The sequence below is a fragment of the Amblyraja radiata genome, chromosome 30, assembly GCF_010909765.2.
Source record: "Amblyraja radiata isolate CabotCenter1 chromosome 30, sAmbRad1.1.pri, whole genome shotgun sequence".
Lineage (NCBI taxonomy): Eukaryota > Metazoa > Chordata > Chondrichthyes > Rajiformes > Rajidae > Amblyraja > Amblyraja radiata.
In genome coordinates this window covers 23,542,709-23,614,797 of record NC_045985.1, presented here as the reverse complement: position 1 = coordinate 23,614,797, position 72,089 = coordinate 23,542,709, and the positions used below count along the sequence as shown (strand labels likewise).

General features: G+C 45.4%; 2 protein-coding genes across 2 annotated transcripts in view; one reads left to right on the top strand and one right to left on the bottom strand.

The window, feature by feature from the left end:
* The first annotated feature begins 24,085 nt into the window (after positions 1 to 24,085).
* On the top strand, positions 24,086 to 27,926 carry LOC116990042 (stonustoxin subunit alpha-like). The gene is made up of 2 exons (XM_033047567.1): positions 24,086 to 24,206; positions 26,047 to 27,926. The coding sequence occupies exons 1-2, from the start codon at positions 24,119 to 24,121 to the stop codon at positions 27,924 to 27,926; spliced, it is 1,968 nt and encodes a 655-aa protein (XP_032903458.1). The 5' UTR covers positions 24,086 to 24,118.
* A 25,521-nt stretch (positions 27,927 to 53,447) lies between these two features.
* LOC116990041 overlaps positions 53,448 to 72,089 on the bottom strand; it is a 56,314-nt gene continuing 37,672 nt past the window's right edge. Inside the window, exons 7-8 of the mRNA XM_033047566.1 lie at positions 59,868 to 59,962; positions 53,448 to 53,675 (exon numbers count right to left, since the gene is read on the bottom strand). Of these exons, the coding sequence (XP_032903457.1) occupies positions 53,448 to 53,675; positions 59,868 to 59,962 (323 nt within the window). The remainder of the gene's footprint in view (positions 53,676 to 59,867; positions 59,963 to 72,089) is intronic.

Below are 72,089 nucleotides of genomic sequence, written 5' to 3'. Positions count from 1 at the left end.
TAGGATCATTGGCGTCTCCCTACCCTCGGTACAAGAACTGTTCCAGAGCCGCTGTCTGAAAAAACCTCTGAGAATTGCTAAGGACAGACTGCACCCCCTCCACACACATCTGGATCTCCTGCCATCAGGCAAGAGATACCGTAGCATCAAAGCCCAGACTACCAGACTGCTAAACAGCTTCTTGCCACAGGCTGTGAGGCTGCTAAACAGTCACTCCACCTGATTCTGCTGCATTGCACTGACAATTTAATAACTCTGGCACTGGCCACTCAAATCAGCTGCCCTGGACATTTTAATGACTGTTTTTACTGTATTTTAATGTTGCTGTTTTACCTGCTTTTAACTATTTATACTGTTTCATCAGGGACTGGATTGTTTTTACTGTTATTATGTGTGAAATGTTTAAGTTTTTTTATGTGCGATTCTCCGTTATTCCCTGGGAAACGTCTTCTCATTTTGCACTGTACAATTGTTGCTTTGCAAGATGACAATAAAGGTTGATTGATTGATTGATTGATTGATCATCGTTACTTTTTTGCACATCTTTCATTCATTCATTCTCTATCTCTCTACATCACCATCGATATCTCTCGTTTCCCTGACTCTCATTCTGCTGAAGGGTCTTGACCCGAAACGTCACCCATTCCTTCTCTCCAGAGATGCTGCCTGAGTTACTCCAGCATTTTGCGTCCACCTTCAATACTCAGTACCCTGACTGATGAAGGCCAATCTATCAAAGGCCTTCTTTACCACTTTATGTACCTATGACACCATATTCAAGCAATTTGATGCCTGTATTCCTAGATCAGCATCTACACTTCACGCTGCCTCGGCAAGACCAGCAGCATCATCAAGGACCAGTCTCACCCCGGTCACTCCCTCTTCTCCTCTCTCCCATCAGGCAAGAGGTACAGAAATGAGAAAACACACACCTCCAGATTCAGGGACAGTTTCTTCCCAGCTGTTATCAGATAACTGAACCGTCCTCTCACCAACTAGAGAGCGGTCCTGACCTCCCATCTACCTCATTGGTGATCCGTGGGCTATCTTTAATCGGACTTTATTCTTATTTTATTTTTTAATAATAAAACAGGAATAAGGAAGAAAAGAGTAGAAAAGAGGAGATTGGCATAAGTGGTGTTTGAGATGGAAAGATAGGCCGAAAGAAGAAGAAGTAGAAAGAGAAAGAGACGAAAAAGAGAAAAGAAAAATAAAGGAAAAAGGAGATTGAAAACTATATATACCTATTTTACTTCGGAGTCACGTGAGTGACTACGTGAAGAACCCCGCCAGGACGCATGCGTGTCATATCGCTACACGCATTGCAACAAGTCACAGCGGGGGAACGTCGTTCCCCTAGCGGCAAAATTTGAAAACCAGGAACAGCAGGGAAGAAGACTCTGCGTTCCAGAATTTGAAAGTCGGGAACAGCAGGTAAGAAGACTCTGCGTTCTTTCCACTCACCTTTAGGTGGAAACATGGACCGGATCCATGAAGGCTGCGGGAAAGCTGGTAGGGGAGAACCGTGGAGTCGCGGGCAACCGGCAGCAGCAGGCTAAAGGCACGCTAAACTCCCGTAATGGGAACAGCTGTGCCCGACTTTCGCTCCCGACTCGCTCCCGCACCGGGCCCGGCCGGGCGGGAGAGGGAAGCAAAAAATTAATGTTTCCCCGTGCTGGGGTTTTTCCACAGGAGGGGAAGCTGGACAAAGGAGTGTCCACAAGTGCTGCTAGTGAAACTGGCTGGGGAGGACCGCGGATTCGCGGGCAGCCGGCAGCAGCAACCAAAAGCACGCTAATCTCCCGTAATGGGAATAGCTGTGCCCGACTTTCACACCCGACCCGCTCCCGCACCGGGCCGGGCGGGAGAGGGAGCAAAACTAATGTTACCCCGCGCTGGGTCTGTACAGGAGGGGAAGCTGGACAAAGGAGTGTCCACAAGTGCTGCTAGTGAAGCTGGCTGGGGAAGACAGCAGAGCCGCAGGCAGCCGGCAGCAGCTGAAGGCACGTTTATCTCCCGTAATAGGAAGAGTAGTGCCGACATTTGGTCCCGCGCCGGCCAGAACACCACGGCCAGGCGGGAGACCATTCAAATGGGGCCGTTGACTTTTGACCAGTCAATAACGGCAGCAGACGGGGTAGAATGACGCTCACCCGTATCAACGATTTTAACTTGGACCTGCAGGGAAGAGCTGCGGTCTTTTTTGTATTTCCATGCTGATTGCAGGTGCAGAAACAATGGGCTGCGACAAAGCTGGTGGGCTAGATGGAATCAGCTGTGCCAGTTGTCCTCCACACCGGCCATATCCACTCCACGGAAGGACAGTAAGGACAAAACTGGAGAAGGAGGACCGTGGAGCAGCGGGCAGCCAGCAGCAGCCAGCGGCACTTGGATCACCCGTAGTGGGATCAGCTGTGCCCGATGTCGCCTCCGCACCGGCCAGATCCACGCGGCCGGGCGGAAAGGCTAGACACAAAACAAACAAGGTCGTGGACTCAGAGGAGTCCAACTTTGAATAACCACCGGCGGCCAGCGCCCGAGAGCGCTGGAGTGGGAAGAAGCGGTGTATGGAGCTTTGCTCCAACGTGACAGACTCCGGGACATGGAGTCGGGTCACTGTGGGCCCTATGATAACCCACAGCAGTACCTCTTTGAGGGCTGCACAGTGCTTCTACCCCATCAGAGGGGAGCACTGCGGGTCAGTTCTGGGCTGACCTGGAAGAGGGGTCCGCAGAAGAAAAGACAAGTGTGCAGGAGGCCATGGCCCAGGCCGGCCTTCTTGGAAGATGCGGGACCTCCAACCCAACCAAACCAAAAATCCAGACCCCAGCGCTACAACAACAGCGAAGAACCTACAAAAAGTAAACCTGCCACTAGTAACTATGGAGGTAGGTGGGTCTGGTTCCCTACAATATACAATGGGCACGGAGATTGGGTGGAGATTACACTCTTTTCTGAATGCATGGAGCATGATAACAAACGATATCTACATCTTAAGCAGTATCCAGGGATATACAACAGAGTTTATACACAAGTACAGCCCCCCAGTTCAACATGTACTGAACCGAATGTTCGTGCTTTCTGATAAAGGGAAATCAAAAGCGCAAGCTGAACTGAAGCGGCTTCACATATAAGGGGGAATTGAGAAAACTCAACACGAACCATTAGAATTCGTGTCCAATATATTTATCAAAAACAAAAAGATGATGGTCATCGCATCATCATAGATCTGACAAAATAGATACCTTTGTTACTGCTTAACAATTAATTCCCAAAGGTTACTTCAATGGCCAGCATCGATTTAAAAGATGCTTACTATTCAGTGCCTATACGAGGTGACCACAGATGTTACTTAAAATTCAACTGGATGGGACAACCCTGACAGTATAAAGCACTGCCAAATGGGTTATCATCAGCCCAGGTTGTTCACAAAAAAATTGAAACCAGCCCTAGCGTTTCTACAGAAACGTGTACACATGGTCATGGCATATTTAGATGACATACTCATTATGGGCAAAACTTTGGAATTGGCCAAACAAACTGTAACAGCCACAAAAAAGTTATTTGGAAAACTGGGATTCATTTTTCATCCAGTTAAATCTAAACTAACGTCCTCCACTACTATGGACTACCTGGGGTTTCACCATTGACTCAGTTCACATGTCGGTGACTCTGCCTAAGGGAAAGGCTAGAGATTTAATAGAGGCTTGCAATAACCTCACTGACATCAGGAAACCATCCATCAGATTGGTAGCTAAAGTAATTGGCATAATGATGGCTGCCTTCCAGCCACACAATTTGGACCTCTACATTGCCAAAACATACAGAGAGCAAAATACAAGCACTCTAAATTATGCAGGTCACTTTGACAGATCTGTGAAACTACCAATCAAGCTAAAATGGAACTAAAATGGTGGATAGATAACATCTGGCCTTGTTCCTATCCAAGCATTGTCAGTAACCTTTCCATGGTACTACAAACTGATGCCAGTGCACTTGGGTGCGGAGCCACCAATACCATACCACCATGGTAGCATACATTAACCACAGGGTGGAAACAAATCGACATCATGTGACAATCTGGCTATACAAATTGGCAATGGTGTATCCAGAGAGATATTTGGATATCAACCACTTACCTACCAGGAAGACTAAATTCAGTGGCAGACACCAGGTCAAGTATTTGCTGATATCACAGCAAAATATGGAACACCAGATATCGATTTATTCGCATCCAGACTTAACCACCAGTTATCAAGTTATGTTACACAGGAACCAGACCCTGGGGCAGCGGCGACAGATGCATTTTCGCTGCATTGGGGGGGGGGGGGGGAATTGTTTATTTACTCATTCCCTCCTTTCCTGCCTCATCAGTCGGGTATTAAGAAAATACAACAAGACTCTGCATCTGGTATTGGTAGTACCCGATTGGCCTACACAACCATGGTTCCCAGTGGTATCAAACATGGAATCAGAGACATGAAAATCCCATCCGTTCTGGAATATCTGGCAGGCCTCCATTATGATGAGGGGCTCAGTTACAGTGCCATCAACTGTGCCAGAAGTGCCCTATCGACTTACCTATGGCAGGGGACAGACCATTACACTGTTGGGACTCACCCACTGGTACAAAACCTATGAGGGGAACCAGATACTCCCAAATATGGGATGTGAGAATAACCCTGAAGATGCTCAGGAATTGGTCTCCAGCAACAGTTCTGTCCCTACACAGACTGACATTAAAACAGTCATGCTAATGGTATTGGTCACGGCACAGAGGATACAGTCACTGCAAAAATTAGACTGGACAACATGACTTTCTCAACAGAAAATATTACGTTTCATATTTATGAGATAGTAAGCAGAACAGAAAAGGGATCAGCAGGCCTCAATATACAATTAGGTCATACACAACAGATGACCGTCTGTGTATAATATGACATCTGTCGTTATACATGGAGAAAACTCCTAAGAGGCAATGAAAAGGCACATTTTGGTCAGCCACTAGCAACCACACCAAGAGTGACGGTCCAGACCATCTCAAGATGGCTGAAACAGTTGCTAACACAGGCTGGGGTGGATATTAAACTTTTAAAATCTCTTTCCACCAGGGCTGCAGCTACATCGGCAGCAATACAGTTGGATATACCAATGGACCAAATCCTCAAGGCAGCAGGATGGTCTGGAGGGGAAAACATTCCAATTATTTTGTAATAAACCAGTAATGAAACCTGGAACATTTTCAGAAACAATTTAAGTTCTGTAAATTAATTTAAACCCATAAAAGGGGTTATAAACTTGTGTTAAAAAATTTTATGATTACAATGTCGAATCATGTCCAAATTATGTTAACACAATTCCTCCCACAGTCAAGGCAGACGTGATGCATGGACTCGTTTCCACGGCATGAAATCACAGAGCTTTAAAATCTTCACGTAGTCACTCACGTGACTCCGAAGTAAAATAGTAAGATTAAACGAGAACTTACCAGTTTAAAGTTTGATCTGTATTTTATGAGGAGTTACGATGAGGGATTACGTGCCCTCCGCTCCCACCCTGATCATATACTTAACTGGTACCTCTTCTCTAATCTTACTATGTTTAGTCATTACAGTTATCTGTGATTTCAAACCGCTGCGTCCTGGCGGGGTTCTTCACGTAATCCCTCATCGTAACTCCTCATAAAATACAGATCAAACTTCAAACTGGTAAGTTCTCGTTTAATCTTACTATTTTATGTTCCAGGCCACTCGTCACCTGATTCTGAAACATTTTATTTCTATGGTTGTGTTGCACCATATGCTTGTAAGAAGTCGATAAAAGGAGACCAAATCAATAAGAATTGGTCTGCTTTACCTGCTAGAAGGAGTCGCATTTCTTCCAGATATGCCGTTTCCGACATATTTGAAATCCACATTTTGAGCGTTGGTGTTGGCGCATTTTTCCAAAATTTAAGTATACGTTTTTTTCTGTTATTAAACCATGATTAAGTAGAGATTTTTAAAACGTATTTAGCTTATTCCCATCTTCCATTGATCCAAAGATAATCATTTCTGTATAAGGTTCAAGTCTTCTATCAAATAGTTTTGTAAAAATTTCAAAAATTTCATTCCAAAATGTGTAAAGTTTGATACAGGAGACAAAAGAGTGTGTTATAGTGGTATTCTCAGATAAGCATTTATCACAGATGGGAGAGATATTTGGATAGATGTTATTCAATCTTGTTTTCGAGTAGTATAATCTATGTAAAATTTTTAATTGATTTTAAAGTATGTTTTGCATTAATCGAACATTTATGTATATATATCAGGTGTTTTTCCCATGTTTCTTTCGAAATTTCTATCTGTAGTTCTCGTTCCAAATCTGCTCTGATTGCCCCTGTCGATGGTGATTCTATATTTAAAATTATATTATATACGTATGATATTAAATTGCATGAATCTGCCTTAATATTCATTGCTTCATCTAATAAAACTAGTTAGACTTTGATATCCTTGTATATGTTTTTTTAAATAGTCTCTAATTTGAAGGTATTTCAAGTATTGGTTATTTTTCAAGTTGTATTTTAATTGTAATTGTTGAAATTATTTAAAAAATCCCATTTCATACAAGTCTCCAATCCTTTTAATTCCTAATCTTTCCCAATAGGTATACGTTTTGTCAGTGAGAGATGTTTTAAATAACCATATAACCATATAACAATTACAGCACGGAAACAGGCCATCTCGACCCTTCTAGTCCGTGCCGAACACATAATCTCCCCTAGTCCCATATACCTGCGCTCAGACCATAACCCTCCATTCCTTTCCCATCCATATAACTATCCAATTTATTTTTAAATGATAAAAACGAACCTGCCTCCACCACCTTCACTGGAAGCTCATTCCACACAGCTACCACTCTCTGAGTAAAGAAGTTCCCCCTCATGTTACCCCTAAACTTCAGTCCCTTAATTCTCAAGTCATGTCCCCTTGTTTGAATCTTGAAATGAGGAATTATTTACTATTGGAGATAAAAGCGATAAGTTTCGTAATTTCAAAGTCAAATTGTATTCTGGATAATTGGGTTCTTCTTGTATATTGTGCTGTTTAATTTTATCAGGGAGAAGAGGATCGCTCCTATATTAAAAGGAGAACAGTCCTCTTTCACCATCCTTATCCATTCTGCCTGTTGGGCAGAACTGTCCAACCAAAAAATTATATTTTTAATATGTACTGCCCAGTAGTAGTATAAAAAATTCAGAAGTATCAGTCCCCCTAATTCTTTAGGTTTACACAGGTGTTTTCTTTGAATTCTGTGCAATTTGTAGTCCCATATGTAGTTTGTAATATTGGAGTCTAATTTTTTTAAGAAATTTTTTGGTAAGTATATTGGTATTGATTGAAATACATATAATATTTGTGGTAGAAAAATCATTTTTATAGCATTTATTCCACCTATTAAAGACATCGGTAAGGTTTTACAGAATTTAATCGATGCATTTAATTTAGTCAGTAAAGGCATAAAATTTGCATTAAATAGTGATTTATATTTTCTAGTAATTTGGATACCCAAATACTTAAATTTTTCTGTTGCAATTTTAAATGGAAATTTTAACAGGTGTGTCGAATCTTGGGGTTTTAACATCATAATTTCACTTTTATTCCAATTTATTCTGTATCCTGAAAAGGAGCCAAATTCCTCTATTAAATTTTGTATATTTGGTATACTGAGTTGCGAGTTTGTAATGTATAATAATACATCGTCTGCGTATAGTGAAATTTTATTATTTGAGTCTTTGGTATTATTCGGATGGTTTCTTATACTTTCTGCTAGAGGCTCTATCACCAGGGCAAATAGCAGGGGCTCCGCTCTGGACCACTTGGACAACAAAAACTCATATGTCAGGCTGTTATTCATTGATTACAGCTCGGCATTTAGTACAATCATCCCCTCCAAGCTGGTTACCAAACTCGCAGAACTGGGTCTCTGCGCATCCCTCTGCAATTGGATGCTCGACTTCCTCATTCACAGACCACAGTCTGTTCGTATTGGTGGAAATGTGTCAGCCTTGATAACAATCAGCACGGGAGCACCTCAAGGCTGCGTGCTCAGCCCCCTGCTGTACTCACTCTATACTCATGACTGCGTAGCCATTCACAGTGTGAACTCCATCATCAAGTTCGCTGATGACACCACTGTTGTGGGGCGTATCACTGATGGGGATGAGTCAGAGTATAGAAGAGAGATTGAGCAACTGTCCATATGGTGCCAGCGCAATAACCTGGCCCTCAACACCAGCAAAACCAAGGAACTGATTGTGGGCTTTGGAAGGAGTAGGAGGGGGACCCACAGCCCCATTTATATGTTTGAAAGGGTCAAGAGCTTCAAATTCCTGGGCGTGCACATCTCTGAAGATCTTTCCTGGTCCGAGAACACTAATGCAATTATCAAGAAAGCTTATCAGCGCCTCTACTTCCTGAGAAGATTACGGAGAGTCGGTTTGTCAAGGAAGACTCTCTCTAACTTCTACAGGTGCACAGTAGAGACCATGCTGACTGGTTGCATCGTGGTTTGGTTCAGCAATTTGAGCGCCCTGGAGAGGAAAAGACTACAAAAAGTAAACACTGCCCAGTCCATCATCGGCTCTGACCTTCCTTCCATCGAGGGGATTTATCGCAGTCGCTGCCTCAAAAAGGCTGGCAGTATCATCAAAGACCCACACCATCCTGGCCACACACTCATCTCCCTGCTACCTTCAGGTAGAAGGTACAGGAGCCTGAAGACTGCAACAACCAGGTTCAGGAATAGCTACTTCCCCACAGCCATCAGGCTATTAAACCTGGCTTGGACAAAACTCTGATTATTAATAACCCATTTTCTGTTATTTGCACTTTATCAGTTTATTTATTCATGTGTGTATATATTTATATAATGGTATATGGACACACTTATCTGTTTTGTAGCAAATGCCTACTATGTTCTGTGTGCTGAAGCAAAGCAAGAATTTCATTGTCCTATACAGGGACACATGACAATAAACTCACGAACTTGAACTTGATAATGCACACCCCTGTCTATTGCCCCTTTATAAATGAAATTATAAAGATAACATATTGTTAGTCAGTATTCTGGCTGTCGGCTTGTCATATAATAATTTTATCCATGAGATAAAATTCTCTCCAATGTTAAATTTTTGTAATACTTTGTACATATATTGCCATTCTACTTGATCAAATGCTTTTTCTGCGTCCATTGAAATAATTGATACATCTTCTTCTTCAGTTTTTTGTGAATACATTATATTAAACAAGCGTCTCAAATTATTGGCCGAGTATCTTTTAGGTGTGAACCCCGTTTGATCCGAACTTATTAATTTACTAACGTATTTACTCAAAATGTTTTTGCTAGTGTTTTCTGATCAGTGTTTAAGAGTGCTATTACTCTATATGAACCTGGTTCTTCTAGATCTTTATCTTTTTTTGGTATAAGTGTGATCGTTGATTCAGCTAATGTTTCTGGTAGTGTATTTTCTTTAAAGGCATGAGTATATAGTTTTTGTAGGCGCGGAGATATTATCTTGTAGAATTTTTTGTGGAATTCATTAATAAAACCATCTGGTCCTGGTGTTTTACCATTTTTCAGCGAGTTTATTGTTTCCTCTATTTCTTTAAGTGTAATCTGAGCTCCTAACTCCTCTTGTTCCAACAACGTAAGTTTTGGAAGGTTTCACTTATCTAAGAAATTTGTAATTTTAATGTTATCTGCTACGGTTTTAGATGTATATAAATTTTGATAAAATTGAGCAAATCTTTTATTAATAACTTTAGGTAATGTTAATAATTCACCCTTATCTGATTTAATTTTTGTAATTGTATTTTCCTTTTCTCGGGTTTTCAGCTGACGTGCTAAAAGTTTATGTGGTTTATCGCCAAATTCAAAGTTTTCCTGTTTTGTAATTTGAAATAATCTTATTACTCTTGCCGATAAGATTTGATTTAATTTAAATTTCAATAAAGTTATCTTATTGTGTTTGTCTATGGTTGGGTCTTTGGCATTATCTAGGTCTAATTGTTTAATCTCTTGTTCTAACTGCAATTGTTCTATATTATTCTTTTTATTTTGGAAGGCTTGATATGAAATTATAACTCCTCTGATAAATGCCTTGAAAGTTTCCCATAATAATGAAGGTGAAATACCTGTTGTATCATTAGTCTCGAAGAAGAATTTAATCTGTTGTTTTAAATATGTGTTACCTTGTGGGTTGCTTAGAATTTGGGGGTTAAACCTCCAAAATGCTTTTTTATCCATCACTCCTTCTACTTTTAATAAAAAAAGTTAACGGGGGGTGATCAGAAATAATACTATTATGATATTTAGGGTTAATTGTATACGGAATTAATTTCATGTCTACCAAAAAATAGTCAATTCGTGAATATGTTTCATGTACCGATGAGTAAAACGAGTATTCCCTTCCAACTGGATTAGCAATTCTCCATACGTCTGTTATATTTGCGTTTTTTTATATATGTATTTAGGAGTTTGCCCGTTTCAGATTTTATATTGCTCCTTTTGTGTTTTGCCGATTTATCTAAATATGGATCTAGGACACAGTTGAACCCCCCCCCCCCCCTATTATCACATTTTGATCATTAAACTCTGAAATCCTATCCAGAATTTTATTAAAGAATTGAGGGTCGTCAAAATTAGGCGCATAAATGGTTATCATAGTAAGTGGAGTGGAGTAAAATTCTCCCGTAACTATGAGATACCTCCCCTCTTTATCTGATATGATGTTCTTGGATTTAAATGGTATACCTTTACGAATAATAATAGCCATCAATCTAGATTTAGAAATAAGGAATAATATGTTTGTCCGATCCAATTTTCCTTCAATCTTATCTGTGTTTGATGTTTCAGACTGGATAGACTCGGCTTGTACTCGCTAGAATTTAGAAGATTGAGGGGGGATCTTATAGAAACTTACAAAATTCTTAAGAGGTTGGACAGGCTAGATGCAGGAAGATTGTTCCCGATGTTGGGGAAGTCCAGAACAAGGGGTCACAGTGTAAGGATAAGGGGGAAATATTTTAGGACTGAGATGAGGAAAACATTTTTCACACAGTGATGAATCTCTGGAATTCTCTGCCACAGAAGGTAGTTGAGGCCAGTTCATTGGCTGTATTTAAGTGGGAGTTAGATGTGGCCCGTGTGGCAAAAGGGATCAGGAGGTATGGAGAGAAGGCAGGTACAGGATACTGAGTTGGATGATCAGCCATGATCATATTGAATGGCGGTGCAGGCTCGAAGGGCCGAATGGCCTACTCCTGCACCTATTTTCTATGTTTCAGATGTGTTTCCTGCAGAAAAATTATGTCAGAATTAAGTGATTTTAATTGGGCGAATATCTTGCCCCTTTTAATTGGTTCATTAGCGCCCCTTATATTCCAACTACAAAACATGATTCCTCCTGTCTTCTTCTGTTTATCGTCTTGCATTGTGAATCATTTTATTAAAGTCATATGGTGCAACCAAGTACCTCAGGACTCTAGGTGTTGGGTGGTCATCCAGAACTGTTGAATTTATTTGACATCTCCTTTCCAAAGTAAACCTTAAAACCAACAAGAAAGAGTGAAGTGATGAAATAATAATAATAATAATAATAATTAAAACAATGTGGTGTTAAAGTAAGAAAAATGTATTTAAGAAAAATGTATTTAATTGTTTACTCTAATCACATACTTTCATCGTTACAATCTTTGCCAAATTTAATAAAGTTATTTAATAAAACTTGTTCGCCTTGTTGTACATGATTATTCTTCAATGAAAATAGACACATAAACCTGGAGTAACTCAGCAGGTCAGGTAGCATCTATGGAGAAAATAAATAGGTGACGTTTCGGCTCGAGACCCTTCTCCAGACTGAGGAACTTACATTGGCGAGAACAAACGTAGACTGGGCGATCATCTCGCTGAACTCCTTCGCTCGGTCCCCCTGGGCCTACTTGATCTCCTGGTTGCTAAACATCTTAACTCCCCCTCCCATTCCCACTGATATTTCTGTCCTGGGCCTCCTCCACTGTCAGAGTATAAATTGAAGGAATAGCACCTCATATTTCGCTTTGGGCAGCTTACACCCCAGCGGTATGAACATTGACCTCAAACTTCAAGTAACTCTTGATTTCCCTCTCTCTCCATCCCTCCCCCTTCCCAGTTTTCCAACCAGTTTGACTCCTCCTGATTAAATTTTATCTTTGTATGCCTCGTTGCCTCCTTCCCCTAGCTAGCAATGCTATTTTCCTTGGCTTTCATCCCATTTGATCTTTCCTTTCTACACCTTACAATTTACAATTTATTTGTTGTCATTTGAACCTCATTGAGGTTCAAACAAAATTTGGTTTCTGCAGTCATACACACAAGAAAAAGAACCAAGACACGACACAATTTACATAAACATCCATCACAGTGAATCTCCTTCTCACTGTGATGGAAGGCAAAGTCTTATCTCTTCCCTGCACTCCTCATTCTCCACCCGATGTCAGAGTCAAAGCCCCCGGCGGGTGATGGTAAATAAGTCCCGCGGCCATTAAAGCTGCACCGGGTGATGCAAGGCCGTGCTCCAGGTCTTGGTGTTGGAGCCCCCGGCAGGCGCTAGCAAGTCCCGCGGCCATTTAAAGCCGCGCCGGGCGATGTAAGGCCCCGCTCCAGTTAATTTTCAACCCCGCAACTCGGGCGGGAGAAGTCGCCATTGCGGAAGCCCCGAAAAGCGGTCTCCCACCAGCGACCCGCGGGCTCCCGGTGTCACCATCCACCAGACCTGCGGTAAGCTTCCGAATCTCCGGGGTCAGGCCGTAGCATCGCGCCACCACCGCTCCTCCCGCTCCGAACTCGGCCAGCTCCGCAATGGTGAGTAGGTCCGCAGGCTCCGCGACTGGAGCCCCAGGTCGTTCCGGTTGGAGGCCGCTCCACGATGCTCGGCCCCAATGACAACGGAGACCAGACAGAGAAAAGGTCGGGTTCTCCGTACAGGGGAAAGATTTAAGTTCCCCACCCACACACACATACAGTTAAAAAAAAAACTACATTCAAACGAGACAAAAAATAAAAAACGACAGATGGACTGCAGAGGCAGCTGCGACAGGAGTTGTGCCGCCCACCACCTACCCTTCCTTATCTCTGAGTCTCCCCCTCCCTTGACTCTCAGTCTGAGGAAGGGTCTCGACCCAAAACGCCACCCATTCCTTCTTTCCCGAGGTGCTGCCTGTCCCGATGAGTTACTCCAGCAATTTGTGTCTACCTTCCATTTTGTTTAATTAAATCAATATGCATTGTACTGTTTCTCGTCAACATGTTAAGTGGATGGCAAACTATTTATTAGAAGTTTAAACCGTCATTCTGCTGAAAGTTTTTCACTCTAAATATAGGAGCAAGTTCCTACTGCAGTTGTACAGGGCCCTGGTGCGACCACAACTGGAGTATTGTGTGCAGTTTTCATCTCCTAATTTGAGTAAGGACATTCTTGCGATTGAGGGAGGTCAGCGAAGGTTCATCAGATTAATTCCCGGGACGGCGAGACTGACATATGATGAAAGAATGAGTCGACTCAACATATTCACTGGAATTAAGAAGGTTGAGAAGGGATCTTATAGAAACGTAAAATTCTTAAGCAATTGGACAGGCTAAATGCAGGAAAAATGTTCGCGATGTTGGGGGAGTCCAGAACCAGGGGGTCACAGTTTAAGGGGTAGGCCATTTCGGAGTGAGATGAGGAAAAGTTTTACGCCCAGAGAGTTGTGAATCTGTAGGATTCTCTGCCACAGAAGGCAGTGGAGGCCAATTCACTGGATGTTTTCAAGAGAGAGTTAGATGTAACTCTTATGGCTAACGGAATCAAGGGATATGGGGAGAAAGCAGGAACTGATTGTGGATGCTCAGCCAATGATATTGAATGGCGGTGCTGGCCCGAAGGGCCGAATGGCCTACTACTGCACCTATTTTCTATGTTTCTGTTTCTCTACGGTGGCACAGCGGTAGAGTTGCTGCCTAACAGCGCATACAGCGTCGGAGACCCAGGTTCGATCCCGACTACGGGTGTTGTCTGTACGGAGTTTGTACGTCGCACCCATCACCTCTCACTAAGTGAAAATGTCCAGCCCAGTAAGTCTAAGCTGAAACTCATTCTGTGAAGTCTTATAAGTTTATAAGACATAGGAGCAGAATATGGCCATTTGGCCCATCGAGTCTGCTCTGCTATTCAAACGTGGCTGATCTATTTTCCCCTCACAACCCTATTCTCCTGCCTTCTCCCCATAACCTTTGATGTAGTAACTAATTAAGAAACTATCAATCTCTGTTGTAAAATACCCAATTGACTTGGCCTCCACCGCTGTCTGTGGTAATGAATTCCACCCTGTGGCTATAGAAGATCCTCCTCATCTCCATTCTGCAGGTACGCCCTTTTATTCTGAGGCTTTGCCCTCTGGTCCTAGACTTTCGCTCTAGTAGAAACATCCTCTCCACATTCACTCTATCCAGGCCTTTCAGTATATTTCCATGAGTTCCCTCCTCATCCTTCTACACTCGAGTACAGGCCCAGTAGATGGGACATGTTGGCTGGTGGGAGTAACATGGGCCGAAGGGCCTGTTTCCATTTTCTATGACTCAATGGCTCCAGAGATGCTGCCCCACCTGCTAAGTTCCCACTATTTTAATGTTCATAAGTACTAGGAGCAGAATTAGGCCATTCGGCCCATCGCCATTCAATCATGGCTGATCTATTACCCTCCTACCCTATTCTCCTGTCTTCTCCCCATAACCTGTGACACGCATACTAACTGAGAATTTATCTATCTCTGCCTTAAAAATATCCATTGACGGCCTCCACGGTCCACTGAGGCAACGAATTCCACAGATTCACCACCCTCTGACTAAAGAAATGCCTCCTCATCTTCTTAAAGGAACGCACTTTAGTCTCCCACTTTGGCAACATCGTCTCCACATCCACTCAATTCAGGCCTTTCACTATTCGGTAAGTTTATGTCTATGTTTGGTGTAAACCGACATCTGCAGTTCCTTCCAGCGGTTTGTTTGTAGAGAATAGACTTCGAGCCAGCACCGCCATTCACTGTGATCATGGCTGATCATCCACAATCAGTATCCCGTTCCTGCCTTCTCCCCATATCCCTGGACTCTACTATCTTTAAGAGCTCTGTCTAACTCATCCATATCTATATTTTGTTCCAAAATCCACGGTCTATTTTTCACTGCAATTTCTGAACTATGTGGCTTTATGTGAGCTCAAACCACTGTGCGGTAACTGCTAGTTTCCTTTTCAATGTTGAATTTTTTTTCAGTTTAGAGATACAGCGCGGAAACAGGCCCTTCAGCCTACCGAGTCCGCACCGACCAGCAAACCACGCACATTAACACCACCCTACACACACTAGGGGCCATTTATATTTATGCCAAGCCAACCAACCCACAAACCTGAACGTATTTGGAGTGTGGGAGAAGACTAAAGATCTCAGTGAAAACCCATGCGGTCACGGGGAGAACGTACAAACTCCATACAGACAGCACCTGTAGTCAGGATTGAACCCAGGTCTCTGGCGCTGTGAGGCAGCAACTCTACCTCTGCACCACCGTGCTCCAAAAAAACTGATGAGGAAAGAAACTTGAGTCTCGAACGATTACTGTGGGCGTGGAGGGTGACTGAACCCACACAACTGTGTGGCACGGTGGCGCAGCGGTAGAGTTGCTGCCTCACTGCGCCAGAGACCCAGGTTCAATCCAGACTACGAGTGCTGTCTGTTCGGAGTTACTAGGTTCTTCCTGTGACCTGTGTGGGTTTTCTGCAGGTGCTCAAGTTTCCTCCCATACGACAGACCTAACGATTTGTATGCAGATTGGCTTGGTATAATTGTAAATTGTCCCTCGTGTGTGTAGTATAGTGTTAGTGTACAGGGTGATCACTGGTCAGCGCAGACTAGGTGGGCCGAAGGGCCTGTTTCCATCCTGTATCTCTAAACTAAACTAGACTGCGGTTCAGCACAAAATGCTGGAAGAACTCAGCGGGATAGGAGGCATCTCTGAAGAGAAGGAATGGGTGATGTTTCGGGTCGAGACCCTTCTTCAGAGTGACTTCACCTTCCTGACTTGATCTGTAATTTTCACACCTTACCCTTCCTTATCTTTGTGTCTCCCTCTCCCCTGACTCTGAGTCTGAAGAAGGGTCTCAACCTGAAACATCACCCATTCCTTCTCTCCAGAGATGCTCCATGTCCCGCTGAGTTACTCCAGCATTTTGTGTTTATCTTCAGTGTTTACCAGCTTCTGAAGTTAATTCCTACAAAAATTAATCAAAAGGACATAGAAACCTAGAAATAGGTGCAGGAGTAGGCTATTCGGCCCTTCGAGGCAGCACTGCCATTCAATATGATCATGACTGATCATCCAAAATCAATACCCCGATTCTGCTGTCTCCCCATATCCCTTGATTCTGTTAGTTCTAAGAGATACATCTAACTCTCAGAAGACAGATACAGAAAGTTGGAGATATTCAGCGGGACAGGCAGCATCTCTGGAGAGAAGGAATGGGTGACGTTTCGGGTCGAGACCCCTCTTCTAACTCTCTCTTGAAAACATCCAGTGAATTGACCTCCACTGCCTTCTGTGGCAGAGAATTCCACCGATTCACAACTCTCTGGGTGAACAGGTTTTTCCTCATCTCGGTGACTCACAGGACACACTGTAAATAATTATGGAAATCAGGATAAGCGTGAGAGACATTTAGCTTACTTCAGAATTCCAAAAGTAAGGAGAAATTACAGTAGATAGAAGCGAGAGCTGAAGGGACAACAACAGCCAGAGTGCTTAGCGAACATTGGCCGTTTGCTCACTGCATTTCATCAACTAAGGCATTATTTGTGTTTTTTCTTGATTCCTTTGGCATCTAAAAAGTTTCAGAAGTGATAATTCTGGCTGTAAATGTTTTAAATCGCCCATGGTTCTCAAATTGGTTTTTACATACAATACATATAAACGCATCTGAAGAAGAATTTACAGCCAGATTTATCACTTCTGAGACGTTTTCTTTCTACGTCTCTTTTATTTAATGCAGAATAAGAACATATTGACTGCATGATATTTTCTGTAATTTCAGATATCGACAGTGTGTCCAGAATACTCGCCGACATGATCTCCTCCACCGAACTGCGGAGTATTTGTCAAATAACTGGCATCTTATGCACATTGTGTGAAATTGTGATTTGGTAGCTGCGCAAAACAATGCAAATGGTGATTTATTTATTATTGTCTCTACGTTGGACTTTGCTCTTTGGTGTAAGCAGGGATGGGGCTATCATTGTGTTGCATACGTTGAATTGTACATCACTTTCACTGGTTAGCTGATATGCTGAACACTGCAACCCTGTATATCTCGGGCACAAAATAATGTGAATTATGTAAATCTTACTATGCATATCAGAAATAAAGTGTTAACCATGTTAATGGATTTCTATTATGAATTATTTTAAATTGAGTGGGTTGGTGCAATATTGGTGCCATATGCTGCTAATGTGTCGTTATCAGATATTCAGTGTTAAAAGAGAAATAAATCACAATAAAAGCGAAAATATGTTCCTTCCACAGTGTGCAGAGAGTCTGGCCCGGATCAGCACGGCCAAGACACCAAAGTGAAGTTGTGGGGAGGTTTACAATATTTTTTTATTTTATGTTGTCCCTTGTCTAGTCTGAAATAAAGTTCTTCATTTGATATAAAAATCGGAAGAAATGGAAAATGTGTGTGTTTTATTATTATATACATCTATATCACATTCATAATGTGTGTTCTTTCCAGCACAATCTAATCAGTTGTATGCTCGCAGAATCAAACCATCCTTAAGATATATATCATTTGTAAATCTTGCTTAAACAAATTTAATTTTGGGAAATACTTAATTTAGATAACCCCACCATTACAGACAGATCTCATTCCACTCCTGGCTATTGGGAAGACCAGGCCCATTTTATTGTTGAGAAACGACCATAGACACAAAAACATTAAGTAACATTCCAGGGCTAGAGCAATGGAATCTTCATATTGCTAGTATTTTCCCAAATACTGCAGTTGTGAACAGTGCGATTAGATGAATGAATTACAGAATTACAAAATCAACTCAAACACAGCATATGAGCCATTTAAAAAGAAATTATTTAAAAAACATTAAAAAAAAGAAAATTACCAGTCAAAATTTATAAACATATTATTCTTTAACAAGAATTAACAGAATTACCCCCGCAACGTTGATTACACTGCGAGTCGGGTCGGGTAGGTTCCGGTTACTACAAAATCAACTCAAACATAGTTTAGAGCCATTAAAAAGAAATTAATTAAAAATAATTTAAAAAGAAAATTACCAGTCAAATGTTATTATTTAACAAGAATTATGAATCTAACCCTATATCGCACACATAAACTATTCCCCCCGCAACGTTGATTACACTTCGAGTCGGGTCGGGTAAGTTCCGGTTACTGAAATGGACGAAAACAATGCCCACGTTCTGCTCCGTAGCGTACTACACGTCAGCCCATTGCATTTAGTAGGAGTGGCCTGTCTTGTTCCGATATCGGATCTTTGCTCAGGATAGTGGCATTAGTCAGTGAACTGGGGAAGGGGGTGGAGAGAGGCCAATCAAGGTTACTTAAAGTTGAAGAAACCTATATTTACAAGCCAGCTTGCTGCATCTGGTGTGCACCGCGTTTGTGGCCACGTACTTTGCGCGGAAATCATTTCAATCTCGGGAGTGGAGAATTTCTCTGCGGATATCGCCTCTGGCGTGGGAGTCGATACTTGTGTTTGCTGAAAGGAGTCTCGGTACATCTCAGCTCCTAGCGCCGGGGTTGTGTCGGCCCAGTGAGGTTCTCTGTCTGCACTCAGCACTGATTGTAGGTATGTTGCAAAGCCAACCTGAAGCGTCGTAGAAAATCTGCCGCTGCGGGTGTGCGCGATTTTGGCGCCGTTTAGAGGGGGGCGGGTTTAAAACGCGATTTTCTCTAGGCTGTTCAAATCGAAGATGTTCAGCCTAGTTAATTATTAACGAAAAATCGCTGGAAGACCCCGTCGCAAAAGCTATTATTAGTTTTAAAGGCCTCGTATAATAGTTATAGTAGTTTAAAAATCAATCTCTAAACCCGCGACCGCCAGCAACCGCAGGGTCTCATAGAGCAAATAATTGAAGGTAGGCTGTATATTTTTACATTAAAAAGGGCTTCTAAAGATCCCTTATACAAAGTTTAATATTGCGAGTAGCTCATTTTGGGCCCATTATATCCCGCAGTATTTTTCTGGGCATTTGAGGCACAAATCTACCGCAATGTGAACGTTCTAAACCAGCGCGTTCACAGGAACCCACTGGAAAGCTGATTTAAATGGACTTTAATTTACAGCAATTAAACACTAAATTCCTTCCATTTGGTCTATAAATTAATGTAAATGAGATTTAAAAATCATGTTTTATTGTGAATTATTTGTGAATATTATTTGGACATTTAGGCTATTTAAAAATGTTAATCATTTATTAAGAAATGGATAGATGTTTAGATCTAGTAATTGAAGTCTGAAATTAGCTGCAATTAGGTAACTAACTAATTATATGCTTTAATTTCAGGTCATCCAAGTAAGATTATTTTATATTTGTTTCAGAATGCTTCAATCTATGATAACTGAAAATTTCATTCAGTTCTCTTAATTTTTAAGAAAGTTATGGGCTTTTGACTGTTCACGATCACAGCTTTTTTGTTATGTCCATAGAAAATCAATAGGGAACAAGAAGCTCATTTCCCAGTATGAAAATGGCCATAACTTTTTAAATACTTGAGATATGAAAGTGAATTAGGTGTCAAATTAAACTTATTTTTATGCTTTATCTGATGGGATAAATTGCAGACTTGATTTTTAAAATCTCAAAATTTTGTAACATTGCTACTGATTGTGCCAGGGGGAGCTCCAAGCAAGACCATTCGTCCCATCGCCAACGCTGCAATCCCCTTACAGAGGCAGACGGCCGCTTCCTCGATCGGTGAGTGATGCAGGTTCGTGTCCCAGGAATGGACAAGAAACAAAACATGCGGGAATATTCAGCAAAGGGGTCTCGACCGGAAACGTCACCCATTTCTTCTCTCTAGAGATGTTGCCTGTCCCGCTGAGTTACTCCAGCTTTTTATGTATAAAACGCTGGAGGAACTTAGATAACTTCAAGAATCTCTTGCTCACCATCCCTCCCTCCTTCACAGTTCTCGGACCAGTCTGTCAGTCCCTGTTTACATTTTATCTCTGCCTCGGTGACACTAGCTAACAACGATCTATTCCACATGTTCCATGATCTGCATCCCCTTTGTCTCGTTGTAACACCTTAACTTCCATAGCTCTGTGTTCCCTCTCCCCTGGCTCTCAGTCTGAAGAAGGGTCACGTCCCGAAACGTCTCCCATTCCTTCCATCCACAGATGCTGCCTGCCCCGCTGATTTACTCCAGCGTTTTGTGTCGATCTTCAGTTTAAACCAACATCGGCAGTTCCTTCCTACACGTTTACAGGTTTATATGGGTTCAAGTTCAAGTGAGTTTATTGTCATGTGTCCCTGTATATGACAATGAAATTCTTGCTTTGCTTAAGCACACATAACATAGTAGGCATTTACTACAAAACAGATAAGTGTGTCCATATACCATAATATAAATATATACACACATGATAAATACTGATGAAGTGCAAATAACAGAAAATGGGTTAATAATAACAGAGTTTTGTCCGAGCCAGGTTTAATAGCCTGATGGCTGTGGGGAAGTAGCTATTCCTGAACCTGGTTGTTGCAGTCTTCAGGCTCCTGTACCTTCTACCTGAAGGTAGCAGGGAGCTGAGTGTGTGGCCAGGATGGTGTGGGTCTTTGATGATACTGCCAGCCTTTTTGAGGCAGCGACTACGATAAACCCCCTCGATGGAAGGAAGGTCAGGAAGGAAGATGATGGACTGGGCAGTGTTTACTACTTTTTGTAGTCTTTTCCTCTCCAGGGCGCTCAAATTGCCGAACCAAGCCATGATGCAACCGGTCAGCATGCTCTCTACTGTGCACCTGTAGAAGTTAGAGAGAGTCTTCCTTGACAAACCAACTCTCCGTAATCTTCTCAGGAAGTAGAGGCGCTGATGAGCTTTCTTGATAATTGCATTAGTGTTCTCGGACCAGGAAAGATCTTCAGAGATGTGCACGCCCAGGAATTTGAAGCTCTTGACCCTTTCAACCATTGGTATAAATGGGGCTGTGGATTCCCCTCCTACTCCTTCCAAAGTCCACAATCAATTCCTTGGTTTTGCTGGTGTTGAGGGCCAGATTATTGCGCTGGCACCATATGGACAGTTGTCCGATCTCTCTTCTATACTCTGACTCATCCCCATCAGTGATACGTCCCACAGTCATGAGTCCCGCAGTCATGAGTATAGAGTGAGTACAGCAAGGGGCTGAGCATGCAGCCTTGAGGTGCTCCAGTGCTGATTGTTATCGAGGCTGACACATTTCCACCAATACGAACAGACTGTGGTCTGTGAATTAGGAAGTCGAGGATCCAATTGCAGAGGGATGCGCAGAGACCCAGTTCTGCGAGTTTGGTAACCAGCTTGGAGGGGATGATTGTGTTAAATGCCGAGCACGGGTGTCAGGGGTTATGGGGAAAAGGCAGGAGAATGGGGTTAGGGGGGAGAGATAGATCAGCCGTCATTGAGTGGCGAAGTAGACTGGATGGTCCGAATTGCCTAATTTGCTCCTATCACAAAGTCTTTATAGACATTATAGGTTTAAGGTGAGGGGGGGGGGGGGTGATTTAATGGGAACCTGAGGGGTGACATTTTCACACAAAGGGTGGTGGGTGTATGGAACAAGCTGCCGGAGGAGGTAGTTGAGGCAAGGACTATCCAGTGTTTAAGCAACATTTAGACGGATGCATGGATAGGACAGGTTTGGAGGGATATTGACCAAATGCGGGCAGGTGGAACTAGTGTAGATGGGACATGTTAGCCGGTGAGGGCAAGTTGGGCCTGTTTCCACGCTGTAAAATTCTATTACTCTATGACCCGAAATGTCGTCTGTCCATTTCCAGATACTCCCCGTTCCTCCAGCACTTTGTGTTCTGCTCATGTATCAGGGTATCTGTACAGTGGGTGTGTGCATCCATCTGTGTGTGTGTGTTGTTTTAGTGCTAAAGGCAGTGGTTTATCCTGACCACAGCACTAACAATGGACCTTTGCCTCAGTGTACAGTAACTCCACAGGGTGTACAGCAAGTATTGAAAGCATGTTGCATTTTATAGCAGCAGGGCTTTGAGCGATGAGGGTACATGTTATGCGTAGGCAGGAACTGCAGATGCTGGTTTGCACCAAAAGACAAACACAGGGTGCTGGAGTAACTCAGTGGGACGGACGGCATCTCTGGAGAATGCGTAGGAAGGATCTGCAGATGCTGGTTTAGACATAAAAAGCTGGGGGAATTCAGTGGTTCAGATACCATCTCTGGAGAGAAGGAATGGGTGGTGTTTCGTGTCGAGACCCTTCTTCAGTACTTTGTTTCAATAGATTTCACTTGTTTTCGAAATGCAAAAAAACCCGCTCCAGTTAGAACACAGCCCTGCATCAGTCTCTGCGTTTGTCACTTCAGATGCACCTTTATGTTTTTAGTAACAGATCTCCGGATGTGTGGGGGGAGATATTGATTTATAATGTTGATATCTCGGTCACGCAATTAAAGGACGTTCTTTTAGGAAGGAGATGAGGAGGAATTTCTTTCGTCAGAGGGTGGTGAATCTGTGGAATTCTTTGCCACCAAAGGCTCTGGAGGCAACGTCAGTGGATATATTTAAGGTAGAGATAGATTCTTGATTAGTACGGGTATCAAAGGTTAAAGGGAGAAGGCAGGAGAATGGGGTTACTAGGGAGAGATAGAATGGCGGAGACGACTTGACGGGCCAAATGGCCTAATACTACACCTATCAGTCATGATCTTCACCTTGTTTCCCTTCACTTGTTTGAGGGGTATCTACACCGGACTCTGCCCCCAAATGTCCAGCAGCAGAAGGACCCTAGACAATGGTCCTCCCCCATGGAGCCTTAGCGTTGGCTGCACCAAGCTACAGTACATCCCTCAGCACATACTCCTGCAGTGTAGAGCGGGCCAGTCAGCAACATTCCGCGACTGATGTCTGGCTGAAATTTCCTTCCTGCAAGGAAGGAATTTTCAAGGTGGGAATGTGGGACCAGATGGATTGTTCTTACCCAGAGTTAGAAGGGACTCAATGGGCAGAATGGCCTTCATCCACATGAAAAACATACTGTGATTCTCAGTGCAATAGTTAACATCCCTCAACATGAACACGGGATTCGATACCGACCACGGGCGCTGTCTGTACGGAGTTTGTGCGTTCTTCCCGTGACCTGCGTGGGTTTTCTCCGAGATCTTCGGTTTCCTCCCACACTCCTAAGATTTACAGGTTTATAGGTGAATTATCTTGGTATAAATGTAAATTGACCCTGGCACGTGTAGGATAGTGTTTCTCATTATCCCCGCACACTAAAACCCACTGTACGAGGTAATTCAAGAGTTCTCCCGAGTTTCCCCTGATTCGAACTCGGAGAATTACGGTAATAGCCGCTCGTGGGAACTCGGGTCTCTCGTCAACATTTTTCAACAAGTTGAAAAATCTTCACGAGCTTACCGCGTTTCCCGAGTACCTGCCGTTAGTGTTACCAGCCGCTAAGAGACGTCCCGAGCTCTGACGTACCGCTACGTACATTCTACGTACTTACTTACGTAGAAACCTATTCTATTCTATTCTTCTATTACCACGAGTTTGATTTTTTTTAAACTCGGGCGAGCTCTTGAATTACCTCGTACAGTGGGACAGGCCCTTAGTGTGCGGGAAACGTGACCGGCACGGACTCGGTGAGCCGAAGGGCCTGTTTCCGCACTGTATCTCTAAACTAAACCTTTTTGGTCACATCTTAAAAAGCCGTACGTCGAGTGGATTCATCTTCATATTTTATTTCTCGTTCTATTTCAGATCACTGGATTTTGTTGACTGTCCACGTCCGGTTTAGTGATGAGTGAGTGCTTGCAACTGGCCAGTCTGGGCCGGCCTTTCCAGTTGGGAATGCTGTACGACTGCCGATCAGATGCTCTGATCCCAGGTACTGGAATGTCTTCACACAAATCATGAAGTCACATGAGCCCAGAGTAGGTGAATCGAAAGACGTGATAAGGGAATAACATATAGTGCAAGGTAAAGCCAGCAAAGTCTGATTAAGGGTGGTCCAAGGGTCACCAATGAGGTAGATAGTGGTTCAGGACTACTCTCTGGTTGTGGTGGGATTCAGATATACCTTCTACTCAATGAATTTATACTTCTGAGGGATTTTTTCAAATGCCCTCTGATATGGGTTGATATGAGGGAAGATCTTATACAGGTGTGTAAAATCATGAGAGGATTAGATCGGGTAGATGCACAGAGTCTCTTGCTCAGAGTAGGGGAATCAAGGACAAGAGGACATAGGTTTAAAGTGAAGGGGAAAAGATAGGAATCTGAGAGGTTACTTTTTTACACAACAGGTGGTGGATGTATGGAACAAGTTACCAGAGGAGGTAGTTGAGGCAGGGACCATCCCAATGGTTAAGAAACAGTTAAACGGGTACATGGATAGGACAGGTTTGGAGGGGTATGGGCCAAACGCAGTCTGGTGGGACTAGTGTAGCTGGGACATGTTTGTCAATGTGGACAAGTCAGGTCTCTTTACATGCTGTATCACTCTATGATACAATGGTGTCAATGCAGGGCCATAAGTTCAGTTGACCTATCTCACAATGGTGACCACAACTTTGTCAGTAATAGTCCAGTTTATACAGTGGATTGAATATTGGGCGGCACGGTGGCGCAGCGGTAGAGTTGCTGCCTTACAGCACCGGACACCCAGGTTCGATCCTGACTACGGGCGCTGTCTGTACAGAGTTTGTACATTCTCCCTGTAACCTGCGTGAATTTTCTCCGAGATCTCCAGTTTACCTCCCACACTCCAAGGACGTGCAGTTTTGTAAGTTAATTGGCTTAGTAAAATTGTAAATTGTTCCTAGTGTGTGCAGGATAGTGTTGGTATGCGGGGATCGCTGGATGGCGTTGGCCCGGTGGGCCGAAGGGCCTGTTTCCGTGCTGTATTTCTAAACTAAACTAAACATGGATATTTGAAGAATATTTGAACACGATTCAAATCACCGCCTATCCATGTTCTCCAGAATTGCCTCCTGACCCGCTGAGTTACTGTAGCACTCAATGTATTTTTAGTTTAGTTTTAGAGATACAGCTCAGAAACAGGCCGTTCGGCCCACCGAGTCCACACCGACCATGGTCCCTGCACATTAAAGGGCCTGTCACACTTTCACGACTTAATTCACGACCTTTTTTACTTGTGGACATTTTTCATCAGGCTAGAAAAACGGCCTGACCTACTTGATGCCACGAGTACCTACAACTAGCATCAAGGCCTGCCATGACCTACCTACAACCTCCTACGGCTTTGTGACGACCTTGCTGCGAGTATGAATCAAGGGCAAACTCAGCAGAGGTCGTGAATTAGGTCAAGAAAGTGGGACAGGCCCTTAACACTACCCTGCACACACTTGGAATAATGTTACATTTATAACAAGCCTACAAACCTGTACATCTTTGGAGTGCGGGAGGAACCATAAGATCTCGGAGCACACCCACGGAGTCACGGGGAGAGCACACAAACTGCACAGACAGCACCCGTAGTCAGGATTGAACCCGGGTCTCTGGCGGTATAAGCGCTGTAAGGCAGCTACTCTACCGCTATGCCACCAAGCCGCACCTATTACTCATGTGAACAGTCCAGTGAGTGTAGAGTGTTGTACTTTCAGCCCAAGCACAGCCTGTACAGAGATTGAATCTACTGAAGGAATAATATTCAACTTTGAGTAATTTTCACATTATTAAGTTTTGATCACTGATTTATCCTGTAGGCATCACCTTGTGGGACTTGCAGACACTGCAGAGCAACCTTGACTGTCGTGACCAGCCCAGCACTGAGTTTCACATCATTGCATCAGACTCCATGGAGAAGAAAGCCAATGCCTTCAATGTGTCAGCATCACTGAAAGTTAGTTTCCTGTGTGGGTTAGTGGAGGTGAAAGGGTCGGCAAAATATCTCAGAGACACGAAGGAATCAAAGCAACAAGCACGAGTTACCCTTCACTACAAAGCAACAACCAGGTTTGAACAACTGACAATGAGTCACTTAGGGAGACAGAATATTACCTACCCGAGTGTGTTTGATGAGGGCTCAGCCACCCATGTCATTACAGCAGTGCTGTATGGGGCCCAGGTCTTCTTTGTGTTTGATCGAATGACTTCTTCAGCAGAGAACATACAAGATATTCAGGGTAACATGGAGTTGATGATTAAACGTCTCCCTATGATTGCGATCGGGGGAGAGGTCTCCCTAAATATGACAGAAAAACAGAGCTCTCAAACCGAGAAGTTTAGCTGCACCTTTTACGGGGACTTCTCACTGAAGAACAATCCCACCACCTACAGAGATGCCATCAATATCTACGCAACACTCCCACACCTGCTGGGCCCAGGTGGAGAACATTCAGTGCCCGTCGCAGTCTGGCTCCATCCTCTCAATAAACTGAACACCAAAGCTGCCCAGATGGTGAGGGAGATCAGGGTGGGACTGGTCAATCACTGCCAGTGTGTCCTGGAACAGCTCAGTGAGGCCGCGATGAGGTGCAATGACCTGATGAAAGACAGTGTCGCAGTTCAGTTTCCTGAGATCCAGGACAGGATCCTTCAATTCCGAGAGATGTGTCTGGAGTACAAACTGGTTTTCCAAGGGACCTTAGCCAGAGTTTTGCCATCCATTCGGGGCGGTGGGAAGGAGGAAGGGTTGCTGAGGGACATACTGAAGAACAGGGAGCAGTCACCATTTAAACACCAAGCACTGACCACATGGCTGGATGACAAGGAATGGGAGATGATGGTTGTGGGACTTTGCCTCAGGATAATGAAAGACATACCTGTTGTGAAATCAAGGAGAGACTTGCATGAAGTGTTGATGGATCCAGTAACAGACTACGTGGTCTGCTTCACATTCACAACACTGCATCAGGAGGATTTCTACCTGACGGAGGCAATCAACTACCTCCGATCTCTCACAGCAGAGAAAATGCAGATGCCACGTCCTGCTGACGAAGCCAGTACAACACAACACAGCGAGCGCTGGTTTCACACATTGTCCATAACCGAGAAGATGAAGGAACGATCCGGACTGTTCCGGGATTTTGCCACAGCCAACAGTGGGAACGAGAGAGTAAAATTCCTTGTTGGATCCGCACAGGATGACAGTAACGTGGGTGCATCTATTTACCTGTACGGGGGAGGGACTGTGAGGAGCCGCTGCTTTGAACTCCCGTCTCAGCCTGAGAGACCAACAGCGAGTGGGACAACACACGACAGTGTGACGCTGCAGTTAGAGCCACCCACATATGGTTCTGATGAGATTGTGGGCTACAAGATAGAGTTTCGAGGTAGCCAGCAGGAGAAATGGACAATACTAGATACACCTGACACATCCCACTCCTTCACGATATCTGGGTTGGAGCCACACCAGGAATATCACATCCGATACAGAGCCGTGACCAAGGTAGGGTTCAGCAAGGCCAGTGAGATCTACAAGGTCTCCACCCGGCCGACAAGTCCACCTGAATACAAGGAAGAACCTTCGATGGATGCATTGGACGGATCATGGAAGCAGGTTCAGACAAAAAACAGACAATGCCACGATAGTTCAGATGGACCAAAGAGAATTGCACTGAAACTTCTCGAACAAGCTCAATAAATATCCAGAGGAAACCCTTCCATTTACAAGCTCAACCTAGAAAGGGAGGTGTTTAATCAGTCCAAGCAGCTTGTGAAATGCTTCTTAGGAAAGCCCACCACTACGCACAAGATGAAGACAATTATGGTGCTGGGGGCAACTGGGTCAGGAAAGACAACCCTCATCAACGGGATGATCAACTACATCTTGGGCGTGGAGTGGGGGGACAACTTCAGATACCAGTTAATACAGGAGGAGACGGGAAAATCCCAGGCTGAGAGCCAGACATCCTCCATCACTGCCTACCATCTCCACCACCAGGTAGGGTTTAACATCGACTGCTCTCTGACTATAATCGACACGCCAGGATTCGGGGACACCAGGGGCATCAGCCGAGATCGACAGATCATTGACCACATCCGTGAGTTCTTCACTTCCCCACAGGGCGTTGATCGGATCGACGCGGTCTGTTTCGTCGTCCAAGCCTCCTTGGCTCGCCTGACCCCGACACAGAAATATGTCTTCGATTCCATGCTTTCCATTTTTGGCAAATATATCGCGGAGAACATTCAGATACTGGTGACGTTCGCGGACGGGCAGCGCTCCCCAGTTCTGGAGGCCCTGAAAACCGCCCAGGTACCCTGCCCTAAAGACAAAAAGGGATTGCCAGTACACTTCAAGTTTAACAATTGTGCCATATATGCCCAGTGTCCGACCTCTGGTGACGAGTGGAGATCTGACGACAGCGGGGAAGAGGATAATGACTTTAACCAGGTGTTGTGGAAGATGGGGACAAACAGTGTGAAGAAGTTCTTCACAACTCTGAGCACGATGCAGGCGAGGAGCCTGTGCCTGACCAAAGAGGTTCTGAAGGCACGTAGCCAGCTGGAGTCTGTAGTGGCCGGGTTGCCGACTCTGATCCAAGCAGAGCTGACCAAATTAGAGGAGCTCAAAAAATCCCAACAAGTTCTGAACCAAAACCAGTCCAAACTGGACCAAAATAAAGATTTTGAGTACGAGGTCGATGTGACTGTTATTAAAAAGAGGAAACTTGGCAGCGATGGTCCATTAATAAACAACTGTACGGTTTGTAAATACAGTTGTCACGACCCCTGTCCGTGTGGAAGTTATATTTCCCAACACTGGTGTTCATCAATTGACTGGTGGGGAAATTGTGTAGTCTGTCCGGGGAAGTGTCCCGCACAAAAACACCGAAGGGAAAAGTATAGGTATGTCTGTGTAACAAAAAAGGAGAAGAGGACGTACAACAAACTGAAGAAAAAGTATGAGAAGGCATACGGTGAGAAGATGAGTCAGCAGAAGGTTATGGAGTCACTTGAGCAGGAGTTTGCTGAGGTGGGGAACACAGTTCTGGAGCTGATTCAAGAATTATCCCAGGGCATTAGACGACGTGAAGAAATAGCCCTGAGACCAAACCCGTTGTCCACCCCGGCTTATATTGACCTCCTGATTCAGGGTGAGAAAGACGAAGCAAAGCCAGGCTTCACTGGGCGAATTGAGGCACTGACCTCTGTGAAGAAGGAGGCAGAGATCAGAGAACAAATCGCGAACAATGAGAAGCTGTCACCAGAGTATTCGAATGAAGATGCGGCGGGAGGGAAAAGTACTGGAGAAATGTTAAAGAGAAAAATGTCAAACATGATGAACTGGTTCTCTTACAAGAAGTAACTGAGAAACATTCCAACTGTTTTCCAGTGTGTTTCACTCAACCGATACACAAATCCTGATTCTAATTCCTCGTCCTTCCCCTCCTCCATCTGCCCATAGCCTTTCACACCGAACCTTCCTTCCTCGAAGCTGCCTTCTTCTCAACATATTCCCATAGGCCCCTTATCCGAGGAAGGCTTTGCTGGCGTTGGAGAGGGTCCAGAGGACGTTTACTAGAATGATCCCAGGAATGAGTGGGTTAACATATAATGAGCTTTTGACGGCACTGGGCCTGTACTCGCTGGATTTTGAAAGGATGAGGGAGGACCACATTGGAACTTACCGAATAGTGAAAGGCCTGGAGTGGATGTTTCCACTAGTGGGAGAGTCTAGGATCAGAGGTCACAGCCTCAGAATTAAAGGACGTTCTTTTAAGGAGATGAGGAGGAATTTATCTCATCAAAGGGTGGTAAATCTGTGGAATTCTTTGCCACGGCTGTGGAGGCCAAGTCAATGGATATTTTTAAGGCAGAGATAGAAGGATTCTTGGTTAATACGGGTGTCGGGGGTTATGGGGAGAATGCATGAGAATGGATTTGGGAGGGAGAGATAGATCAGCCATGATTGAATGGTGGAATAGAAATCTACTCTTTAAAAATGTCCATTGACTTGTCAATGAATTCCACAGATTCACCACCCTCTGACTAACAACATTCCTCCTCGACGTCCTTTTATTCTGAGGTTCTGGCCTCTGATCCTAGACTCTTCTACTAGGGGAAACATCCTCTCCTCATCCACTCTATCCAGGCCTTTAATTGATTCAGTAAGTTTCAATGAGGTTCTCCCCTCATCCTTCTGAACTCCAGCGAGTAGAGGCCAGTGCCATCAAATGCTCATCATGTGTTAATCCACTCATTCCTGGGATTATTCTAGTAAACCTCCTCTGGACCCTCTCGGTGGGCCGAAGGGCTTGTTTCCTTGCTGCATCACCAAACTAAAACTAAACTACATCTCGTGGTTTCACATAGATCGGTCCCCAATGGGTCTTATCCTTTTACTGGATCAACATAAAATGCTTTGGACCTGTTCTTAATCTTGTCTGCCAGTATTATTTTGTATTGCTCTTTGCACTTGTAATCAATTTTTAATTTCTGCTCTTTACTTCTAATACTTTTTTATCCCCGATCCCTTCTACATACTTCCCCCCTTTAATTCAATTCTTAATAACGTTTCTCTGCCAAAACCAATAGGGGGGGGGGGGGGGGGGATATTTTACAGGCTTTGTCCTGCCACATCCCTTCAGCTTTCTCCCACCTATTTTGAAACGTCACCTGTCCACATTCTACAGAAATGCTGCTTGACCCGCTGAGTTACTCTTGCACTTTGTGTTCTATGCATTATCCTTTCAGAAGTATGTAACTTTCCAACAGTCTATTGTTTCAAATGATACTGTGTTATTGCTTCTGCATTTAAAACATGTATGCCTGGTTGACATTGTATTGCAATTAATATATGGCTTATTCCAATAAAAACTCATTTTTGAATTAAACGTCATAGATGCACTTGGATTAATTAATGTGTGTGTGTGTGTGTGTGTGTGTGTGTGTGTGTAAACTGATGATTTGTTGGGAAATCAGGTTCTTGTTCTGGGAGAATTGAGTAGACACCGGAAGCCACAAATCAAGAATAATGAACACTCTCGATTGAGGGAGGACGTCACATCTTCCCATCTCCACCCCTTCCAACCTTCCGCTGAGACCATTCCCCCACAACTCCCTGGTTAACTCGTCCCTTGCCACAAAACCACCCCCTCACCAGGTACCTTCCCCTGCAACCACAAAAGATGCAACACCTGTCCCTGTACCTCCTCCCTCGACTCTGTCCAGGGACTCCGACAGTCTTTCAGGTTAGGCAGAGGTTCATTTGTACCTCCTCCAACCTCATCTGCTGTGTCCATTGTTCAAGATGTGGACTTTTATACATCGGCGAGGTCATATGTAGACTGGGCGATCATTTCGCTGAGGCAGTGGGAGAGATTAGAGAGTGGGGCAGTGGGAGAGGGGACAGAGTAATTAGAGGAAAATAGAATAGGGCAGCACAGTGGTGCATACTGTCGTACAGCGCCAGAGACCCGGGTTCAATCCGGACTACAGGTGCTGTCTGCACAGAGTTTGTAGGTTCTCCCCGTGACCTTCGTGGGTTTTCTCCAAGATCTTCAGTTTCCTCCCACGCTCCAAAGACCTACACACCTGCAGGTTAATTGGCTTGTTATAAATATAATTGTAAAATTGTCCCTGGTGTATATAAGATAGTGTTAATCAATGATGGAAATGGGGGTGGGTATGCAGGGGGACTACTTTCCCCCTACTTTTCAGTTTGCAGTTTATGTCCAATTTCTGTACTAGAAGGGAGTCAGAGTTGTTAAATAGATTTTTTTTTAACGGCCATGGATGATCGTTATGAGTCACCGCTGCATCGACCATGAGACGAAAACTATTTGTTAACTACCACTGTTAGCACTTGTTAACAGCCAGTAGTTAACACGTAGTTATACAATATGTCTTAAATACATCGATCCACATACCTCATTAAATGTAATTGTGTTTTGACCAAGTATTAATGACGCCGTGTTCCTTTGAATAAAATTCACGGGAGAATTTCTCGATACTCGCTATCATTGAGGGTTCCAGACCAAACACGGGCTTCTTCCTTGTGTGCAGGTAACGTCAATCACCCACGTTATTTTATTATTCTCTTGCTCTCGCTCTCTCCCCCTTCTCTCATCTCTCCCCCTCCACTCTCCCTTCTCTCCCCCCCTCCATCCCTCATTCTCTCTTCCTCTCTCGCGGTGTCTGTCTTTCGCTCTCTCCCTCTTGCACACTCTCTCTCCCGCTCCCCATCTCGTCTCTCTCTCTCTCGCTCTCCCACTCCCCCTCTCTAACCCTCTCGCCTCTGCATTCCCGGAATCATTTGACATTTTGCGGGGACGGCTGCATCTGCGGTTCCTTTCTTTTGAGGGGGGAAAGCCCTGGCCCGTGGCAGCTCCTGGTCCGTTCCCTCTGCAGATGCCGCCTGGACGGCTTAGTTCCTCCAGCACTCTGAGTATTTTGTTTGGTTCTGCAGTTGAAGGTGGACACGGGATCCTGGGGTGGCTCAGCGGGACGGGCTGCAGCTCTGGGGAGAGGTTTGCATTTCAGGTCGAGATCCTTCTTCAGACAATCACAAGTACTCTCACCGACGAGAGCTCAGTTCAGTCTGAAGAAGGGTCTTCCCGCCCAGAGTCACTGCCTGTCCTGCTGAGTTACTCCTGCTTTATGTCTAACTTCAATTTCAGAGTTAAATAAAAAACACAGAGTGCTGGAGGAACTCAGCGGGCTAGGCGGCATCTGTGGAGGGAATGGATTAGGAGTTGTTTCGTGCCAGGGTTCTTCTTCAATAGGAAGGAACTGTAGATCAAAGACACTAGAGTGGATACTAGTATCTTTTCTGCGGATCAGGCATGATATTCTTCCCATTTAAATCGGAATTCCGATTTTATTGTTTTCCTATTTGTCAATTTTTTGTGCCCGATTATTTGGCGGCCAATCAAACGCTGTCTCTAAGGGGGTTGCGTCCAATCACCGACCAGCTTCCCTTAAAATTCCCGTCCAATCAACAAATCAATCTCCTCCTGTCCAATCAGCCGCTGTCCAAGTCCAAGGGCATTGTCTCCAATCACATCATGCGCTGGTCACTCGGTGGCCAATCAGACACAGTCTCCAAGGGGCGTTGCGCCCAATCACCGACCTGCTTCCCTCACCGAAGGGGGGGGGGGGGGGAAGAAGGAGGGAAGAACTAGAGAGAGAGAAAGGCAACCACAGACTGGTGAAGTAGGCAGGTAATCAATCAATATCAATATCAATCAATATTTATTACATGTCATTTGAACCTCAGTGAGGCTCCAATGAAACTCCGTTTCCACAGCCATACAAACAGACAATTTTCTACAGACATACACACAATTCAATTTACAGAAACATCCATCACCGTGAACCTCCTCAGGGTCATCAACTCAGTGAAAGACGCTCTTTGGTCTGTCCGAGCGTTGTTCACCACCCAGCAGAGCGAGATGTCCATCGGGGAATGTTGCCGACTGGCCCGCTGCAGACTGCAGGAGTACGTGCTAAGGGACTCACTGAAGCTTGGTGCAGCCAACACCAAGGCTCGGTGGGGGAGGGCCACAGTCTAGGGTCCTTCAGCTGTTGGACATGGGGGGCACGGTATGGTGGAGACACCCCTCAAATTAAGGGAAGGTATCCCACGCCAGGGGTGGCACGGGTGGGGGACATTTTCGTGGAATTTAAAAGATGTATAGACTGTATTGAACAATTTGTATAGCCTACGAAAATGTCGGATGAATCTTTCGCACTGTGCACATATTGTATATATTTATTACTTGGACAGGGGCCACAGAGTAGCACGGGTGGGGGACAGTTTGGTGGAATTTGACAAATGTAAAAAAATTGTACTGAACTATTTGTATAGTCTCCGAAAATGTCGGATGAATATTTTCGCATGGTTCATGAATTGTATGTATTTATCAATTGAATAAAGTCTATTTTGAAATAAAAAGTGAACCTCCTACTCACTGTGATGGAAGGCAAATTCTTTTGTCTCCCCTGTTCTCCATTTTCTCCCGATGTTGAAGCCCCAGGCGGGCGATGGTAAGTCCCACGGCCATTTTAGGCCGCGCCGGGTGATGTACGGCCCCGCTCCCGGTATAAAAGTCACGAAGTTGGAGCCCCGGCAGGCGCTGGAATGTCCCGTGGCCATTAAAGCCGCGCCGGGCGATGTACGGCCCCGCTCCGGGTCGTTTCAACACGGGCTGGTGAAGTAGCATTGCGGGAGCTCCGGAAAACGGTCTCCACCCGTTCCTGTGACAGGTGAGTCGCGCCGCCAACCTCATAATAACAATGATGATATGATTTAAAGATTGGCAAAGGTTTAGTAGTCAGTGACAGGATGGTACGACTGCAGCAGTCGAGTTTCTGCCGTACAATGTAAGACCAGGGATTGATCCTTAATACGGGTGCTGTCTGTAGTATGAAGTTTGCACGTTGTCCCCATGACCTGTATGGATTTTCTCCGTGTGCTCTGGCTACCTGCCACACTCCAACGACGTACAGATTTGTAGATTAATTGGCTTGGTATAATGGTAAATTGTCCCTTATGTCTGTCGGATAATGTTTGTGGGTTTGTGGGGATCACTGGTCGGTGCGGCCTGTTTCTGTGCTGTATCTCTGAATACAAAAAAGTATCTCACTGTACCTCGGTAAGTTCCAAATAACATACTGTACCATTATTGCAATAGACTTTGTGGAATTTCTGGATATTAAAGACATTAAGTGGTGAGAGAGCAACACTCGAGTCCAATGACTGACAATATACGGGGTAGAAACAAGGAACTATAGATGATGGTCTTCTCCATAGGCAACAAAATACTGGACTAACTCAGATCAAACAGCATCTGTGAAGAACATGATCAGGCTGCATCTGTGGAGATGGACACAAAACACTGGAGTAACTCAGCAGATCAGGCAGCATCTTTGGAGAATACGGATATATGATGTTTGTGTTCGGGACCCTTCTTCACTCACAATGATTGAGATTTAGGAATGGGGCAGAAGGAACTGCAGATGCTGGTTTGCACCAAAGATAGACACAAAAAGCTGGAGTAACTCAGCAGGTCAGACAGCATCTGTGGATTTTAGTTTAGAGATATAGCGCCGATACAGGCCATTTGTCCCAACGAGTTCACGCCGACCAGCGATCCCTGCACACTAATGTAACAATGATAAAGGAAAGGACATTATTAGCTGTTCAAGAAGGAACTGCAGATGCTGGAAAATCGAAGGTACACAAAAATGCTGGAGAAACTCAGCGGCTGCAGCAGCATCTATGGAGCGAAGGAAATAGGTAACGTTTCGGGCCGAAACCCTTCTTCAGACTGACATTATTAGCTGTTTGCTAGGTGAGAACTAGACCCTTCTTCAAACGAGTCAGGGAAGAGGGAGACAGGGACATAAGGAAGGGCAAGGTGTGAAAAGGAGTCAGACGTTTTGAAGGAAATAGAAATATAGAAAATAGGTGTTGGGAGTAGGCCATTCGGCCGCTTTGAGCCAGCACCACCATTCAATATGATCATTGCTGATCATCTAAAATCAGTCCCCAGTACTGATGTACAATGTACAATGAATGGTTCATTGTTAGGCTGAGGGGAGGGAGGTGGCAAGAAGGCGTACAATTCATGTTTAAGAAGGAATAAGATAACTAAGTATCTTGGCATCAAATTGCAGAATGATCTGCGTTGGAATGGTCAGACTCATCATGCAACGGTGAAAGCAACAGGTGTCCTAAACTTTCTGAGGCGCAACTTTCATCATTGTTCAACTTCTGTCAAGGAGAAGCTATACTTCACCCTCGTTAGACCTCATTTGGACTACTCAGTTGCAGCATGGGACCCATACACAAATAAAAACATTTCTTCCATCGAACATGTCCAAAGACAGGCAGCTTGATTTGTTACTAACACCTATGAGAGAGAAGCGAGTGACACCAAACTTCTGAATTCTCTGGGGTGGAACCCTCTCCAAGACAGACGTGAAGCTCACCGTTTGACCTGTTTTTACAAAATGTTAAATGGTCAGCTCGACATAGACTACAAGACCTACACCAAACCCAAACCAATTAGGAGCAGACGAGGGCATTCGATCCAATTTGTGATCCCAGCTACAAAGACAGATGTATACAGCAATTCGTTCTTCCCCCGCACAATTAAAGCATGGAATAATCTCCACCCAACTATAGTTACTCAACCAGATGCAACTAAATTTAAAGTAGCTCTTTCTTCCCAATAACCCTTTCTGGCTTAAGCCCTCCCTTCACCACCTCCAGTTTAAATTCCATTTGGAATATTTTGGACGACCAAGAGACCAAGAACCAAGTTGGGTCTTTTTGTACATCTGTGATCAACATAGAATTCCGACCCTCTCTCCATCATGGACATTCGGCCCATCCACTACTGTCAGTTTTCCTGCTCTGCACAAGCCTCGACCCACCCACTCACAACAGCCACCAGCAATGCCCACAGTTCCCACATCTCACGTGGTTATCCATTTTTATCCACCTTCCCATTAGCCTTTTCATTAGCCAAAAAAAATGATGAAGCGTGCAGTCTTTCCGGTAAGCTTGGTCCTCAGATCAATGGCAGATTTTTCACTAACAGGCAGTGAAGAAAGCGAATGGTATGTTAGCATTCATAGCAAAAGGATTTGAGTATAGGAGCAGGAAGGTTCTACTGCAGTTGTACAGGGTCTTGGTGAGACCACACCTGGAGTATTGCGTACAGTTTTGGTCTCCTAATCTGAGGAAAGACATTCTTGCCATAGAGGGAGTACAGAGAAGGTTCACCAGACTGATTCCTGGGATGTCAGGACTTTCATATGAAGAAAGACTAAGTCAAATCCCTCCCCACCTATGTTCTAGATTGACTCCATCCTATCCCCCTTGGTCAAATCCCTCCCCACCTATGTTCTAGACACCTCAGACACTCTCCGCCGCCTCCACGCATTCCACTCTCTGGGCCCTCACCCCCTCATCTTCACCATGGATGTCCGGTCACTCTACACCTCCATCCCCCACCAGGATGGCCTCAGAGCCCTCCGGTTCTTCCTCGACCAGAGGAGCAACCTATACCCAGCCACTGACACTCTCCTCCGCTTAGCGGAGTTTGTCCTCACCCTCAATAACTTTACATTTGACTCCTCCCATTTCCTCCAAACACAAGGCGTAGCTATGGGCACACGCATGGGCCCCAGCTACGCCTGCCTCTTTGTCGGGTACTTTGAACAATCCTTGTTCGGGGCGTACCAGGGCCCCATCCCCGACCTCTACCTCCGCTACATTGACGACTGCTTTGGTGCCACCTCCTGCACCCACACACAACTGACTGACTTCATCCACTTCACCACCAACTTCCATCCGGCACTCCAATACACCTGGACGATTTCCGACACTTCCCTACCATTCCTTGACCTCACCATCTCCATCGCAGGGGACAGACTCCTGACCGACATACATTACAAACCCACTGACTCACATGGCTATCTGGACTACACGTCTTCCCACCCTGCCCCCTGTAAGGACTCCATCCCCTACTCCCAATTCCTCCGCCTACGCCGCATCTGTTCCCAGGACGAGACATTTCATACCAGGGCATCGGAAATGTCCTCGTTCCTCAGGGAACGGGGATTCCCCTCCGCCACCATAGATGAGGCTCACACCAGGGTCTCATCCATACCCCGTAACACTGCTCTCTCTCCCCATCCCCGCACACGCAACAAGGGCAGAGTCCCTCTGGTCCTCACCTTTCACCCCACCAGCCGGCAAATACAACACATAATCCTCCACCATTTCCGCCACCTCCAACGTGACCCCACCACTCGCCACATCTTCCCATCTCCCCCAATGTCTGCCTTCCGCAAAGACCGCTCCCTCCGCAACTCCCTCGTCAATTCTTCCCTTCCCTCCCGCACCACCCCCTCCCCGGGCACTTTCCGTTGCAACCGCAAGAAATGCAACACCTGTCCCTTCACCTCCCCCCTCGACTCCATTCAAGGTCCCAAGCAGTCGTTCCAGGTGCGACAAAGGTTCACCTGTATCTCCTCCAACCTCATCTACTGCATCCGCTGCTCTAGATGTCAGCTCATTTACATCGGTGAGACCAAGCGTAGGTTGGGCGATCGTTTCGCCGAACACCTCCGCTCAGTCCGCAATAACCTACCTGACCTCCCGGTGGCTCAGCACTTCAACTCCCCCTCCCATTCCCAATCCGACCTGTCTGTCCTGGGTCTCCTCCATTGCCAGAGTGAGCAACAGCGGAAATTGGAGGAACAGCACCTCATATTCCGTCTGGGGTCCTTGCGTCCTTATGGCATTAACATTGAATTCTCCCAATTTGGCTAGCCCGTGCTGTCCCCTCCCCTTCCTTAACCCTCTAGCTGTCTCCTCCCACCCTCCCATCCGCCCGCCCTCGGGCTCCTCCTCCTCCTCCCCTTTTCCTTCTTTCTTTCCCCACCCCCCATCAGTCTGAAGAAGGGTTTCGGCCCGAAACGTCGCCTATTTCCTTCGCTCCATAGATGCTGCTGCACCCGCTGAGTTTCCCCAGCAATTGTGTGTACCCTGGATAGACTCGGCTTGTACTCGCTAGAATTTAGAAGATTGAGGGGGGATCTTATAGAAACTTACAAAATTCTTAAGGGGTTGGACAGGCTAGATGCAGGAAGATTGTTCCCGATGTTGGGGAAGTCCAGAACAAGGGGTCACAGTTTAAGGATAGAGGGGAAATATTTTAGGACCAAGATGAGAAAAACAATTTTCACACAGAGAGTGGTGAATCTCTGGAATTCTCTGCCACAGAAGGTAGTTGAGATTTGATTCACCCAATCTATATGTAGATTGAAGTCACCCATTATAACGGTTTTGCCTTTGTCGCACGCATTTCTAATTTCCTGTTTGATACCATCTCCAACTTCACTACTACTGTTAGGTGGCCTGTACACAACACCCACCAGCGTTTTCTGCCCCTTAGTGTGATAATTGGCTGATGATGTAAACTCAGTCCCCAGTACTGATGTACAATGTACAATGAATGGTTCATTGTTGGGCTGAGGGGAGGGAGGGAGGGAGGGAGGTGGCAAGAAGGCGAACAATTCATGTTCAAGAAGGAACTGCAGATGCAGGAAAATGGAAGGTAGACAATAATGCTGGAGAAACTCAGCGGGTGAGGCAGCATCTATGGGGAACCTAAGTAACAATTAAGTTTAGTTTTAACACAAAATGCTGGAGTGACTCAGCGGGACAAAGGGCAACTTCTCCACCTCCCAGCGCGACACGTGACGGACCAACGGCCGCCGCCCTCCCGCCCTCCTCACGCGCCGGCAGCAGCAACGGCCAACGGCCGCTCCACGTGACCAATAAACCCGAGCGCAGCCGCTCGGCTCAGTGCGGGCGCGGTACGTCACCACCCCCCCCCCCCCACCGCGACACGTGACCATCAGACCCTGGCTCGGCCATCTCCGGGCGCGTGACGTCACTATCCCGAGACACGTGACCATCAGACCCTCTCGCTCGGCCATCTCCGGACCCGTCACGTGACGAGGGGACAACAACCTCCCGCCTCCTCTCCTCCGGCGCCATTCCGTCCAAAGATCTTTGATTCCGTCGGTCAGGCGACCGGCCGGCGGTCGGGAGAGTCGGGGCTCTGTCCGTTTCTGACGGGAGGGGGGAGGGAAAGCAAATAATAACCCCTCTTTTGAAGCTGGTCCCCGTTTCCCGTCCTGAACTAAACTGTCCCCTTACCTTCCGCGTCCAGCGCGAACAGTGAAAGCAGCAACAACAGCAGCAGCAGCAGCAGCAGGAGACGGGCGACACACAACATGTCCGGGCGGGAGCCCAGGCGACCAGTGCGGGCTCTTGAGGATCGAGGTGAACGGGGAGAATCTCCACGGGGACTCGATGAATCCCAGCCGGGACCGACAGCAGCGGCAAACCACAGGCGTTGGGGATTCCCGACTAATTGTGAAGCCGAAAGCAATGTGTGAATTCGCTCTAAAATGAGGAAGTGGACAGTGCAAAGCCGACACACATAATTAACTGTTGCAGAGAGAACAAATACATTAAACGAATACAATTATTCAGTGATTGGACAGGCTAGATACAGGAAACATGTTCCCCATGTTGGGGGTTCTGAACCAGGGGTCACAGTTTAAGTATAAGGAGGTCATTTATTGCTGAGATGAGGAAAAACTTTTCACCCAGTTGTGAATCTGGAATTCTCTGCCACAGACGGCAGTGGAGGCCAATACTAAATATTCTCAATAAAAAGTTAGATTTAGCTCTTGTGGCTAAGGGCCCCATTCCTAAATATCAGTCATTGTGAGTGATGAAGGGTCCCGAACCCAAACATCATCTATCCGTATTCTCCAAAGATGCTGCCTGATCTGCTGAGTTACTCCAGTGTTTTGTGTCCATCTCCACAGATGCAGCCTGATCATGTTCTTCACAGATGCTGTTTGATCTGAGTTACTCCAGTATTTTGTGGCCTATGGAGAAGACCACCATCTATAGTTCCTTGTTTCTACCCCGTATATTGTCAGTCATTGGACTCGAATGTTGCTCTCTCACCACTTAATGCCTTTAATATCCAGAAATCCCACAAAGTCTATTGCAATAATGGTACAGTATGTTATTTGGAACTTACCGAGGTACAGTGAGATACTTTTTTGTATTCAGAGATACAGCACAGAAACAGGCCGCACCAACCAGTGATCCCCACAAACATTTTCCGACACACATAAGGGACAATTTACCATTATACCATGCCAATTAATCTACAAATCTGTACGTCGTTGGAGTGTGGAAGGTAGCCAGAGCACACGGAGAAAATCCATACAGGTCATGGGGACAACGTACAAACTTCATACTACAGACAGCATCCGTAGTAAGGATCAATCCCTGGTCTGACACTGTACGGCAGCAACTCAACCGCTGCAGTCGTACCATCCTGTCAGACTACTAACCCTTTGCCCATCTTTAAATAATATCATCATTGTTATTATCTGCCTATTTCATCACTCTGTGGTGCCTTTCTCCCTCTCTATTTCTTCCTTCCTTCTTCCCCCTCCCTCTTCGGTGAGGGAAGCAGGCCGGTGATGGGACACAACGCCGCTCGGAGACTGTCAGATTGGCCGCCAAGTGACCAGCGCATTATGTGATTGGAGACAATGCCCATGGAGACAGCGGCTGATTGGACAGGAGGAGACTGATTTGTTGATTGGACGGGAATTTTAAGGGAAGCTGGTCGGTGATTGGACGCAACCCCCTTAGAGACAGCGTTTGATTGGCGCCAAATAATCGGGCACAAAATATTGACAAATAGGAAAACAATAAAATCGGAATTCCGATTTAAATGGGAAGAATATCATGCCTGATCTGCAGCAAAGATACTAGTATCCACTCTAGTGTCGTTGATCTACAGTTCCTTCCTATTGAAGAAGAACCCTGGCACGAAACAACTCCTAATCCATTCCCTCCACAGATGCCGCCTAGCCCGCTGAGTTCCTCCAGCACTCTGTGTTTTTTATTTAACTCTGAAATTGAAAGACATAAAGCTGGAGTAACTCAGCAGGACAGGCAGTTACTCTGGGGGGAAGACCCTTCTTCAGACTGAACTGAACTCTCGTCGGTGAGAGTACTTGTGATTGTCTGAAGAAGGATCTCGACCTGAAATGCAAACCTCTCCCCAGAGCTGTAGCCCGTCCCGCTGAGCCACCCCAGGATCCCGTGTCCACCTTCAACTGCAGAACCAAACAAAATACTCAGAGTGCTGAAGGAACTAAGCCGTCCAGGCGGCATCTGCAGAGGGAACGGACCAGGAGCTGCCACGGGCCAGGGCTTTCCCCCCCTCAAAAGAAAGGAACCGCAGATGCAGCCGTCCCCGCAAAATGTCAAATGATTCCGGGAATGCAGAGGCGAGAGGGTTAGAGAGGGGGAGTGGGAGAGAGAGAGACGAGATGGGGAGCGGGAGAGAGAGTGTGCAAGAGGGAGAGAGCGAAAGACAGACACAGCGAGAGAGGAAGAGAGAATGAGGGATGGAGGGGGAGAGAGAAGGGAGAGTGGAGGGGGAGAGATGAGAGAAGGGGGAGAGAGAGAGAGAGCAAGAGAATAATAAAATAACGTGGGTGATTGACGTTACCTGCACGCAAGGAAGAAGCCCGTGTTTGTGGTCTTGAACCCTCAATGATAGCGAGTATCAAGAAATTCTCCCGTGAATTTTATTTAAAGGAACATGGCGTCATTAATACTTGGTCAAAACACAATTACATTTAATGAGGTATGTGGATCGATGTATTTAAGACATATTGTATAACTACGTGTTAACTACTGGCTGTTAACAAGTGCTAACAGTGGTAGTTAAATAGTTTTCGTCTCATGGTCGATGCAGCGGTGACTCATAACGATCATCCATGGTCGTTAAAAAAAAATCTATTTAACAACTCTGACTCCCTTCTAGTACAGAAATTGGACATAAACTGCAAACTGAAAAGTAGGGGGGAAAGCAGTCCCCCTGCATACCCACCCCCATTTCCATCACTGATTAACACTATCCTATATACACCAGGGACAATTTTACAATTATATTTATAACAAGCCAATTAACCTGCAGGTGTGTAGGTCTTTGGAGCGTGGGAGGAAACTGAAGATCTTGGAGAAAACCCACGAAGGTCACGGGGAGAACCTACAAACTCTGTGCAGACAGCACCTGTAGTCAGGATTGAACCCGGGTCTCTGGCGCTGTACGACAGTATGCACCACTGTGCTGCCCTATTCTATTTTCCTCTAATTACTCTGTCCCCTCTCCCACTGCCCCACTCTCTAATCTCTCCCACTGCCTCAGCGAAATGATCGCCCAGTCTACATATGACCTCGCCGATGTATAAAAGTCCACATCTTGAACAATGGACACAGCAGATGAGGTTGGAGGAGGTACAAATGAACCTCTGCCTAACCTGAAAGACTGTCGGAGTCCCTGGACAGAGTCGAGGGAGGAGGTACAGGGACAGGTGTTGCATCTTTTGTGGTTGCAGGGGAAGGTACCTGGTGAGGGGGTGGTTTTGTGGCAAGGGACGAGTTAACCAGGGAGTTGTGGGGGAATGGTCTCAGCGGAAGGTTGGAAGGGGTGGAGATGGGAAGATGTGACGTCCTCCCTCAATCGAGAGTGTTCATTATTCTTGATTTGTGGCTTCCGGTGTCTACTCAATTCTCCCAGAACAAGAACCTGATTTCCCAACAAATCATCAGTTTACACACACACACACACACACATTAATTAATCCAAGTGCATCTATGACGTTTAATTCAAAAATGAGTTTTTATTGGAATAAGCCATATATTAATTGCAATACAATGTCAACCAGGCATACATGTTTTAAATGCAGAAGCAATAACACAGTATCATTTGAAACAATAGACTGTTGGAAAGTTACAGATTACTTCTGAAAGGATAATGCATAGAACACAAAGTGCAAGAGTAACTCAGCGGGTCAAGCAGCATTTCTGTAGAATGTGGACAGGTGACGTTTCAAAATAGGTGGGAGAAAGCTGAAGGGATGTGGCAGGACAAAGCCTGTAAAGTATCTCCCCCCCCCCGATTGGTTTTGGCAGAGAAAAGTTATTAAGAATTGAATTAAAGGGGGGAAGTATGTAGAAGGGATCGGGGATAAAAAAGTATTAGAAGTAAAGAGCAGAAATTAAAAATCGATTACAAGTGCAAAGAGCAATACAAAATAATACTGGCAGACAAGATTAAGAACAGGTCCAAAGCATTTTATGTTGATCCAGTAAAAGGATAAGACCCATTGGGGACCGATCTATGTGAAACCACGAGATGTAGTTTAGTTTTAGTTTGGTGATGCAGCAAGGAAACAAGCCCTTCGGCCCACCGAGACCGCACCGACCAGCGATCCCCGCACACTAACGTTATCCCACACACACTAGCGACAATTTTACAAATACACCAAGCCAATTAACCTACGGACCTGTACTTCTTTGGAGTGTGGGAGGAAACTGAAGATCTCGGAGAAAACCCACGCGGTCTCGGAGAGAAACAAAATCAATATTTTTTTTTACTCGTAGGTTTAGTCAAGGTAGATTATAGTAGGTCGGCCTGCTTTCCCAGGTAATCAAAGGCAATCGAGGGTAGTCGAAGGTAAAGCTCGTTGAGAAAAAAAAAAGTAAGAAAACCGACCCCGTAATGTTAAATTCCAGCTAAACTTTATTTAACGTTGTTTGGCTTCTTAAAAGTGTCTCCATTCTCCCCTCCCCTTCTCTCCGCTTCTCTCCCCTCCCCCGCGGGAGTGAATTTCAGGCAGCGCTCCCCCGCTTTCCCTGGCCCCCACCTTTGCGATGTGTTTGTGTGTCTATGTGTGCAGACGGTCGATCTGGCTCGCGGTTTCATCGCTGACGGTCGATCCAGCTCGTGGTTTTTCAGGCGAGTGCCCTCGAGCTTGAAGTTCAAAGACAGTTGCTGAAAAGTCACGTCAGTGGGACAGGCCCTTACGGCAGCAACTCTACTGCTGCGCCACCGTGTATTCAGTGTAAGGATAGGACCCATTAGGGATCTATCTTTATGTGGAACCGCAAAGTATAGGTGAAGTCTGAAATGAAAACCTCTCCTCTGTGTAGGAAGGAACTGCAGAGTCTAGTTTATCCTGAAGCTAGACACAAAAAACTGGAGTAACTCAGCTGGTCAGGCAGCATCTCTGGAGAGGAAGAATGGGAGACATTTCGGGTCGAGACCCTTCAGACTGAATAGATCAGGGAAGGTGACAATAAAGCAAACAGAGATACAATGTGATCGGGGACGGCCAGACTGGTCGGAGAACTGGGAAGGGGAGGGATGGAGAGGGTAAGCAGGGATTACTTGAGGTTAGAGAAGTCAAAATTTATGCCGCTGGGGTGTAAGCTGCCCATGCGAAATATGAGGTGCTGTTCCTCCAATTTGCGCTGGGTAATTCCAGGGCTCAGAACCTAACGTCAGTCATAAAGAAGATATGGGGAAGTAAAGCTGAGGCACAGGACAGTTGTACACTTGCACAGCGGGAAGCACTTTGTTTGGAGAAGCATTTATTTCGAGAGGACTAGAATACAAAAAACATGGATGTAATGATGTGGCTTTATATGGTGTTGGTGAAACCACATTTGGATAATTGCGAGCAATTAACTCCTTAGCGGATAGCCTCATACCTGAAGAAGGATGTGCTGGTGCTGGAGAGGGTCCAGAGGAGGTTTACTAGAATAATCCCAGGAATGAGTGGGTTAACATATGATGAGCATTTGATGGCACTGGCCTCTACTCGCTGGAGTTCAGAAGAATGAGGGGGGGGACCTCATTGAAACTTACTGAATCAATGAAAGGCCTGGATAGAGTGGATGAGGAGAGGATGTTTCCCCCAGTGGAAGAGTCTAGGATCAGAGGCCAGAACCTCAGAATAAAAGGACGTCGAGGAGGAATGTTGTTAGTCAGAGGATGGTGAATCTGTGGAATTCATTGACAAGTCAATGGACATTTTTAAAGTGTAGGTTTCTACTCCACCATTCAATCAGGACTGATCTATCTCTCCCTCCCAAATCCATTCTCATGCATTCTCCCCATAACCCCCGACACCCGTATTAACCAAGAATCCTTCTATCTCTGCCTTAAAAATATCCATTGGCTTGGCCTCCACAGCCGTGGCAAAGAATTCCACAGATTTACCACCCTTTGATGAGATAAATTCCTCCTCATCTCCTTCTTAAAAGAACGTCCTTTAATTCTGAGGCTGTGACCTCTGATCCTAGACTCTCCCACTAGTGGAAACATCCACTCCACATCCCCTCTATCCAGGCCTTTCACTATTCAGTAAGTTCCAATGTGGTCCTCCCTCATCCTTTCAAAATCCAGCGAGTACAAGCCCAGTGCCGTCAAAAGCTCATTATATGTTAACCCACTCATTCCTGGGATCATTCTAGTAAACCTCCTCTGGACCCTCTCCAACGCCAGCAAAGCCTTCCTCGGATAAGGGGCTTATGGGAATATGTTGAGAAGAAGGCAGCTTCGAGGAAGGAAGGTTCGGTGTGAAAGACTATGGGCAGATGGGGGAGGGGAAGGACGAGGAATTAGAATCAGGATTTGTGTATCGGTTGAGTGAAACACACTGGAAAACAGCTGGAATGTTTCTCAGTTATTTGTAAGAGAACCAGTTCATCATGTTTGACGTTTTTCTCTTTAACTTTTCTCCAGTACTTTTCCCTCCCGCCGCATCTTCATTCGAATACTCTGGTGACAGCTTCTCGTTGTCGGCGATTTGTTCTCTGACCTCTGCCTCCTTCTTCACAGAGGTCAGTGCCTCAATTCGCCCAGTGAAGCCTGGCTTTGCTTCGTCTTTCTCACCCTGAATCAGGAGGTCGATGTAAGCCGGGGTGGACAACGGGTTTGGTTTCAGGGCTATTTCTTCAAGTCGTCTCGTGCTCTGGGATAATTCTTGAATCAACTCCTGAACTGTGTTCTCCACCTCAGCAAACTCCTGCTCAAGTGACTCCATAACCTTCTGCAGACTCATCTTCTCACCGCATGCCTTCTCATACTTTTCCTTTAGTTCAATGTATGTCTTCTTCTCCTTTTTTGTTACACAGACATACCTGTACTCTTCCCTTCGGTGTTTTCGTGAGGCGCACTTCCCCGGACAGACTACACAATTTCCCCACCCATCCATTGATGAACACCAGTATTTGTAAATATAACTTCCACACAGACAGGGGTCGTGACAACTGTATTTACAAACCTTACAGTTGTTTATTAATGGATCATCGCTGCCGAGTTTCTTCTTTTCTATAACAGTCATATTGACCTTGTACTCAAAATCGTTATTTTCCTCCAGTTTAGACTGGTTTTGGTTCAGAACTTGTTCGGTTTTCTTGAGCTCCTCTAATTTGGTCAGCCCTGCTTGGATCAGAGGCTGCAACCCGGCCACTACAGACTCCAGCTGGCTACGTTCCTTCAAAACCTCTCTGGTCAGGCATAGGCTCCTCGCCTGCATCGTGCTCAGAGCTGTGAAGAACTTCTTCATACTGTTTGTCCCCATCGTCCAGTACATCAGGTTAAAGTCATTATCTTCTTCCCCGCTGTCGTCAGATCTCCACTCGTCACCAGAGGTCGGACACTGGGCATAAATGGCAGAATTGTTAAACTTGAAGTGTACTGGCAATCCCTTTTTGTCTTTGGGGCAGGGTACCTGGGCGGCTTTCAGGGCCTCCAGAACTGGGGGGCGCTGCCCTTCCGTGAACGTCAACAGTATCTGAATGTTCTCCGCAATATCTTTGCCAAAAATTGAAAGGATGGAATCGAAGACATATTTCTGTGTCGGGGTCAGGCGAGCCAAGGAGGCTTGGATGATGAAACAGACCGCGTCGATCTGATCAACGCCCTGTGGGGAAGTGAAGAACTCACGGATGTGGTCAATGATCTGTTCGTCCCGGCTGATGCCCCTGGTATCCCCGAATCCTGGCGTGTCGATAATAGTCAGAGAGCAGTCGATGTTAAACCCTGCCTGGTGGTGGAGATGGTAGGCAGTGATGGAGGATGTCTGGCTCTCTGCCTGGGATTTTCCCGTCTCCTCCTGTATTAACTTGTATCTGATGTTGTCCCCCCACTCCATGCCCAAGATGTAGTTGATCATCCTGTTGATGAGGGTTGTCTTTCCTGACCCAGTTTCCCCCAGCACCATAATTGTCTTCATCTTGTGCGTAGTGGTGGGCTTTCCTAAGGAGTATTTCACAAGCTGCTTGGACTGATTAAACACCTTCCTTTCTAGGTTGAGCTTGTAAATGGAAGGGTTTCCTCCGGATATTAATTGAGCTTGTTCGAGAAGTTTCAGGGCAATTCTCTTTGGTCCATCTGAACTATCGTGGCATTGTCTGTCTTTTGTCTGAACCTGCTCCCATGATCCGTCCAATGCGTCCATCGAAGGTTCTTCCTTGTATTCAGGTGGACTTGTCGGCCGGGTGGAGACCTTGTAGATCTCACTGGCGTTGCTGACCCCTACCTTGGTCACAGCTCTGTATCGGATGTGATATTCCTGGTGTGGCTCCAACCCAGATATCGTGAAGGAGTGGGATGTGTCAGGGGTATCTAGTATTGTCCATTTCTCCTGCTGGCTACCTCGATACTCGATCTTGTAGCTCACAATCGCATCAGAACCACATGTGGGTGGCTCTAACTGCAGCGTCACACTGTCGTGTGTTGTCCCACTCGCTGTTGGTCTCTCAGGCTGAGACGGAGGTTCAAAGCAGCGGCTCCTCACAGTCCCTCCCCCGTACAAGTAAATAGACGCACCCACGTTACTGTCATCCTGTGCAGTTCCAACAAGGAATTTTACTTTCTCATCCCCACTGTTGGCTGTGGCAAAATCCAGGAACAGTCCGCACCATTCCTTCATCTTCTCGGGTATGGACGATGAGCGAAACCAGCGCTCGCTGTGTTGTGTTGTACAGGCTCCGGCAGCAGGAGGTGGCATCTGCATTTTCTCTGCTGTTAGAGATTGGAGGTAGTTGATTGCCTCCGTCAGGTAGAAATCCTCCTGATGCAGTGTTGTGAATGTGAAGCAGACCACGTATTCTGTTACTGGACCCATCAACACTTCATGCAACTCTCTCTTTGATTTCACAACAGGTATGTCTTTCATTATCCTGAGACAAAGTCCCACAACCATCATCTCCCATTCCTTGTCATCCAGCCATGTGGTCAGTGCTTGGTGTTTAAATGGTGACTGCTCCCTGTTCTTCAGTATGTCCGTCAGCAACCCTTCCTCCTTCGCACCGCCCCGAATGGACGGCAAAACTCTGGCTAAGGTCCCTTGGAAAACCAGTTTGTACTCCGGACATATCTCTCGGAATTGAAGTATCCTGTCCCCGATCTCAGGAAACTGAACTGCGACATTGTCTTTCATCAGGTCATTGCACCTCATCGCAGCCTCACTGAGCTGTTCCAGGACACACTGGCAGCGATTGACCAGTCCCACGCTGATCTCCCTCACCATCTGAGCAGCTTTGATGTTCAGTTTATTGAGAGGATAGAGCCAGACTGTGACAGGCACTGAATGTTCTCCACCTGGGCCCAGCAGGTGTGGGAGTGTTGCGTAGACATTGATGGCATCTCTGTAGGTGGTGGGATTGTTCTTCAGTGAGAAGTCCCCGTAAAATGTGCAGCTAAACTTCTCGGCTTGAGAGCTCTGTTCTTCTGTCATTTCTAGGGAGGCCTCTCCCTCGATCACAATCTTAGGGAGACGTTTAATCATCACCTCCATGTTGCCCTGAATATTCTGTGTGTTCTCTGCTGAAGAAGTCATTTGATCAAACACAAAGAAGGCCTGGGCCCCATAAAGCACTGCCGTAATGACATGGGTGGCTGAGCCCTCATCAAACACACTCGGGTAGGTAATATTCTGTCTCCCTAAGTGACTCATCGTCAGTTGTTCAAACCTGGTTGTTGCTTTGTACTGAAGGGTAACTCGTGCTTGTTGCTTTGATTCCTTCGTGTCTCTGAGATATTTTGCCGACCCTTTCACCTCCACTAACCCAGCCAGGAAACTCACTTTCAGTGACCCTGACACATTGAGGGCATTGACTTTCTTCTCCATGGAGTCTGATGCAATGATGTGAAACTCAGTGCTGGGCTGGTCACGACGATCAAGGTTGCTCTGCAGTGTCTGCAAGTCCCACAAGGTGATGCCTACAGGATACATCAGCGATCAAAACTGTTAATGTTGTGAAAATTACTCAAAGTGAATAATATTCCTTCAGTAGATTCAATCTCTGTACAGGATGTGTCTTTGGCTGAAAGTAAAACACTCTACACTCATTGGATTGATCACATGAACAATAGGTGCGGCTTGGTGACACAGCGGTAGAGGAGCTGCCTTCCAGCGTTTACACCGCCAGAGACCTGGGTTCGATCCTGACTATGGGTGCTGTCTGTGCAGAGTTTGTACGTTCTCCCCGTCACCACGTGGGTTTTCTCCGAGATCTTCAGTTTCCTCCCGCACTTCAAAGTTACAGGTTTGTAAGCTTGGTATAAATGTTACATTGTCCCTAGTGTGTGTGTAGGATAGTGTTAATGTGCAGGGATCACTGGTCGGTGCGGACTCGGTGGGCCGAAGGACCTGTTTCCGCATGTGTCTCGAAAGCTAAACTAAAAATACATTGCGTTCTACAGTAACTCAGCGGGTCAGGAGGCAATTCTGGAGAACATGGATAAGCAGCGATTTGGATCGTCTTCAAATATTCTGCAAATATCAATGTTTAGTTTAGTGATATGGCGCGAAAACAGGCCCTTTGGCCCACCGAGTCCATGCCAACCAGTGATCCCCGCATACTAACACTATCCTACACACACTTGGAACAATTGACAATTTTACTAAGCCAATTAACCTACAAAACTGTACGTCCTTGGAGTGTGGAAGTTAAACCGGAGTTCCGGAGAAAATTCACGCAGGTCACAGGGAGAAAGTACAAACTCTGTACAGACAGCATCCGTAGTCAGGATCGACACTGGGTCTCTGGTGCTGTAAGGCAGCAACCCTACCGCTGCGCCACCATGCTGCACATTATTCAATCCATTACATAAACTGGACGAGAACTGACAAAGTTGTGGTCACCATTGTGAGATTGGTCACCTGAACTTGTTGCGCTGCATTGACCACCACTATATCATTGAGTGATACAACATGTAAAGAGGCCTGACTTGCCCACACTCACAAACATGTGCCAGCTACACTCGTACCACCAGCCTGCGTTTGGCACATATCCCTCCAAACCTCTCCTATCCATGTATCCGTTTAACTGTCTTAACCATTGAGAAGGTCCCTGCCTCAACTACCTCTGGCAGCTTGTTCCATACACCCACCACCCTTTGTGTGAAAACGTTATCCCTCAGATTCATATTAGATATTTTCCCCTTCACCTTACACCTATGTCCTCTTGTCCTTGATTCCCCTACTCTGGGCAAGAGACTGTGCATCTACCCGATGTATTCCTCTCATGATTTTACACACCTGTATAAGATCACCCCCCATACCAACCCATACCAGAGGGCATTTGACAAAATCCCTCATGTTGAAATTCATTGAGTGGAAGGTAGATGTGAATCCTACCACAACCAGAGAGCAGTCCTGAACTACTATCTACCTCATTGGTGACCCCTTGATCAGACTTTGCTGGCTTTACCTTGCACTATATGTTATTCCCTTATCATGTCTGTCAAATCACCTACTCTGGGCTCATGTGACTTCATGATTTGTGTGAAGACATTCCAGTACCTGGGATCAGAGCATCTGATCGGCAGTCGTACAGCATTCCCAACTGGAAAGGCCGGCCCAGAGTGGCCAGTTGCAAGAACTCACTCATCACTGAACCGGAAATGGACAGTCAACAAAATCCAGTGATCTGAAACAGAACGAGGAATAAAATATGAAGATGAATCCACTCGACGTACGGCTTTTTGAACATGTGACCAAAAAGGTTTAGTTTAGAGATACAGTGCGGAAACAGGCCCTTCAGCCCATCGAGTCCGTGCCGGCCACGATCCCCAAAAACTAACACTATCCTACACACGCTCGGGACAATTTACATTTATACCAAGACAATTCACCTATAAACCTGTACATCTTTGGAGTGTGGGAGGAAACTGAAGATCTTGGAGAAAACCCACGCAGGTCACAGGGAGAACATACAAACTCCGTACAGACAGCACCTGTGGTCAGGATCTAACCCGTGTCTCTGGCGCAGTGAGGCAGCAACTCCACCTCTGCGCCAGTGTTTATGTAGAGAGATGTTAACTATTGCACTGAGAATCACAGTATGATTTTCATGTGGATGGAGGCCATTCTGCCCATTGAGTCCCTACTAGCTCTGGGTAAGAACAATCCATCTGGTCCCACATTCCTGCCTTGAAAATTCCTTCCTTTCAGGAAGGAAATTTCAGCCAGACATCCGTTGGGGAATGTTGCCGACTGACCCGCTCCACACTGCAGGAGTACGTGCTGAGGGAAGCACTGAAGCTTGGTGCAGCCAACGCCAAGGCTCCGTGGGGGAGGACCACTGTCTCAGGTCCTTCCACTGCTGGACATTGGGGGGCAGGGTCCGGTGGAGATACCCCTCAAACGAGAAAAGGGAAACAAGGTGAAGATCATAAGTGATGGGAGTAGAATTAGGCCATTTGGCCCATCAAGTCTCCGCCATTCATGGCTGATCTATATCTCCCTAGTAACCCCATTCTCCTGCCTTCTCCTAATAACCTTTCATGCCCGTACTAATCAAGAATCTTTCTCTGCCTTAAATATACTAACTGGTTTTGCTTCCAGAGCCTTCTGTGGCAAAAAATCCCACAGATTCACCACCCTCTGACTAAAGAAATTCCTCCTCATCTCCTTCTTAAAAGAACATCCATTAATTCTGAGGCTATGACCTCTAGTACTAGACTCTCCCACTAGTGGAAACATTCTCTCCACATCCACTCTATCCAAGGGGAAAAGATTTAATAGAAATCTGACTGGTAACCTTTTCACACTGAGAGTGGTGTGTGTATGGAACAAGCTGCTAGAAGAGGTAGTGGAGACAGTTACTATCGCAACTGTTTCTTAACAATTAGACAGGTACATGGATAGGACAGGTTTGGAGGTATATGGACCATTCTTAACTTATTGAGTTTAGAAGAATGAAGGGGGACCTCACTCAAACGTACAGAATAATGAATGGCTTGGATAAAGTGGATGTGGAGAGGATGTTTCCACTAGTGTGAGAGTAGGACTAGAGGTCATAACCTCAGGATTAAAGGCTGTTTTTTTAGCAGGGAGATGAGAAGGACTTCCTTTCGTCAGAGGGTGGTAAACCTGGAATTAATTGCCACAGAAGGCTGTGGAGGCCAAGTCAGTGGATGTATTTCAGAATCAGAATCAGATTTTATTTGCCTTCTCCCCACAAGTATGCAACATACAAGGAATTTCATTGGCCAGGTCAGTCATACAATTAAAAGCAACAGATCACTCAAAAACACATTTTAAAATGAACATCCACCAGAGTGACTCCTACACATTCCTCACTGTGATGGAAGGCGAAATAAAGTTCAAGTCTCTTCCTTTTGTTCTTCCTCGAGCCCCAGTTGACGGGTCGGTCTTGACTCCACCAGCCGGCAGCGTTCGGGCCATCCGCGTCGAGACGTTCAGCTCCTGCATCGGGGGGATGTCAGCTCCCTCGCACCGGGCAATCGAACCTCATGTCGGGGCTGGACGAACCTTCTGCGGCGTTAGAGCCCCTGACTAGCCTCACTCGAGACTGCGAGCCCCTGGTGTTAATTCCGCGTGGGAGTGATCGCAGGCAAGGGATCAGCTCCGATGTTAAGTCCGCGCCCTGCGGTGGGGTCCACGACAGTCCGATGAGGCTTCCAGCTCCATCGATCGAAGGCCGCAGAGCCTGAAGAATGTGATCCGAAAATTGATCACAACTCCGGGAAGGTAAGAGTATCAGGGGTATGGGTATCAGGGGTTGTGGGGAGAAGGCTGGAGAATGGTGCACCTATCGCTTATGTCCAAATGTAGGCAGGTGGGACTAGTGTAGCTGGGACATATTGGCTGGTGTGGGCAGGTTGGGATGTAGGGCCTGTTTCCACGCTGTATCACTATGACTAACAAAGTAAATGGCCCACAATTGTGGCAAAGGTCTGAAGAATGGTCTCGATCTGAAACTGTCACCTATTCCTTATGAAACATATTCCTTGTGAATATGAAATAGCACCTCATATTTTGGTTGCAGAGGGCTCAAACGCCGCCGGCTACGGGAGCCAAGATCGTCCCATCAACAGAAGGCTCGAGGCCCCCGACCGCGGGAGAACAAGGAAGGAAAGAAATTTGACGGGTTTTTTTTGCCTTCCATCAGTGAGGAATGTGGAGGAGACGCTGGTGGGTGTTCATTTTTAAATATGTTTTGTGTGTTTTGTTACTTTTTCTGGTATGACCGTATGGCAAATCAAATTCCTTGTATATGTTGCAAAACACACTTGTATAATAACGTATGATCATGACGTACCTCCCACTCCCCTGACATCAGACTGAAGAAGGGTCCAGGCCCGATATGTTACCCATTCCTTCTCTCCAGAGATGCTGCCTGTCCCCCTGAGTTACTCCAGCATTTTGTGTCTACCTTTTCCTTTTCACCAGAGATGTTGCCTGACCCACTGAGTTACTCCAGCTTTTTGTGTCTATCATTGTGTTTTCGTTAAAGATAAGTGCAGGTGCCAGCAGTACATAGTGTGATACTCTTAAATATATAGAGACTGTCTGAAGTCTTTTTGTCTGCACATCTTTTGTCATTGCGAACAAAGTTTGCATTTAAAATAACCAAAATATTCGCCCAACAATGATTGCAGGCTTGAGCCTCGAACAAATGTATTCCTCCCGCCTCTTACCAGAGACTGCAGAGTTTGAAAGTGGGGGGCTTAGTGATCACTGATCACTGGCATTGGGGGTACCCAACGAGGGAGTGGAGCGACCGAGTGGGGCGAGGGTGTGCCCCCCCACCCACGTTAGGGACTTTTTGAAATTTGATATATTAAAATCATGTTTTAATGCATTGTGGAAGTATGATTTCAATGTTTTTTGTTTGAAGTATTTTTAAGATAATGTAAGGCCTACATGAGAGATAGGAGCAGGTGATTATTATTTTTGTTATTGCTTGACCTAAGAAAACTAGGGGATAATAATACAGGCCACCCCCCACATCCCCAACAGGCCAACACCCCCTCCCCACCCCGGATCAATGCCAGTGCCTTCCACGGTACAGAAAATTTGACATTTTAAAAAATGTGTTATAATTTCAATTGTTTTTTTTGTTTGGAGAAAGGGACAAGAAATAATCATAACATTTCCTGATTTTGCGAAGTCATACGAATTATGTTTTGCTCGGGGGAAAAATCAGAGTATTTTGAAAGTTTGCATTCTTCTTTTGACGTATATTTCATTTTGATTTGAATTTAGAATCATCAAACTATTACATTAATAAAAGAGGTAGACAAAATGTTTAAGAAGGAACTGCAGATGCTGGTAAATCGAAAGTAGATAGAAATGCTGGAGAAACTCAGCAGGTGCGGCAGCATCTATGGAGTGAAGGAAATAGGCAATGTTTCAGGCCGAAACCCTTCTTCAGACTCGAAGAAGGTTTCGGCCCAACATTTAAGAAACAGTTAGACTGATACATGGATAGCACAGGTTTGGAGGGATGTGGACCAAAAGCAGGTAGTGTCGCTGGGACATGTTGGTGGGTGTGGGCAAGTTGCGCCAAATGTTTCACACTGTATCACTCTATGACTACATTATACCTCCACCATGCATGAGTTTTACTGCTATATACTTAAGCATAGGCCATTCAGGAATAGGCCATTCAGCCCTTTGAGCCAGCACTGCCATTCAATCTGATCATGGTTGTTCATCTAAAATTAGTGCCCCTTTCCTGTTTTTCCCCCATATCCCTAGATTCCTTTAGCCCCAAAAGCTAAATGTAACTCTCTCTTGCAAACATCCAGTGAACTGGCCTCCACTGCTTTCTGCGACAGGTAATTCAACAGATTCACAACTCTCTGGGTGAAGAAAGTTTGTCCTCATCTCAATCCTAAATGGCATTCTTAAACTGTGACCCCTGGTTCTGGACTCCCCCAACATCGGGAACACTTGAAGTTACAGTGTAAGTGAAATCTAGCAGGCAAGCAGGATGCTTTCTCCAACCACCCCCATTTGAAGGCCACTATCTTCCACCGCTTCTATGCTTGGTACCTACTTCCAGCAGCCACTGGTTGTCCTCCAGGATGCATCGAGCCGCAGCCTGGTCCATGCCGGTCACCAGGGCGAATTCAGCGCAGAGACTCTCACAGGAGCGGTGCTACGCTTCCGACGGCCCGGGACTCTTGCACTGAGGCTGCTCCATGGCCGGAGCGGCAGCGAGGGACTCGCTGGCCCGGCAAATACTCGCCAAGCCCGGCTTCCCGTCCGCATCTGCCCCCGCCACTTCTGCTTCCATCCCTCCCTCCACCCCAGCTCTCCAACACCCACGACCGGGTCGCTCAGAGCACAGCAGTGCCTCGTCCAAAGCCGGAGACATTGAAACATGTCTTGGCCCCCCCCCCCCCCCCCCGGTTCCGCGGCCCATGAATCACGACCTCCTTGCAAGATCGAGATATCACCGTTATAACTCAATATCTCCCCTCCCATTCGGAGATATTGCATCTGAAGCGACAAACGCAGAGACCGAAGCGGGGTTGTGTTCGAACTGGAGCAGTTTTTTGGGGGATTTCGAAAACAAAGTGAAATCTATTGAAACAAAGTATAAAGAAACAAAGAAGCGTCTCGACCCGAAACACCACCCATTCCTTCTCTCGATAGATCAGGGACGTGCGGTCAGGGGGGGCAGAGCCTCACCTGTCATACTCCGAATGAAAATAGTTGTGAAGAAAAGTAAAGAAAAATAATAATAAAATGAAATAAATATAAAGATTTTTCCACTGATCTGTGTTATAAATGTCATTTCTATATGAATCCAATCATTTTTTATAGCCAAATTTACGCAGCTCCGCTGCAAATACAGGGAGAGATGAGAGGTGAGGCAGCGGCGAGCTGAGCCTCCCCTCTGATTGCGCAACCCCTCAGAAACTGTATGGACTGCGGGCAGTAAGCGTGTGCCTGTTACTATCTCTATGTATGTCACCAATGTAATGTTTGTAGACCCCTTCATTACATGTCTTCGCCTTTCATAGTCCAGGTAACGTATTTCACATATAAATATATTAAATTTAGGCTCGCTGGTCTCTTCATAATACTGCAATGAGAAAGCATCAGGGGAGGCAGCGATCACATCTGCCTCACTGAGGGGGTGTGTCTTGAGCCCAGTGGAGGGAGAGCAAGCGTCAATTGCGTTGGATCAGCCCATGTAATTGACGCTGCTTCGCACTCCCCCCACGTTAGCTAGCATCAGCAGCGGCAGCGGCAGCGCAGCACTGGATTCCACCGCTGTCGGCGCTGACTTTCCAGCCGCGGGCAGCGCTGACTGGGAGGTTGATTCGTTGATTTGTAGCGGCCGATTCGGAGGCTCTGGGCCGCTGAGACAGAGCTCCCAATTGGGCACCGCGCTGGAGTAATCTACTCTCGGCTCGGGACCCCGGCATCCACTCCCGTCACCGGCCCTCTCCCTCCCTTCTCTCCCTCCCTTCTCTCCTTCCCTCCCTCCCTCCCTTCCCTTCTTCCTTCCTTCTCTCATTCCCTTCCTCTTTCCTCTCTCTCTTTTTCCTTCTCTCCTTCCTTCCCTTCTTTCTCTCCTTCCCTCCCTCCCTTCTTTCTCTACTTCCCTCCATCCCTTCTCTCCTTCCTTCCTTCTCTCCTTCCCTCCCCTCGTTTCCTCCCAGACACATCACGCACAAACAACTAACACACACACATCACACATCACACACACACACACACACACACAACTAACACACACACACAACTAACACACACACACACAACTAACACACACACACACAACTAACACACACACACAACTAAGTTAGGATGGGGTAGAAGGCAGTGCCTCCCCAGCCATTTACCTCGCCGCACGTCACTGCCATAGATGCTGCCTGACCCGCTGGATTACTCCTGCTTTTTGTGTCCAAACCAACATCTGCAATTCCTGCCGACGCATAACATGTACCCTCACCGCTCAAAGCCCTGCTGTTTCATGCTATAAAACTCAACACACCTTCAATACTTGCTTTACCTGGTTGTGGTCTAGTGGAGACACTGCACAGTGGTGCCGCGGTAGAGTTGCTGCCTTCCAGCGCCAGAGACCGGGGTTCGATACCGACTACGGTTGCTGTCTGCATGGAGTTTGCACGTCCTCCCTGTGACTTGCATGGGTTTTCTCCGGGTGCTCCAGTTTCCTCCCACATGCATAAGACGTGCGGGTTTGTAGGTTAATTGGCTTTGTTAAAAATTGCAAATTGTCCGTTAGGTGTGTAGAATAGTGCTAGTATACTGGGTGATCACAGGTTGGCGGGCCGAAGGGCCCGATTCCACGCTGTATGTCTCAACTAATCATGCAGCTAATTCTGGTGCAAAGTTCTGCATGTCACTGTGCGGAGTTACAGTACACCGAGGCAAAGGTCCATTGTTAGTGCTGTGGTCAGGATGAGCCCCTGCCTTTAGCACTAAAAAAACAACACACATACACACACACATAGATGGATACATATCCCCACTGTACAGATACCCTGATACATGAGCAGTACACAAAGTGCTGGAGGAACGGGCAGCATCTGGAAATGGACAGACGACATTTCGGTTTATAGAGTAATGGAATTTTACAGCATGGAAACCTGCTCACACCCGCTAACATGTCCCATCTACACTTGTCTCACCTGCCCGCGTTTGGTCCATATCCCTCCAAAACTATCCTATCCATGTACACAAAAATGCTGGAGAAACTCAGCGGGTGCAGCAGCATCTATGGAGCGAAGGAAATAGGCGACGTTTCGGGCCGAAACCCTTCTTCAGGCTGATGGGGGGTAGGGGGGGGGGGGGGGGGGGGGGGGGGGGGGGGGAGAAGGAAGGAAAAAGGGAACTGTCTCCGGAGAGAGGAGGAGAACTTCTTCAAAGTAGGCATACCTTGCGGAGATATCGCAGTGGAGTAGACAAAGTGTTCAAGCAGGAACTGCAGATGCTGGAAGGTCGAAGGTACACAAAAATGCTGGAGAAACTCAGTGGGTGCAGCAGCATCTATGGAGCGAAGGTACACAAAAATATCCATGTACCCGTCTAGATGTTGGTTAAACATTGGGTAGTCCCTGCCTCAACTACATCATCCGGTAGCACGTTCCATACACCCACCACCCTTTGTGTGAAAATGTCACCCCTCAGGTTCCCATTAAATCACTTACCCCCGTTAATCTCCACCCCCCCCCCCCCCCCCTCTTAAACCTATAATGTCTATAAAGACTATAACTAACAGAAGCAGAATTAGGTCATTCGGACAATCAAGTCTACTTCGCCATTCAATCTCTCCCTCCTAACCCCATTCTCCTGCCTTTTCCCCATAACCCCTGGCACCCGTGCTAACCCATATAAACATATAAAGGCGCAGGAAGGAACTGTAGATGCTGGTTTAAACTAAAGATAGATTCTAAAAGCTGGAGTAAATCAGCGGGACAGGCAGCATCTCTGGATCGAAGGAACGGGAGACGTTTCGGGTCGAGACCCTTCTTCAGACTGAGCGTCAGGGGAGAGGGAGACACAGAGCTAAGGAAGGTTAAGGTGTGACAACGAGACAAAAGGGGATGGAGATCATGGAACAAGTAGAATAGATCGTTGTTAGTTAGTGACACCAAGGCAGAGATAAAATGTAAACGGGGACAGTCAGACTGGTCGGAGAACTGGGAAGGAGAACTGGGATGGTGAGCAAGGGTTACTTGAAGTTATCTAAGTTCCTCCAGGCCTTTATACATAAAAAGCTGGAGTAACTCAGCGGGACAGGCATCAGCTCTGGAGAGAAGGAATGGGTGACGTTTCGGGTCGAGACCCTTTAGCTGAATATTCTTGCATGTTTTGTTTCTTGTCCATTACTGGGACACGAACCTGCATCACTCACCGATCGAGGAAGCGACCGTCTGCAGCCGTAAGGGGATTGCAGCGTTGGCGATGGGGCGAATGGTCTTGCTTGGAGCTCCCCCGGCACAATCAGTGCTGAGTGCAGACACAGAACCTCACTGGACCGACCACAACCCCCGATGCTAGGAGCTGAGATGTACCAAGACTCCTTTCAGCAAACATGAGAATCGACTCCAACGCCAGTGGCGATATCTGCAGAGAAAGGCTATTTATTCTCCAGTGATCTCCACACCCGAGATTAGAATGAATTCCATGAAAATACACTTTCACTTTCGGTCTTAAAGTGCAGATAAAATGAACAGTCGCGCACGTAGTACCTGGCCACAAACCAGGGCGGTGCTCACGAGGTGCAGCAAGCTGGCTTGTGAATATAGATTTCTTCAACTTTAAATAACCCTTGCTTTGCCTCTTCTCGACCCACTCCCCCACCTCCCCAGTTCTCCGACTAATGCCACTATCCTGAATGTCAGACTGAGAGTCAGGGGAGAGGGAGACACAGAAATAAGGAAGGGTAAGGTGTGAAAATTACAGATCAAGTCAAATTTTTCAGCCATATTTGAATGGTGGAGCAGACTCGATGGGCCAAATGGCCATATTCTGCTCCTATGTCTAATGAACTTAGTTATAAAACTTCTCAAAATGTGTTTCAGCTTATACTGGGCTGGACATTTTCACAGTGAGAGGTGATGGGTACAACGGTTATTAACTGTCCAAAGTCCAAAATGCTTATCACTACTCTGTTTTTAAACACGACAATAAAACAAATAAATAAAAATGTTCAAAATGTTTATTTAGGCTGTGGGCCGAGCATCAAAAATGTGTGTAGAAATAGGATTTTGTGACCCAAGTCACCAAACTACATGAAATTTTCACATATTGTGTAAAAAAATTTATACAAATCGCCCCTGAAACTCGATATGAAGAAGACTTGCACATTTTTTATTAAATTAGAGAAAAACCGGAAAAATGTTGGGAATATTTTAGTCCAATCAAAGCACATTTAACATTGATTAGGCAGCAATTCTACCGCTGCGCCACCATGCCGCTGTAGAGAAACAGAAACATAGAAAATAGGTGCAGAAGTAGGCCATTCGGCCCTTCAAGCCAGCACCGCCATTCAATATCATTGGAGGAAGTCTACAGGAAGGAACTGCAGATGCCGGTTTACACCAAAGATAGACATAAACTTACCGAATAGTGAAAGGCCTGAATAGAATGGATGTAGAGAGGATGTTTCCACTAGTGGGAGAGTCTAGGAGCAGACGTCACAGCTTCAGAATTAATGAACGTTCCTTTAGGAAGATGAGGAAGAATTTCCTTAGTCAGAGGGTGGTGAATCTGTGGAATTCATTGCCTCAGAGGGCTTTGGAGGCTATCAATGGATATTTTTTATGCCAGAGATAGATGCATTCTCGGTTAGTACGGGTGTCAGATGTTATGGGGAGAAGGCAGGAGAATAGGGTAGGAGGGTAATAGATCAGCCATGATTGAATGGCGATGGGCCGAATGGCCTAATTCTGCTCCTAGTACTTATGAACATTAAAATAGTGGGAACATAGCAGGTGGTGCAGCATCTCTGGAGCCATTGAGTCATAGAATATGGAAACAGGCCCTTCGGCCCATGTTACTCCCACCAGCCACCATGTCCCATCTACTGGGCCTGTACTCGAGTGTAGAAGGATGAGGGGGGCCTCATGGAAATGTACTGAAAGGCCTGGATAGAGTGAATGTGGAGAGGATGTTTCCACTAGAGCGAAAGTCTAGGACCAGAGGGCACAGCCTCAGAATAAAAGGGCGTACCTGCAGAATGGAGATGAGGAGGATCTTCTATAGCCAGAGGGTGGAATGCATTGCCACAGATGGTGGTGGAGGCCAAGTCAATTGGGTATTTTACAACAGAGATTGATAGTTTCTTAATTAGTTACTGCATCAAAGGTTACGGGGAGAAGGCAGGAGAATAGGGTTGTGAGGGAAAAATAGATCAGCCACGTTTGAATGGCGGAGCAGACTCGATGGGCCAAATGGCCATATTCTGCTCCTATGTCTAATAAACTTATAAGACTTCACAAAATGTGTTTCAGCTTAGATTTACTGGGCTGGACATTTTCACTTAGTGAGAGGTGATGGGTGCAACGGTTATTAACTGTCCAAAGTCCAAAATGCTTATCACGACTCTGTTTTTAAACACGACAATAACACAAATAAATAAAAATGTTCAAAATGTTTTTTGCTTTTTAGATTAGTTTAAATTTAGAGATACAGCGCAGAAACAGGCCGTTTGGCCCACCGAGTCCATGCTGACCAGCGATCCCCGTACATTAACGCTACCCTACACACACTAGGGATAATTTGCACTTACACCAAGCCAACTGCTGTAACCTGTACATCTTTGGAGTGTGGGAGGAAACCAAAGATCTCGGAGAAAACATAAGTGGTCACACGGAGAACGTACAAACTGTACAGACAGCACCAGTAGTCGGGATCGAACCAGCGTCTGTACAGTGACTGTTAGGCAGCAATTCTACCGCTGCGCCACCATGCCGCTGTAGAGAAACAGAAACATAGAAAATAGGTGCAGAAGTAGACCATTCGGCCCTTCGAGCCAGCACCGCCATTCAATATCATTGGAGGAAGTCTACAGGAAGGAACTGCAGATGCCGGTTTACACCAAAGATAGAGATAAACTTACCGAATAGTGAAAGGCCTGAATAGAATGGATGTAGAGAGGATGTTTGCACTAGTGGGAGAGTCTAGGAGCAGAGGTCACAGCTTCAGAATTAATGAACGTTCCTTTAGGAAGATGAGGAAGAATTTCCTTAGTCAGAGGGTGGTGAATCTGTGCAATTCATTGCCTCAGAGGGCTTCGGAGGCTATCAATGGATATTTTTATGCCAGAGATATATGCATTCTCGGCAGGAGAATAGGGTTGTGAGGGAAAAATAGATCAGCCACGTTTGAATGGCAGAGCAGACTCGATGGGCCAAATGGCCATATTCTGCTCCTATGTGTTATAAACTTATAAGACTTCACAAAATGTGTTTCAGCTTAGATTTACTGGGCTGGACATTTTCACTTAGTGAGAGGTGATGGGTGCAACGGTTATTAACTGTCCAAAGTCCAAAATGCTTATCACTACTCTACAATAAAACAAATAAAAATGTTAAAAATGTTTATTTATTTTTAGTTTGGTTTTACTTTAGAGATACAGCGCAGAAACAGGCCCTTGGCCCCACCGAGTCCATGCCGACCAGCGATCCCCGCACATTAACATTACCCTACACTCACTAGGGATAATTTGCACTTACACCAAGCCAATTAACCTGCTATAGCCTGCACGTCTTTGGAGTGTGGGAAGAAACCAAAGATCTCGGAGAAAACCCCACGCGGTCACGGGGAGAACGTACAAACTCCGTACAGACAGCACCCGTAGTCGGGATCGAACCTGGGTCTCTGATGTTGTATGCGCTGTTAGGCAGCAACTCTACTGCTGCGCCACAGTGCCGCAGTAGAGAAACAGAAACATAGAAAATAGGTGCAGGAGTAGGCTATTCGGCCCTTCGAGCCAGCACTACCATTCAATATCATTGGCTGATCATCCACAATCAGTTCCTGCTTTCTCCCCATATCCCTTGATTCCGTTAGCCATAAGAGTTACATCTAACTCTCTTGAAAACATCCAGTGAATTGGCCTCCACTGCCTTCTGTGGCAGAGAATCCCACAGATTCACAACTCTCTGGGTGTAAAAAGCTTTTCCTCATCTCACTCCGAAATGGCCTACCCCTTAAACTGACCCCTGGTTCTGGACTCCCCCAACATCGCAAACATTTTTCCTGCATTTAGCCCATCCAATTGCTTAAGAATTTTACGTTTCTATAAGATCCCTTCTCAACCTTCTTAATTCCAGTGAATATGTCGAGTCGACCCATTCTTTCATCATATGTCCGTCTCGGCATCCCGGGAATTTAATCTGATGTACCTAGGCTGACCTCCCTCAATCGCAAGAATGACCTTACTCAAATTAGGAGATGAAAACTGCACACAATACTCCAGTTGTGGTCGCACCAGGGCCCTGTACAACTGCAGTAGGACCTTGCTCCTATATTTAGAGTGAAAAACTTTCAGCAGAATGACGGTTTAAACTTCTAATAAATAGTTTGCCATCCACTTAACATGTTGAAGAGAAACAATACAATGCATATTGATTTAATTAAACAAAATGGAAGGTAGACACAAATTGCTGGAGTAACTCACCGGGACAGGCAGCACCTCGGGAAAGAAGGAATGGGTGGCGTTTTGGGTCGAGACCCTTCCTCAGACTGAGAGTCAGGGGAGAGGGAGACGTAGAGATAAGGAAGGGTAAGGTGTGGAAAGGGAAGATCAAATGGGATGAAAGCCAAGGAAAATAGTATAGATCATTGCTAGCTAGGGGAAGGAGGCAACGAGGCATACAAAGATAAAATGTAATCAGGAGGAGAGTCAAACTGGTTGGAGAACTGGGAAGGGGGAGGGATGGAGAGAGAGGGAAATCAAGGGATACTTGAAGTATGAGAAGTCAATGTTCATACCGCTAGGGTGTAAGCTGCCCAAGCGAAATATGAGGTGCTATTCCCCCAATTTATACTCTGACAGTGGAGGAGGCCCAGGACAGAAATATCAGTGGGAATGGGATGGGGAGTTAAAGTGTTTAGCAACCAGGAGATCACGTAGGCCCAGGGGGACCGAGCGAAGGTTTTCAGCGAAATGATCGCCCAGTCTACGTTTGTTCTCGCCAATGTAAGTTCCTCAGTCTGGAGGAGGGTCTCGACCCGAAACGTCACCTATTTATTTTCTCCATAGATGCTACCTGACCTGCTGAGTTACTCCAGGTTTTTGTGTCTATTTTCATTGAAGAATAATCATGTACAACAAGGCGAACAAGTTTTATTAAATAACTTTATTAAATTTGGCAAAGATTATAACGATGAAAGTATTTGTGATTAAAGTAAACAATAAATGTTAAAATTGTCTTAAATACATTTTTCTTACTTTAACACCACTTTTTTAAAATTATTATTATTATTATTATTATTATTTCATCACTTCACTCTTTCTTGTTGGTTTTAAGGTTTACTTTGGAAAGGAGATGTCAAATAAATTCAACAGTTCTGGATGACCACCCAACACCTAGAGTCCTGAGGTACTTGGTTGCACCATATGACTTAAGGGTAATAAAATGATTCACAATGCAAGACGATAAACAGAAGAAGACAGGAGGAATCATGTTTTGTAGTTGGAATATAAAGGGCGCTAATGACTAATTAAAAGGGGCAAGATATTGTCCCAATTAAAATCACTTAATTCTGACAATTATTCTGCAGGAAACACATCTGAAACATAGAAAATAGGTGCAGGAGTAGGCCATTCGGCCCTTCGAGCCTGCACCGCCATTCAATATGATCATGGCTGATCATCCAACTCAGTATCCTGTACCTGCCTTCTCTCCATACCTCCTGATCCCTTTTGCCACAAGGGCCACATCTAACTCCCTCTTAAATATAGCCAATGAACTGGCCTCAACTACCTTCAGTGACAGAGAATTCCAGAGATTCACCACTCTCTGTGTGAATTTTTTTTTCCTCATCTCGGTCTGAAAAGATTTCCCCCTTATCCTTAAACTGTGACCCCTTGTCCTGGACTTCCCCAACATTGGGAACAATCTTCCTGCATCTAGCCTGTCCAACCCCTTAAGAATTTTGTAAGTTTCTATAAGATCCCCCCTCAATCTTCTAAATTCTAGCGAGTACAAGCCGAGTCTATCCAGTCTGAAACATCAAACACGGATAAGATTGAAGGAAAATTGGATCGGACAAACATATTATTCCTTATTTCTAAATCTAGAGGGACGGCTATTATTATTCGTAAAGGTATACCATTTAAATCCAAGAACATCATATCAGATAAAGAGGGGAGGTATCTCATAGTTACGGGAGACATTTACTCCACCACTTACTATGATAAACATTTATGCGCCTAGTTTTGACAACCCTCAATTCTTTAATAAAATTCTGGATAGGATTTCAGAGTTTAATTATCAAAATGTGATAATAGGGGGGGGAGGGGGTTTCAACTGTGTCCTAGATCCATATTTAGATAAATTGGCAAAACACAAAAGGAGTAATATAAAATCTAAAACGAGCAAACTCCTAAATACATATATAAAAAACACAAATATAACAGACGTATGGCGAATTGCTAATCCAGTTGGAAGGGAATACTCGTTTTACTCATCAGTACATAAAACATATTCACGAATTGACTATTTTTTGGTAGACATGAAATTAATTCCGTATACAATTAACCCTAAATTAAAAGGGGAACAGGCGAGTCGTGCAATCCATAAAATCAAATCCAAAACGTGTGATTTGCTTACCAATCCTAAAGAAATAAACAACCGCTTCAAAGTATTTTATTCAGAATTATATACTGCTAAAACGCGGGCCACTAATGCAGATTTTGCAGGTTTCTTTGACTCCCTCAGTTTGCCAAAACTAGATGAATCAGCCAGGCTAGAACTGGATTCAAATTTCTTAGAAAGCGAGCTAGTTGAGGCTATTAAATCTTTTCCCTCCGGTAATGCGGCTGGACCAGATGGATTTGGTTGCGAATTCTATAAGGCATTTCATAAGTCGCTTGTCCCACTCCTAATCAGGATGATCAATGATTCGATTAAGAATAACAGGTTTCCGAAGTCCCTGTACGAGGCAAATATATGTATCCTGTTAAAAAAGACAAGGATAAAACGGAACCTGGCAGCTACAGGCCTATTGCTCTCCTCAACTTTGATCAAAAGGCTATCACAAAAATACTAGCTAATAGACTGGGGAAGCATATTTCATCAATTATACACCCTGATCAAACAGGGTTTATTCCAGCTAGATTTTCGTTTTGTAATGTGCGTCGACTCCTGAATAATTTATATAGCTCCACCAAGAGGGGGGATTCCAAAGCGGCCATCTTATCCTTAGATGCCGAAAAAGCGTTCGATCAGATAGAGTGGCCCCTATATGTTTGAGGCACTTAAAAGATTTGGGTTTGGGGATTCCTTTATTGCGTGGGTCAAAATGGTGTATCTTTGTCCGACATCATCCATCCTCACTAATAATGATAAATCTGGACCTTTTGACTTACAACGTGGGGTCAGACAGGGAGATCCTCTGTCCCCCTTACTCTTTGATATTGCTCTGGAGCCCCTCGCAATAGGTATCAGGAGTCACCCAAACATCAGGGGTATAAAGGTGGGGAACGTGGAAAGTCGTGTGGGGCTTTACGCCGATGACACATTACTATATCTCTCCTATCCAGAAGCCTCTGTTCTTCCCTTGTTAGATTTTATTAAATCATTTGGCAAGCTTTCTGGATACACAGTCAACTGGAGTAAGAGCAAGTTTATGCCTTTATCAGACAATATAGATTCAGATTTTCTTGAGGCTCTACCATTTAAGATAGTATATGACCATTTAACATATCTAGGACTCAAAATACCCCTAAACCCCAAACTTATATTCAAACTCAACTACGCTGATATGATTACAAAGTTAAAACTGAACATAGAGAAATGGAGGATTTTACCCTTGTCTATAGTGGGGCGTATTAACGCTATCAAGATGGTGTCTCTTCCTAGATTCGTATATTTATTCCAAAATCTTCCAATTTTTCTTACTTCATCATTTTTTTAAAAACTGGACTCCATTATCCTTCCATTCATTTGGGGCTATAAAGCCCACCGTATATCAAAGGCGCATCTTCAAAAGCCAAAAAATGAGGGAGGCATGGGCCTTCCTATATTTAGGCACTACTATTGGGCAGCCAATGCTAGAGCTCTGATTTACTGGCAATGGGGATTCCCAGATGAACCTTTGATTAATAATAATAATGCCACCTTTGTGGCTAAACATTGAAAACACAGCAGTGAGAAATTCCTCCCTCTGTACTTTGCTTTTTTCCAAAACAGAATCCCCACATAAGTTGGTTGGTGAGAACTTTATTTTAAGAAATTCTATTCGAATTTTAAATCAGATAAGAAGTTTCAGTACATTGTCAAATGTCTCTATTTACACCCCCATATGTCACAACCACTCCTTTTTGCCATCACAGACGGATGGGGTGTTTGCTGTCTGGAGGGACAAGGGCCTTGCGACCCTCAGAGATCTATATATTGACAAAAAGTTTGCTTCGTTTAACCATATAACCATATAACAATTACAGCACGGACACAGGCCATCTCGACCCTTCTAGTCCGTGCCGAACACGTATTCTCCCCTAGTCCCATACACCTGCGTTCAGACCATAACCCTCCATTCCTTTCCCGTCCATATAACTATCCAATTTATTTTTAAATGATAAAAACGAACCTGCCTCCACCACCTTCACTGGAAGCTCATTCCACACAGCCACCACTCTCTGAGTAAAGAAGTTCCCCCTCATGTTACCCCTAAACTTCTGTCCCTTAATTCTCAAGTCATGTCCCCTTAACCATATAACCATATAACCATATAACAATTACAGCACGGAAACAGGCCATCTCGACCCCTCTAGTCCGTGCCGAACACATAATCTCCCCTAGTCCCATATACCTGCGCTCAGACCATAACCCTCCATTCCTTTCCCATCCATATAACTATCCAATTTATTTTTAAATGATAAAAACGAACCTGCCTCCACCACCTTCACTGGAAGCTCATTCCACACAGCTACCACTCTCTGAGTAAAGAAGTTCCCCCTCATGTTACCCCTAAACTTCAGTCCCTTAATTCTCAAGTCATGTCCCCTTGTTTGAATCTTCCCTACTCTCAGTGGGAAAAGCTTATCCACGTCAACTCTGTCTATCCCTCTCATCATTTTAAAGACCTCTATCAAGTCCCCCCTTAACCTTCTGCGCTCCAAAGAATAAAGCCATAACTTGTTCAACCTTTCTCTGTAACTTAGTTGCTGAAACCCAGGCAACATTCTAGTAAATCTCCTCTGTACTCTCTCTATTTTGTTGACATCCTTCCTATAATTAGGCGACCAAAATTGTACACCATACTCCAAAATTGGCCTCACCAATGCCTTGTACAATTTTAACATTACATCCCAACTTCTATACTCAATGCTCTGATTTATAAAGGCCAGCACACCAAAAGCTTTCTTTACCACCCTATCTACATGAGATTCCACTTTCAGGGAACTGTGCAGTTATTCCCAGATCCCTCTGTTCACCTGCATTCTTCAATTCCCTACCATTTACCATGTACGTCCTATTTTGATTTGTCCTGCCAAGATGTAGCACCTCACACTTATCAGCATTAAACTCCATCTGCCATCTTTCAGCCCACTCTTCCAACTGGCATAAATCTCTCTGTAGACTTTGAAAATCTACTTCATTATCCACAACCCCACCTATCTTAGTATCATCTGCATACTTACTAATCCAATTTACCACACCATCATCCAGATCATTGATGTACATGACAAACAACAGTGGACCCAACACAGATCCCTGTGGCACCCCACTAGTCACTGGCCTCCAACCTGACAAACAACCATCCACCATTACTCTCTGGCATCTCCCATTCAGCCACTGTTGAATCCATCTTGCTACTCCACCATTAATACCCAACCATTGAACCTTCTTAACCAACCTTCCATGAGGAACCTTGTCAAAGGCCTTACTGAAGTCCATATATACAACATCCACTGCTTTACCCTCATCAATTTCCCGAGTAACCTCTTCAAAGAATTCAAGGAGATTAGTCAAACATGACCTTCCAGGCACAAATCCATGTTGACAGTTCCTAATCAGACCCTGTTTATCCAGATGCTTATATATATTATCTCTAAGTATCCTTTCCATTAATTTGCCCACCACTGACGTCAAACTGACGTTTAATCAGCTGAAATCAAAATTTAACCTTTCCAACTATCATTTTTTTCGCTATCTCCAAATTAGGCACTACGTTAAAGATCAAATTCCAAATTTTCAAACCATGCCTGACAGTTGCCCACTCTATGAGCTCCTGCAGCTTCCTCCAGACTCCAAACATCTAATATCTCGCTTTGTGAGTCTATTCACCACCTCTGTATCCACTACCCATCTGAAAAAAGCCTGGTCTACTGAGCTGAATTTCGAGGTGTCTGACGACATTTGGAATGAAGGTCTGACCAGAATCCAAACTTGTTCGATCAATGTCAGGTATAAACTGATCCAGTTTAAAGTCATCCACAGACTCCATTACTCAAAGACCAAATGACATCGAATCTACCCAGCTATTTCTCCATTATGTGACAGATGCAAAAGTGCAGATGGTTCTTTAACACATATTTTCTGGCTCTGTCCTCATATACAAATTGAATTGAATTGAATTGAATTGAATTGATTGAATTGAATCCTTTATTTGTCATTCAGACCTTTCGGTCTGAACGAAATGTTGTTGCCTGCAGCCATACATGTAATAATAACAACACACAATAAACACAAATTAACATCCACCACAGTGAGTTCACCAAACACCTCCTCACTGTGATGGAGGCAAAAGTCTTAGAATTACTGTCTCTTCCCTCCTCTTCTCCCTCTGCGCCGAGGCGATACCCCACCGGGCGATGGTAAGTCAGTCCCGCGGTTCAAGCTCCGCGGCCCGGGGGTGGTCGAAGCTGCCGCCCTCCAGTCCAGCGGACGCAGCTGTTGCAACGGGTGCTCCAGAAAACAGGCATCAACCTGTGACCTGCGAGCTCCCGACATTGTCATCCACTGGCCCGCGGCCGAGCCTCGGATCCAGGTCGCCGCCGCCAGAACGCCGCCTCAGCCACCGGAGCACCGTCTCCGCCCCGCACCGGGCCGCCCACACGGCAACGGCAACGGCAACGTCTCAGCCCCGCACCGCGCTGCCCCCACGGGAGCACCTACCAGCCGGGAGCCGGTCCGCCCCCACGGGAGCGCCTTCCAGCCGGAAGCCAGGCCACCCACACGGCAGCGTCTCAGCCCCGCACCGGGCTGCCCCCACGGGAGCGCCTTCCAACCGGTAGCCGTGCCGCCCACACGGGAGTGTCTCAGCCCCGCGCCGTCAGCCCTCACCGGAGCGCCGAGTCGTGCCGCTGCCCGAACGCCTCCGCAGCTCGAAGACGGCCAGCCTCGCGTTGGTGAGTCCTGGCTGGTTCTACCTCCGGACCCTCGAGGTCGGTCGCAGGTTGGAGGCCACCAGCTCCGCCATTAGGCCTCAGCGCAGACGGGGGAAGAGAAGGGGGATACGACAAAAAAGTCGCATTCCCCCGAAGGAAGAGACAGAAAGCCCTGTTTCACCCTCCCCCCACACACATAACACCACCTAATAACCAAACAAATTACTAAACTAGACAAAAAAAACAACACAAAAAAGTAAAAACAGACAGACTGCAGGCGAGCCGCAGCCGTATCACAGCGCCACTACTTCCGGAAGATACTGGTCTGAAATATTTAAGTGGTTTTCTGGGGTCTATGGAAAAGATATTCTCCCTGATCCAGAACTGGCACTTTGTGGATGCTCAGAGACTGCTTTGTACTTCACGTCTGAAGAACAACAAGCACTGATGCTTGGTATGGTGGCAGCCAAGAAAATGATCCTAACAGACTGGAAATCATCCACACTCCACTGCTTCGAAAAATGGCTCAATGAAATGATAATAATCATACAGATGGAAAGGATACGCTTCTACAACTCCAAGGTACCAAACAACTTTTTAAGTGTTTGGGGACCATTTATCAACCATCTCAAAGACCAATAATTTCATAATTTCATATTATCTGCAGTGATGTAGTCCTGTGACCTTTACTTCTGCTCTTGCAATGCATGACTGTGTAGCACCATGTGGATTGTACCAATACTGTTATGTCTGGCGGCTTTTTTTTTTTTTTATTTTCCTGTTTTTGTTTTGTTTTTTTTGTTTTTTTGCTTTATTTTCTTTCTCTATTTTTGTTTTGTTCTATTTGGTTAAAAAATGGTATAAAATAATAAAAATATTAAAAACAACAATTAACCCTAAATATCATAATAGTATTATTTCTGATCACTCCCTGTTAACTTTTTTTAATTAAAAGTAGAAGGAATGATGGATAAAAAAGCATTTTGGAGGTTTAACCCCCAAATTCTAAACAAGCCACAAGGTAGTATATATTTGAAACAAAAGATGAAAATTTTCTTCGAGACTAAC

Bases quoted from the DNA above. Each gene is read 5' to 3' on its own strand.
- LOC116990042 (XM_033047567.1), top strand. From the start codon at position 24,119: ATGAGTGAGTGCTTGCAACTGGCCAGTCTGGGCCGGCCTTTCCAGTTG. The intron at 24,207-26,046 runs GTACTGGAATGT...TTTATCCTGTAG, and splicing joins ATCAGATGCTCTGATCCCAG to GCATCACCTTGTGGGACTTG.